At 37.3% G+C, this 72,089-nt stretch overlaps 2 protein-coding genes across 10 annotated transcripts; one reads left to right on the top strand and one right to left on the bottom strand.

Annotated features, from left to right (window-relative positions):
- The first annotated feature begins 12,484 nt into the window (after positions 1-12,484).
- LOC114273009 (disease resistance protein RPV1-like) lies at positions 12,485-17,930 on the top strand. The gene is made up of 7 exons (XM_082871679.1): positions 12,485-12,786; positions 13,115-13,149; positions 14,227-15,377; positions 15,642-15,770; positions 15,819-16,073; positions 16,156-16,482; positions 17,625-17,930. The coding sequence occupies exons 1-7, from the start codon at positions 12,485-12,487 to the stop codon at positions 17,928-17,930; spliced, it is 2,505 nt and encodes an 834-aa protein (XP_082727805.1).
- Positions 17,931-44,613: 26,683 nt separating this feature from the next.
- On the bottom strand, positions 44,614-62,089 carry LOC114272983 (leucine-rich repeat receptor protein kinase HPCA1). 9 transcript variants are annotated; one of them, XM_028214691.2, is made up of 19 exons: positions 61,067-62,089; positions 60,866-60,980; positions 57,229-57,349; positions 57,062-57,133; positions 55,749-55,823; positions 55,587-55,658; positions 54,476-54,625; positions 54,262-54,336; positions 53,694-53,765; positions 53,299-53,367; positions 53,069-53,143; positions 51,567-51,638; positions 51,259-51,393; positions 50,639-51,108; positions 50,411-50,554; positions 50,182-50,318; positions 49,437-49,656; positions 47,403-47,638; positions 44,614-45,298 (listed from the first exon to the last, which is right to left on the bottom strand). In XM_028214691.2, exons 2-19 carry the CDS (start codon positions 60,903-60,905, stop codon positions 44,858-44,860), a joined length of 2,676 nt encoding a protein of 891 aa, XP_028070492.2. In that variant the 5' UTR covers positions 60,906-60,980; positions 61,067-62,089; the 3' UTR covers positions 44,614-44,857. The 9 variants fall into 9 exon arrangements, with proteins under 9 accessions (XP_028070492.2, XP_028070496.2, XP_028070494.2 ...); XM_028214695.2 differs by having other exon boundaries at positions 60,912-60,980; positions 61,067-61,888; XM_028214693.2 differs by lacking the exon at positions 57,062-57,133.
- Between the last annotated feature and the right edge of the window lie 10,000 nt (positions 62,090-72,089).

The raw sequence follows: 72,089 nt of genomic DNA, 5'->3' as shown, positions 1-72,089 counted from the left end.
GCTCAAGTTATCAGATAAACTACTTCACCCTCAGAAATTATTGGAATAATAAGAAAATGTAAAGGACATTAACTGCAACCATCCACATATTTTTGACACAATAATTGAATGCTCCCTTAATAATTTGAGCACAAATAATTCATTTACAAAAAATTAAATTTAACTTTCTACAACACTTAAAATGAATGATGGAATAAGGAAAAACTGCCAACATTTTATTCATACTGTTAGAAACTAAAATGGTAAAACTATGTTGTCACTTTTCCGAGAGTCTAGACTTATGATGAAAAATGCCAGAGTCCAAACCCTTACAAAAAGCGTAGCCAGTGCAGAGATCCTAGTGTCTCAGGAATTCGACGACTGAAATCGCAACCAACTAGGATTTGAGATGCAAGTACAAGCAATTGGTTTATTACAATGTTATGTATATCCATTTTAGTAATCAGCCCACATACGAAAACAATTAAAATTTTCTTACAATTTTGTTAGCTTCGTCGATTTGCCAATTAATGGAGGAATTATTGTATGATAGATCCCTACACTACAAAAAATTAAGATTTTAGAGATCACAATTTAGGGGCAAAATTATTTTTGAGGACCAAATATTTTATTGTGAATAGTGTCATTATATTTTTAGCAACGAAAATTGAACATTAGTGATGAATTATTATCTTTTTAAGACTAAATTTTTTGTCTCAAAAAATAAACCATTTTGAGTTGTTCCTAAAAGTCTATTTATTTTGTTCCTAAAAATAAACCATTTTGAGACCAAATTATTTTGTTCCTCACAAAGGCCAAAGCCTAGATTTGGATTAATAATATTGAGTGTCTAGGCTTTGGCCTTTGTGATTAGGGTTGTAGCCCTTGTTCTCTCTCTCTCTCTCTCTCTCCCTCCATGCTACATCAATTTGGTATCACAGCTCAAGGTCAAATCGCATTTCTTTCCCATTCTCCCTCTTACATCAGTTCCCTAAAACCGTAGTAGGAAAAACTCCTATAGGGGGTCACGCTTTTCACTCAAGAACCTCGCCCCAGACCCCACTCCTACCCCCTTCTCCATACTTCTGCTTCATGTAACTATGCCAAAAACCTATGTTACATAGACTCGGGTACAAGTATCAGGTGCAGATGTATATCCAAGCAGGGGCAGAACTATGTTGAGACCATAGGTGGCCATGCCCCCCCCCCCCCCCCGCTTTCAAGCTTCACTTTAGAATGTTATGGATTGTATAGCTACTTCCTGCAAAATACCTTACCGTGGCCCCCTCCATTCTCTAATAGCCATTTTTCTCTTTGCAGGACATCAATATGATATGAAGTAAAAGTAATAGTTTATTCATTTTATTAGTCAATCCCAAATGGTTCGGAATAGCGGTAAAAGTTTGCTGTTTATATTTGTTTTCCTATTGAGTGATTAATGAACATACATGGAACTAATTTTGTTGGTCAATCATTTTAATTAGTAGTTTAATATACATATGTATAAACAAAAAAACATTAAAACAAAATTTATAAAATAAAGTTATCTTCACGAGTGTTTAACCTTAAAGTATAAAGTTTATAAATCATATCATTCTATATAAAAATTTTCTATCATTCTGTATGAACTGTATTGGGTCGAAACTTGCGACTTAATCTGACCCATACATATATGCCTAGTCTCGACTTGGCCCCCCGGTGTATAAATCCTGGTTTCATCCCTGTATCCAAGTATTAGATCTTCATAAATTTAAATCTTGGATCTTGAGATACTTATCTAAAATTAGATATGGATACTGGGACACGTCATATGCACATATATATTGCATATTATATAATATTCTTGGATTACATGTTTTAAATTATGTAGAAATGTACTAGAAATTAAATAGGATTAAGGAAAACTATGAAATTTCTATATCTAGTTCATGTGAGAGACTAAAAATAATACTTTACTAACAAATGTGAGTTTCTTCTCCTTCATGTATTGCCACAAATTAAAGGGTTTGAGTGTTTATATTGGGTACGAGCGTTGGACACATATCCCACACCCTTACTCATGTCATATTCGGTGGATACAGGTACTATGCGGAAAATAGAAGAGTCCATGTAACACAACGAAAAATCTTACCTCTTGGGAGTCACCAGAACCCTAGCCCAATCGCCACCTCACTTCTATTTCCACCACACCTCATCTATGTCACCTTTGCAATTGTCAAGCATCCTTTGTGCCATCATGAGTTTTTGATGTTGAGTCTCCTTCTTATTGTAACCCTGACCGTCGGCCCTTCCTCTTCATCTCTCTCTTCGTTACAATTCTTTAGTGGAACCCCTTTCCTCTTGCTCGCAATTCTATTGAAGCCTTTCCTTGGAAGACGATTGAGACTAGGAAATGGACTGACCCTCCAACCTATGGTTAAAGTCCCAACCTAACGCATAAAGACTCATAACCTGTCCCATTGAAATACCCAACCACCACCCTTGCCACTCAACCTATCAGTTTTTATAACCTTTAACCCAACCCTATAAGCCCAAAAACCAGCCAACCTAAAACTAAAACCAACTAAAAAAAATATTTTTATCATGTCCCCATACACTGTCTCTAAAGAGGTGTCCATACTTCATAAGTAACAACATACATGCATGTGTGTTGAGAGAGAGAGACGTACATTGTCGTCAAAGATTGTGAGGTTAAAAACCATGGAGTAACATCTGACCCGTCAAAAGAATTATTGCTAATAGAACTGCAAGTCACATTTTGGTAAAAATAAATAAATAAATAAATAGGAAAGTATCATGTAAGAACATAATAACAAAAGCAAGATGATAGCAAGAAAAGTAAGTTTTCTAGGAAGGAAAAAACAAGGAATTAACAAGATATCCATTAGAAAAATGCTCAAGAATCATGATGCTTTTTCCTAAGTAATTAAGATGGTAACTACTTACATGTAGCTGAGACTGGCCATGCCCCGTAAGATTGGGCAAGGGGCCAGTGAATTGATTGTTCGACAAGTACCTGAAAGTGGAAAATCAGAAGCCTGTAATAGTTAGTTGAAAATCAAATGCAAAATAAGCTGACTACCTGGAAACAACTATAGGTAAGTGTGTTTAATTTCAGTTTTTTAAATTTAGTTTTCTAGAAATTAATTATTTTGTTTTTCGCATTTTTTTGTTTTTATTAAATGTTTTTAAAATTTTAAGTGCTTTTTTTATTTTTTTAGATGAAGCTTATTTAAATGTATATTAATTTTTTAAAATAATTTTTCACAAATATTTTATTATTATACATTTTTTTTTCACCCAAAAAAAATGTATACTAATAAAATATTTGTGAAAAAATATTTTAAAAAATTAATAAATACACAAAAATACTAAAAAATGTATGGAATTTTTGTATTTTTGGTATTTAGTGAATTTTTTTTAAAAAAATCCATAAATATTATACTTTTTAAGTGTATTTATGTTAGGTGTGTTTAAAAATTTTTAAAAATTACTTAAAATATTAAAAAATTCAATGAAAACAAAAATATGGAACACAAAAAAATACGAAAAGCAAAATTTTTTGAAAAGTGAAATTTAAAAATTGAAACCAAGCATGTTGGTGCCGTTTGGTAACACTTACGTTTTTAGTTTTTTGTTTATATTTACAAAAATTTTAAAAACTCAAATAAAAACTTATTTAGTAAAATTTTTGATTTATAAATCAGTGGTCTCAGTTTATAAATTTGGCCAAAAAATGAAAACACAAAAAATGTGTTTTCGTTTTGAGTTTTGAGTTTTTTTTTTTTACCACCCAACACTAGCCACCACTCGCCACCATTTTCCACCACCGTCTTCCACCACCACCACCACCCACCCCCCATCACTCACCACCCACCACCTGCCACCACCACCACCCACCACCCACCCGCTCGCCACCACCACCCACCCCTCGCCGCCGCCACCACCACCACCCACCTGTCATCCACATGCCACAACCCACCACCCACCACTACCATCCACCGCTTGCCACTACCACCCGCCACCTACTTGCCACCACCACTCACAACCCACCTGCCACCACCAGCCACCCACCACCACCACCACCATCACCCATCACCCACTCGCCACCCACCTGCCACTGCCACCACCACCCACCACCCATCACCCACCACCACCACCCACTCGCTACCACCTACCACCCACCACCGTCACCCACTACCACCACCACCACCACCACTCGCCACCTACCTGCCACCACCCACCACCACCCGCCATCTGCCACCACCCACCACCCGCCACCAACACTACCACCACCCATTCGCTACCACCCGCCACCCGCCACCGTCACCCACTCACCCACCCACCATCACCACCCAACCGCCACCACCCGCCATCCATGACCCACCTGCCACCGCCACCGCCACCCACTCGCTACCACCCACCACCCGCCACCGTCACGCACCCACCCACCCACCACCACCACCCGCCACCACCTGCCATCCGCTACCCACCTGCAACCGCCACCCACCACCACTACCCACCACCCGCCGCCACCACCACCACCACCACCCACTCGCTACCACCCACCATCTACCACCGTCACCCACCCACCCACCCACCCACCCACCACCAACCGTCAGTACTTTCCACCACCGTCTTCCGCCGCCACTTGCCATTTCTCACTCTTTTTTATATTTTTTAATTTTTTTAAACATTTTGTCAATTATGAAACGCGTTTGTAGTTTATGTTTTTCTAAAAATAAACAGAAAATAAACAAAAACCAGTTTATAAAAATTTTATAAATATAAACTGAAAATGTAAACGTTACCGAACACACCCGTTTTGTCTGCTTACAGCTCTCGGATATTTAAAGGTTGTTGAGGTTACATGGTACATGCCCACTTAATAAGTTCTTATCCAGACGTCTGTAGCAACACAAGATATACTCAATTCAAAAACTTCTATGAAAATTCACAACTTTATGATTTTAATTGGGTATGAGATGGAGATACTTACAGCGCCGTCAAATTCTGCACGTATCCTAGCGATAGAGGGATGTTACCACTGAGTTGGTTGCTGTCCAAAAGCCTGCTCAAATCATTTCACATGAAAGTATTGAAATTACTTTCCGGATTTAGGGTATTTTCTATGAGTATTGGGCTGCCAGAAAAATTAAATCCGACATTCCCCATTATATACAGAAAAAAATAATGTTCAACAAAGGGAACACGTAAATAGTGACGGAGTAAGGAAAATAGTTCAAAAAGGGAACTTGTTAATAAAAATTTTGAATTTTGTTTCCTCATAATCAATAACAATATATAATAATTTTTAAATTAATATTAAGCACAAAATCTTAAATATTTAATATAGAAGTTTTTAAATTTTTGGTTTTACAATTGACCCTGTGAAAAATCATAATGGAAAATATATGGTATTACTTATAAGTGTATTATGGGCAATGCAAAAAAGTCTTATATGTCTTATGATATATTATATAATAATATATAAATATTAGTACTATTACATTATCATCGATATATGATATCACTAATCAATAGTAAAATAATGCATGGAAGGTTATTCTCACCTGTCAAACATAATTAACAATTCAATAATTTCTCATTTTTGTAGTGGGGTTAACTATGTTTACATGTAAGTGATGATTTGACATCACTCTTGCAGTGAATTTTTTTATATAAAATCTTCATATATAATAATGTGGCTTGTAATTTCTTCATTTTTAATCAAAACAACCATCAAATTATAGTGAGCATTTTTAGTGACCTTTTTTTTGCGACTATTTTTTTAAACTGTCACTAAAACTTATAATTAGTGACATTTTTTATGATAAAATTTTCAAACTGTCGTTAAAAATTTGCAATTAGTGACATTTTTAAATAGTGTTTGATGAAAAACGCCATTAATTCTCACAAGATTTAGACAATAAGTCTACCTATTAGGACTTAAACGTAAGTTCTCCAATTAGATATTAGGACTTATTCTCACTTACGGAGAAATTATTTCTTACTATTTTGATTTAATAATATATATATATATATATTTGTAATGTCAAAAACAAGAAATAGTTATTATTTTTATGTATATGAACATAAAAATATATTTATTTGTTGCGTGTACCTACCGTGTCGTGTCTAGATTTTTTTGAGATTGTGTCGACATGTTCTTTTTTTTTTTTTTTGATAAGCAAAAGATAAAATTTATTGACGAACCAAAAGAAAAATACATCAATGACGAGAGCGATGAGTGCAAAGAGCATCAAAGCGAAACAAACCAGTCCCAACTAGGTTGGCACCGATAAGACCGCCCTATCATCTGCTAGCACACCAACAAAGTTGGAGAGAATCCAACCGCAAAGACAGAACAACCAACCAAAAACAACACAGTGAGGCAAGAGACATACATCAACAAGGTAGAGTTGTTTTCCACCCACCTCCAGCCCACCAATGCAGCATTACTTCAATTGACCCAACACTGTTGTATTTGCTACTCAAACCTCAAAACAGCAGGAACTCCAATCAGATGCAGGCCTCAACAACCGAGTCCAAAAGACAGCAGTCCTTATATAGTAGAGTTACATCTTTATCAGAAGCCCATCTTCGCCAAAACAGATCAAAGCTTCAGCAGAATTCAATCAACTCTGTGCAGAGATACAGCAGCAGCCCCATAACACCAAGCTTTACTACTTCACCCCAAAAGTTTACTTAAAGCACCAATTGATCTCACTGCCATATCAATAGCCCAAAAGACAGCAGTCCTTAGTTCACCACAGAGAATTGTATCTTTATCAGAAGCCCATAGCAGCAAGATAGGCACCACAGCAGTTCAGATCAAATCTGTGCAGAGATAGAAAGCAGAAAAACCAGCAGCAGAACAAAAAGACATGTTCTTATTGTCTCATATCCATATCCATGCTACTTAGTACATACACAACACAAGAAAATATGTATATATTTACACCCAATTTTATTTTATTTTATTTTTTTGTGGCTCTTACACTACAAAAGCTTTCGTACATGCATAACCTCTTGTCCTATCAATTAAGTACATACTACTGACACTTCGGAATAAATAACTAGATCAATAGAACTTACAAATGCATGAGACTCATATTTGAACTGAAAAGTTGAGATGGGATTTCGCCAGAGAGCTTATTCTTTCCAAAATGACTGTACATAATAGAAAGGTAATTAGTATATGGAAATGAACAATATAGAAAGGACTAATTAGATTAAATACACACACACATAGAAAGATTAGACATACAAGTGCTTCGTATTAACCAGCATATCCAAACCAAGTGTGGTCCCATTAGAGACAGGGATGGGTCCAACAAGCTCATTGTCAGCTAGATCCAACCAAGAAAGATTTGATAGATAACCAATTGTAGGAGGTATATTTCCACTGAAGCAGTAGGAATTTAGAGCCCTGAAGGTTACAGAATGAAAGCACTAAATTGTAGGCCACGACACAAACCTGCACTGTAAAACATAGTAAGTTGAAAGACATTACTTCAACTAAAAATTTCTAGAACTGAAACATGCAAAAGCTTACTACATGATATGAATTCGAAGAACGGAGCTTCTGATGCAAGATTTAAATGACCAAAAATAGATCCCATATTCAAATTTTCTACTTTTTTAGAAAAATGAAAGAGGGTTGAGTGTGGAAGTAGGTTTGAAAGGTGCAAATATTATGATTTCATAGGAAACCAATTTCCACACTAAATCCTCTTTAAGATCAAATTATTGAGGGAGCAGACAATTATTGTGTCAAAAGTATGTGTAAGGTTGTAGTTAATGTCCTTTTCATTTTCTGATTATCTCAATAATTTCAGAGGGTGAAACAGTTTATCTGATAACTTGAGCTTGTTACAAGTTAGTTTAGAGTTCTATCATTCCATGATTCCATCACAAGGGAATATGAGCCTCATGTTGTGTAACGCCCTGCATTTCTCACAAGAACATGCCAAGACAAACACAATAATATACCCAAAAAGTCATCTTTCTCATTGAATTAAGAGTTAAGAGATTACAATTCATCATGTACATTCCCACAATATCTAGGATTCATATCCCAGTTCAATGAACCAGATAGCCTTATAAAATATAAGCCTCTAGGGCATACAACAACAAAATAATTTGACAGTCTTGTTACAAAAATCCCAATTCAAAATAACAAAACACCGATGAATCAACTTTTCCCAAAAGGAGCTATTACTTGTTCCAATCGATCAGTGAGGTGGTACTTCATCATTTCCAGAAAAATAAGATAGGGTTGAGAAAATTGCCTAGTAGGAATGCTTTTAACTGAGTATTTAATCACTTGAATAAGATTATGGTATCCTTGCGACAAAACATTATAAGGGAATTTGTCTTCACATGTAATCTTTATCAATCATATAGATACATGACAACCAAACAATGACAATTACATTTTATGTCTTCAAGCACAACAATTAAACAATCACATCCATATAAAGCAAGCCATGAGTGCCCCTGTAAAAATCCAATTCAAAACACCCTTTGCTTTTGTTTTAAAACTGCCCCCACATTTGCTGACTATTATACGACAGAGCGTGGGCACCCAAAGAAAACCATCAGTTTTTTTAATTTTGCCGACTACAATACGGCAGGACTTTGTGGACACCCAAAAACATTTTTCCTACATTCGTCCAGCGACAAGCCTAGATAGGGCATTTAGGCACCTTTTAAACTCCCTGCGTGGGTACCAACACAGTACCACATTTCCCAAAACTGACTCTTACCCGGACTCATGCACAATTAACAATTCAATCACATTTTATTCTATCAACAAGCATCCAACATTACAGAAGAATGAAATACAACACAACATTCAAAGAAAAATAACATCCAAGCCACAATTCATTTACCATATTAACATCCACATATTTTATCTCTTTATTATTCACAATATTCCATGAATCTAAGGAATTTCCATTCAATTTAGTGTTTTCTACTCAAATTGAGAATTTAGGGTTTTGCGAAATTTGGGGGTTTTTCTTCTTCATCATAGATATGGATTTTAATAACATTTATATACATGTTTTACAAAAGAAGAGTTAAGAAATTTCAAGCAAAAGTCAGGTAAAATGATTTATTTCTGTAAAACATGGGTTTAATCCAACAATATCCTCAAATTAGCTCATAAGTCACAACAACACTATGAAATCTCTTTAAAATAAGGAAATACTAGGGTAAAAGTGTCCCTACCTCAAAGAAGTGGAAAGAAGACTCGGAAAAACCCAAAGTTGATGAAACCTCGAAGCCCTTGGATCAAAAGGATGACCTTGACACGATCTACGACCTTTCTCAAAGGACCTAGGTGAGAAGATGCTTCTAGGTGAGTAGATCTAAAGATCCAAGTGGGAAAAAGTTGAGTTTAGAGAGAAAGAAGAGAGACTCTCGGTTTGAGAGGAGAAAGGGGAAGAAAATAATGAGAGAGACGTGTTTTGGATCTATTTATAGTAGTAAAAAAATAGCCCTAAGGTCATTGAAAAGAATAAGTCCAAACCCCCCAAAAGTAGGGCCCAGTCGAACCCAAAAATCTGGAAATAAACACGCAAGGGTCGATTCTTAAGACAGTGGTGTCGACTTTTAAGAAGAAAAGTTGGGACATTAATGTTTGTTGTAGCCAAGGGTTGACCCTTGGAACTCCTGGTGTCAACCCTAAATTTCAGCAGCAAGTTCCAGATTCAACAACACACAAAGGTCGACCCTTTTCGTAGGGCATATCTACAAAAAGGTCCTTGTCAACCTCGTGATCATAATTTTCGGCAAAAATCATTTGGACAAAAATTTTGGCGATTTAATTAGGCTTGGTTTAGTGAATTTTCTAATTGGTTGGAGTATAGCATAGCAAAAAATGGAGCATTTTGTTTATGTTGTTATCTTTTCAAACCCGATATTGGAGATCAAGCTGATGGTGATTCTTTTGTTGGTGAGGGTTTCTCAAATTGGAAGAAAAAAGAAAAAAAATTCAGACTCATGTTGGAGGTCCTAATAGTGCTCATAATCAAGCTTCGAGTAAATGTCAAGACTTGTTAAACCAAAATCAATATATTCAAACTATTTTTTTCAAACAATCTGATCAATGAATATTAATTTTTAATGTTTGATATTAGCTCGAAAAATTATTATTAGTTACTATTATTGATTGGGAAAGAAAAAATTTTGAGATTATAATTAATAGGTGCCCCCTATATTAAATTCCTGGCTCCGCCACTGCTTATGAAGAGTGTTGATTTAATTGTGCTCATTATTGTGTTGTTGCTTCACTTCATTCTCTTCACAACCATTATTTTGTTGTTGCTACTGTTGTTGTTCGACTTTAATATTTTCATTATCAATGCGTTGCTCCACTTGAATATTAACATTATCTTCAATTGCAACCGTTGCACGATCAGGACCTTTATGTATGTACTTATATAAGTACTTGATCAATTTGTTGCGTGCACAATGCTCAACATTGATATGAGCATCATACAGTACAATAAGATCACGGTTGTATGGAATAACCCATCATCAATTTCAAATCCATTAACCATGTATTTTTTATTTGTATCCCTTTGCCTATAGATGGCAAATCCACTTTCATCAATACTCGTTTCACTGCAAAAATTCTTCAAATAATAGTTTGAACATTTTCCATTCACCATACATGGGGCATTAGGGTTAGCACTGCCACAGGGACCATGTATCGTGCCCCTCATTACTGTTTGAAATGCTAATAGATCTTTATCTTTATCAAGAATTTAAGCACAAATTATATCATCAATTTCCTCTCACGATTTTATCATGTCAACTATTAGAAAAACCCACAAACATGATAGTCCATAATTGTTTTTAATTAATTGTGCACATTAAAATTATCAACTCCTACATGATAACATCTGCTATAGAATTTATAAAAATAGTATGTAATTAAAGATCTAAAAATTTGTATTTTAACTTCAAACCTAGAAATATCAAATGGTTGTCCAATTGGTGCTGACATGTTTTGATACCACAAGCTTGCTTATCTTATTCTTCAATAAACTAGAATACAAAAGATGAAGAATAAAAAATCTCAATAAGTATTTCATTGTTTATTGTAAGTATGTTAAAAATAAAAATAAAAAATCTATTATACAACATACATCTATTGAGGAGCTAATTTAACTTTTTGTAAAGAAAATTATAGCACAATAATTTTAAAGTAAGCAAAGATAACATAATCAAATTATTGTTATACATGGAAAAAAAAAAAAAAAAAACAAAGGAAAAAGAGGATTCTATTTTGATTTATTGTTAGATTTTTTTAAATTACAAAATAAACACAAAGCAGTGTCTTTTTGTGGATGTGCACTTTTTTTTATTAATTTATTTAATTGAGAATGGAATTTATTTAATTTATTTAAGTTATAGATATTATTGGATTTTACGTGATAGACATCTAATTGAGTGAATTGTGGATGATGGATATACATGAGTATATTGTAGGAATAAACCTTGTGGCTTTTTTTTTATTATTTTATTTTATTTTATTTTTTTAAAATAATGTGATAGGCATTGGATATTTTTAATTTGTACGTATATTTTTAATTTATTTAAGTTACAGATATTTGAAGATTTTTTTTTTTGGTTATAATGTGATATATAGACATTAGATATTTGTAATTTATATATATTTTAATTTATTTGAGTTATAGATATTTGTGGGTTTTTTTTTTTTTTTGATTTTTTTAAAATAACGTGATAAACTATGGATATTTGTAATTTTTATATTTTTATATTTTTTGTGGGTTTATATTAATATATTTTGTGGGTTTATATTTTTTTATTAATTTATTTAATAACTTTTTTAAAAAAAATAAAATAACGTGATAGATATTTGTGGGTTTATATATTTTTTATTAATTTATTTAATTGAGAGTGCGATTTATTTTAATTAATTTAAGTTATGTGATAGACATGATTTTCTTGAATCATAGGTGAACTACTTTTAATATGAAAAAGATAGGATTTATAAAAGTTGAAGAAAATATCAACAGCGTTATATATGAGAAGAAACAAATCAAATCTGATTAAATTGAAGAACAAATGCAAACCACAAATTAAAAAAGCTTGATTGTCTTGAATTATAGATGAACTACTTTTGATATGAAAAAGATAGGATTTATAAGGTGAAGAAGATATCAACGGTGCCTTGACAGATAGCATTCATCCCAACCCATAGCACTGCTTCAGTCCTTAATTTTTTGTGTAGCTTTAATCCAATGGAGATTGTTAGAGCCCAAGACGCTTCCTGTTCCGATTCTCCATGTAGTTACCATGTGTTCTTGAGTTTCAGAGGTGAAGACACTCGCAAGAAGTTCACTGACCACCTCTACACAGCTTTGAAGCATGCAGGATTTCGCACTTTCAGAGATGATGACGAGATTGAAAGAGGTGAAAATATTGAGTTTGAGTTGCAGAAAGCAATTCAAGAGTCAAGGATTTAATGGTTGTCTTCTCAAAAGACCATGCTTCTCCAAGTTGGTGTCTTGATGAACTTGTGATGATCCTCAAACGTAGGAAGACCACTGGCCATGTAGTGCTACCTGTCTTCTGTCACGTGAATCCATCCCATGTGAGGAAGCAAATGGGAAGCTTCAAAAAATCATTCATGAGGCATGAAAAGAAATTCCATTCAGAAACAGGTGAAAGAAAAGATGACTGGAAGGGCAAGATGCAAGAAAGGAGGGCAGCACTCAAAGAAGCTGCAGATTTAGCAGGGATGAATTTACAAAATCAAGCTGACAGGTAATTTTGCTCTTTTAGCTAAGCATTACTTACATCACCCTTTTTTGGGATTTCGTAGTTAAAAGTATTTCATACAAGGGCTTTTTAGATTAAAAATTATTTGATCAAAATTTGGGATGAACTTTTTTTTATTTATTTTAAATTTCAAGAGTTTGACATCTTTTAATTTTTAGAATATAACCTCAAATATAGAAGTTAAATTGTCCTCGAGGGAACATCCAGTCGGTTTCTTTTCAAATCGGTATAGGGTCACAGGAAGTTCTTCATAATACCCAAATAAAACTTTGATTTATTAACTATGATTTTTTGAGGAAAAATAATGCTTCAGGTCTCGAGAGCTTCAGGCGCGAATGGTGGGAATTTGTATTCACTGGTTGACCGGCAGGACGACCACCCGGACAACCGGGTGAAGTACTTGTCTATCACAGTTGTCACATTATTGACCGCGGTTGTCAACCTCTTTGCTGGACGACTGGCCGGATGACCGGTAAAACAAAATTCGAGCCATTCGAGCCAAGATCAAATTCAAGGTACATAGCAGTGTTGTTTTTTGAGATGGTTGTTCATTTCCAATCATAAAAATTTGAGTTAATTACACCAAGATAGACCCCATCAACTAGTATTACTTTACTTTATTTATGAACTTGTATATACTGACACCCTTAACTATAAAGACCGTACAAAGAGGTGAAAGTGATATACTTTTAGTAGTTGAGGAGATAAATGATAGAGAAAATATCATTTCGCCCTCCAAACTTTTACGTGTTTTTCAATTTGACTCTCAAACTTCGATTAGTATCAATTTTACACCTAAATTTTCAAAATTTTGATCAATTTGGCCCCCTGCTGTCACATTCTGTCTACAATTGGGCAGAATGTGCTGAAGTAGGGGGTAAATTGATTTTTAAGGTATAGTTTGGGGACAAATTGATTTTTAAGATATAGTTTGGGTGGTAAAATGAAATTTCTAATAAACTTTGGTGTCACGTCAGCATATTTCGTCCAATTATAGACGGAATGTGACGGCAGGGGCCAACCTAATCAAAATTTTAAAATTTTGGGTGTAAAATTGATATTAATCGAAGTCTAGGGGTCAAATTAAAAAAAACGAGTGAAAGTTTGGGGAGTAAAATAATATTTCCTTTAAATGATATATATTTACCAATAATTGAGGGGTCTTGGTATTATTAGTCCTAATATTTTATTGAAAAAAATTAGATTATTCTTCAAAAATTTTAATAACGTATTAGCTTACAATAGTCTCATAAAACGCAAAACAGGGAAAACAATTTATATTAGAAAAAATAGTATTGATCCAAAACAATGATTGTAAAAGGCCTTTTCTTTTCATCTAGGACTCGTCTAATTGTTTCAATAAAGACAATAAATAAGATAGTCATCTTGTTCATTATTGCATGAGAATTTATAATTAATTTCAAGTCATTGCATTCTTACTGTGCTTTATTTTTAATCTTGATCTTGTCTTTAGACTCGAGTCAAAATTTATCCACAAAATTGTAGAAGTTGTTTCAGACAAACTAAGACGCACAATCTTAGGCAATTCCCCCTACTTGATTGGAATACATTCTCGAGCTAGAAATATTGGGCTTTGGTTACAAGATGGGTCTAGTGATGTTGGTATAGTCACAATTTGTGGGATAGGTGGAATAGGGAAGACAACCACTGCCAAATTTTTATATAATTCGAACTGCTCAAGGTTCAAAGGTAGCAGTTTTCTTGCAAATGTAAGAGAAACTCTAAAACAACCAAATGGTTTACTTCAATTACAAAGACAACTTCTTTCAAATATTTTAAAGGGAAGAAAGAAAAAGTTGTATAGTGTTGAAGAAGGAATTGTTAAAATTGAAGATGCATTACGTTGTAAAAGAGTTCTTATAATTCTTGATGATGTGGGTACGATAGACCAACTAGATGCAATACTTGCAATGCGAGATTCGCTTTTTCAAGGTAGTAAAATCATTATAACCACTAGACATGAGCAGTTGCTAAGGGCTCATGAAGTTTGCCACATTCACAAGGTTGGAAATTTGGATTACAATGAGTCCTTAGAGCTCTTTAGTTGGCATGCCTTTGGGGAAAACCGTCCCATTGATGGTTTCATAGAGGTCTCAGAAAGGGTGATACAATACTGTGGAGGGCTTCCGTTAGCTATAAAAATTTTGGGTTCTTCTCTGTCAGGGAAAAGCTTAAATGTTTGGAAAAGTCAATTGGCGAAATTGAAAGCGATTCCTAATTATCAAGTCATTGAAAAACTCAAAATAAGCTATGACTCTTTACAGGATGACCACGACAAAAATTTATTCCTCCATGTTGCTTGTTTCTTTGTTGGGATGGATGAAGATTGGGTAATTAAAATTCTAGATGGATGTGATTTTTACACAATGGTTGGGATTCAAAATCTCATTGATAGATGTCTGTTAATGATTGATAAACACAAAAAGTTGGTGATGCATCAATTGGTTGAAGAAATGGGAAAAGAAATTGTTCGTCAAGAATCACCTAAGGAGCCTGGAGAACGTAGTAGACTTTGGAATCATAAGGATTCCTTCAATGTCTTGAGAGAAAATACTGTAAGAATTAATCCTTCTTCTCATTTTTATTTGTTTGTATTTCTATTGTTATTAACTATCAAAAAATGATCCAAACTTCGAAACTTCATACAAAAAACAAAAAAATAAAAAAATAAATAAATCATTTACATTGGTTTTTTTTTTTTTTTTTTTAAATGAAAAAGTTAAATCATTTTGTATGAGAATTGTGTATAAAAAATAAAAAATTGTTTGTATAGCATTACTCTTCTTGATCAATGTCTTCTCCCTATTATTCTTTGTCAGGGGACAGGAAAAATTGAAGGTCTTATACTTGATATGAATTTTTTGGAAGATAAATATAACAGGACAGTCTTTGTTGTCAATAGAAAACGTCATTTTGAAGAATTCCTCGACACATCTTTGATGTCAAATGTAGGAAATTCGTTTAAAAGACGTCGTTTTGGCATCTTCTCCTAGCAGACAGTAGGCATTGCTCTACGAAATTCAGATGAGATAGCTTTGGAAGTTGATGCATTTGCAAGGATGCACAAACTAAAACTTTTGCAACTAAAAAATTTACAAGTCAATGGAAGCTTTGAAAATTTTCCAAAAGGATTACAATGGTTGTGTTGGCATGGATTCTCTTTCAACTCTATATGCGATGATTTCCATTTGGATAACCTGGTTCTTGACATGCAGTATAACAACTTGCAAAAGGTTTGGGAAGGAGCCAAGGTATGTTACTCATTGTTTATTTTCATTTCAATTTTGTTTGAGAATTAAAAGAAACAATAACCAACATTTCTTTCTATTACAGTTTCTTGAGTCATTAAAAATCCTTGATCTTAGTCATTCCTATTGCCTTTCCGAAACTCCTAATTTCTTGGAAGTACCCAATCTTGAGCGACTAATACTTGAAAATTGTGCACGACTGGTAGAGGTTCATGAATCTGTTGGACACCTTCAGAGACTTGTTTTATTAAATTTAAAAGATTGCAAAAATCTAAGGAAGCTTCCAAGAAGCATTGATATGCTAAAATTTTTGGAAACACTTGACATCTCAGGTTGCTCAAATATAAAGGAATTGCCAATAGAGATGAGGACTATGGATTCTTTAACAAAGTTCATTGCAGATGGAATTGTCGTAAGTCAATTACTCTCTACCACTAAGGAGGTCAAACCATGGTATTCATTCATCTGGCCTTCTCTATTGAAACCAAGAAAAAGTGTAGAAATTTCATGTGCTCTTTTACCACGGCATTTGGTACACTTAAGTCTTGTGGATTGCAATTTATCAGAGGATGCTTTTTCAAAGGATCTTAGCAACCTATTCTCATTGAAGATATTAAATCTAAGCAATAATCTATTTTGTAGCCTCTCGAATTGCATTAGAGGTCTTACTGGACTTTAGATTCTTAAATTAGATGAGTGTGAAAGGCTTCAATCACTTACAGTGGAGCAGAATTTGAAAGTATTGTCGGTCATTAAATGTACATTGTTGGAGAAAGTAACATATCAATCATTTCCATCAACCACAGAATTCAAGAACCTTTATGATGCATATATAATGTGCCAGAATTCGAGCAAGTTGTACCACTCAAAATGTGCTTTGCATTTAACTACATCAACCATGCAATATAATAACATATGGGAGAATCAATTTGTTGTGATGGACCATTAGAGACCATTTCTATTCTTTGGTATGTGCAACAATTTAGTAGAGGTTATGGGCTCCTTTAAGTTAGAACCCATAGGGAATGTTGACGTGGAGATAATGAATAATTTGGGCGTGCCCAACTTAGGATCCATGGGAAGCCCAACTGTTACACTTTCAATACGGTACTCAGAGATAGTTCAAAAACGAAAGAGATGGTGCTCAAAGAATTAAAGGAAGCTTCCTCTACAGGTCTCTCTCTCTCTCTCTCAATATATATATATATATATAATGGTTAAATTATGGTTTCTTTGGTATAGGGATGTCATGAAGAATGTATATTTTACACTTATCTTCCGGGAAGCAAGATTCCAGCATCGTTTAATCTTAAAAATACAGGATCTTTAACATCTTTTATTGTGCCATCGCAATTTAGAATTCAAGCCTTGAGTGTGTGTTCTATTTATGCACTTTCCAATAATACGAAAGAACCTGACTATAAGCGTAACGCACATACTATTATCAATAATACGACCAAGAGTCTGATTTGGAGTCATTCCCCGTATGTCTTTGGCATTCCAAAAGCTGATGAGGATATGATGTGGTAAAGTTGTTGGAAGTTTGAAAATCAGTTGGAAGGTGGCGATGAACTAAATGTTTCAGTGATTGGAGATGAAGATTTTCAAGTGAAGGAATTTGGAGTCCATCTTGTGTACAAGAAGCAAGAAGAGAAGAGTAGCCAATCAACTAGTGAAGAAGCATCCCAATCACAATCCTCTCTCTATGGAAATGTCCTTCTTGGAAATGCCTCTATAGTACATCTGGCGAGCAGAAAAGTCTTCCGTCTCAGTAATCATTGGCTGGATTGTTCGATTTGTAATGGTCTAAACGTTGGGTTGGGTTTCCCTCCTATGTGGAGGATGGCCCAAAATATTTAGTAAATCCCATGTGAGTTCCAAAGCCCACATGGAGAGGTTATGTTTTTGAAAAGATCTGGCCCATGAGTTTAGGATGACAAAAACCCTTTCTCTGTAACACATAAAGAGACGTAGCAGCAGCCACCAAAACAGAGAGGAGAGGAGAAATTCTGTCCAGCAGTGATCAAACTATCCGATCAACATGCATCTGTGGTCCGATTGAGCTGAAATTTGGTAGGCGAGTTCACAACTCAAGACTCTAAATTCTGGACGGTGGAGATCAGATTTGGAGTATTCTACTTCTGGTTTTTGGCCCGTGAACAGTACCCATTTTTGGTGAGATTTTTCCTAAACTTTGTATTTTGATCTTTGGTTGCCAAGGAAGCTTATTTATAAGTTGTTCTTGATTGTTTGCCTCTAGTTCTATCTAGAGAGAACTCTTGTATACCCATTATTTGTTGATAGTGGAGATATTTGGTGGACTACAGTCCCGTGGTTTTTCATTTCCACATCGGGAAGGTTTTCCACGTTAAAAATTTGCTGTCGCCTTGTTGTGTGATTGTTGGATCATCGTTTTCAGATTATTTTCAGAATATATTGTGCTCTATTAAATTGCTTCCTGATAGGTTGACACAAAGAGGGAGAATAAACTACTTCTGCTATTTTTGTGCCGGATTCAGATATTTCGAATTGGTTTTTTGTTTTGTTTTCTCCCAACATAGTGGTATCAGAGCCAAGTTCATATTGTTGTGGGTCTTGTGTTGAATAATGGAAGCAAATTTCAGTAGAATGGTTACTTTGAATGGTTCTAATTATCACACATGGAAAGGAAAAATGGAAGACTTGCTTTATGTGAAACAATTTCATCTACCGGTGTTTGCTACTGAAAAACCAGAAAATAAATCTGATGAAGAATGGACATTACTACATCGACAAGTGTGTGGGTACATTAGGCAATGGGTGGATGATAATGTTTTGAATCATATTAGTAGAGAGACACATGCCCGTACACTCTGGAACAAACTTGAACAATTGTATGCTCGGAAGACTGGAAACAATAAAATGTTTCTAATAAAGCAATTGATGACCTTGAGATACCAAGATGGAACCCCATTGACAGATCACTTGAACACTTTTCAAGGAGTAATTAATCAGTTGGCTGGAATGGGTATCAAGTTCGACGATGAGGTACAGGGGTTGTGCTTGCTTGGTACATTGCCGGACTCTTGGGAGACATTTAGAATGTCATTATCTAACTCGGCTCCAGATGGTGTAATCAATATGGATCTGGCTAAGAGCAGTATTTTAAATGAAGAGATGAGGAGGAAATCACAGGGATCTTCTTCACAGTCAGAGGTTTTGGTTACAGAAAGGAGGGGGAGAAGCAAGAGCAGAGGTCCAAAGAGCAGAGATAGAGGTAGAAGCAAGTCCAACAAGTTTGCTAATGATGAGTGTTATCATTGTGGCATGAAAGGGCACATCAAGAAATAGTGCAGAAAATTGAAGAGAGAGAACAAGGAGAAAAGGATTGAGCATGATGGAAAGGATAATGAGCAAGTTACCACCCCTACTTCCGAAGACTTTCTCATTGTTTATGATGAAGATGTTATTAACATAGCATGCCATGAGACCAACTGGGTGATTGATAGTGGTGCCTCTATTCATGCTACATCTCGAAAAGATTTCTTCACATCCTACATACCTGGTGACTTTGGTTCGGTAAAGATGGGTAATGATGGCTTGGCCAAAATTATTGGTATTGGAGACGTGCACTTGGAGACGAATAATGGCACAAGGTTAGTTCTTAGAGATGTAAAGCATATTCCTGATATCCATATGAATTTGATTTCTGCAGGTAAACTTGATGATGAAGGGTATTGCACCACTTTCAGTAATGGTCAGTGGAAGCACACTAAGGGTGCTATGGTTGTGGCTCGAGGCAAGAAGCATTCTAATTTGTATGTAATTCAAGCAAGGCTCCCTAAAGAAGTTATTAATGCAATGGATGATGAGTCAACAGTGGAATTGTGGCATAAAAGGCTTGCTCGCATGAGTGAGAAAAGCCTGGCAACATTGGCTAAAAAGAATCTTCTGTCTGGAATGAAGAATGCACTTTTGAAAAGGTGTACTCACTGTTTGGCAGGAAAGCAGAATAGAGTTTCCTTCAAGAGTTCCCCTCTTTCAAGAAAGTCAGATGTACTTGATTTGGTATATTCAGATGTTTGTGGTCCTATGAAGACAAGAACACTTGGTGGCTCCCGTTACTTTGTGACCTTCATAGATGATTATTCAAGGAAGTTGTGGGTCTACACTTTAAAAAGCAAAGATCAAGTGTTAGAGACTTTTAAACAGTTCCAAGCCTTAGTTGAGAGACAAACTAGGAAGAAGCTCAGGTGCATCAGAACAGATAATAGGGGAGAGTATTGCGGTCCTTTTGATGATTATTGCAGACAACAGGGTATTCGACATCAAAAGGCAACCCCAAAGACTCCTCAGTTGAATGGTTTAGCTGAAAGGATGAATAGGACACTGGTTGAAAGAGTTAGATGCTTACTTTCACAGGCACGGTTGCCAAGATCCTTTTGGGGTGAGGCTTTGAGCACAGTTGTACATGTTCTTAATCTCACACCATGTGTTTTTCTTCAGTTCGATGTACTAGATAGAGTTTAGACTGGCAAGTATGTTTCCTATGATCACCAGCGTGTCTTTGGATGTAAAGCATTTGTTCATATTCCCAAAGATGAGAGGTCTAAGCTCGATATGAAGACCCGACAGTGCATTTTTCTAGGCTATGGCCTAGATGAGTTTGGCTACAGGTTATATGATCCAATTGACAAGAAACTAGTGAGAAGCCAAGATGTTGTATTTATTGAAGATCAAACTATACAAGATATTGAAAAAACAGAGAACACAATGTCCTGGCATAGTGATGGTCTAGTTGACTTGGATCTGGTTCCTTTGACAGATTTGCCTGCATAGGTTGAACATGATGTTCAGGATGACCAACAAGGTTTAGGTGATGCAGATGATCCCTTACAGGCTGAGACAGGTGATGAGACTCTTGAGCAGTTGGCAACACCAGAGATACCACCAGATGTTCCAACCAGGAGGTCAGCTAGAGACCGACATCCTTCCACCTGTTATTCTGCAGATGACTATGTGTTAATGACTGATGGGGGAGAGCCCAAGGGTTATGCAGAAGCCATGGAAGATGATCATAAGCTGGAATGGGCTGATGCGATGCAAGATGAGATGCAATCATTGCATGACAATCACACTTTTGAGTTGGTGAAGCTGCCTAAGGGCAAGAGAGCTTTAAAGAACAAGTGGGTGTACAGGGTGAAACATGATGAACTCACTTCAGAACCACGATACAAAGCTAGACTAGTTGTTAAAGGGTTCAGTCAGAGAAAAGGCATTGATTTTGATGAGATCTTCTCACCAGTTGTAAAAATGTCTTCTATTCGTGTGGTTCTTGGCTTAGCCGCTAGTCTAGACTCAGAGATTGAGCAAATGGATGTGAAAACTGCCTTCCTTCATGATGACTTGGAGGAAGAGATTTACATGGAACAACCAGAGCGTTTCAAGGTGAAAGGAAAAGAGGATTATGTGTGTCAACTAAAGAAAAGTCTTTATTGTCTGAAGCAGGCACCCAGGCAGTGGTATAAGAAGTTTGAGTCAGTTATGGAGGAGCAAGGCTGCATGAAAACTACTTCTGACCATTGTGTATTTGTGCAGAAATTCTCTGATGATGATTTTATTATTTTACTGCTCTATGTTGATGACATGTTGATTGTTGGCAGGAATCCTTCAAGAATTGACAAATTGAAGAAGCAACTAAGCAAGTTCTTTGCCATGAAAGACTTGGGGCCAACAAAGCAAATTCTTGGTATTCGAATCTATCGAAACAGAAAAGAGAAGTTGTACATGTCACAAAAGCAATACATTGAAAAAGTGCTTGAAAGATTCAATATGAACAATGCTAAAGTGGTTAGCTCACCTCTTGCTACTCATTTTAAGTTAAGCACTAATCAAAGCCCTTCTACAAATAAAGAGAAGGAAGATATGGAAAGAGTTCCATATGCCTCAGCTGTGGGAAGCTTAATGTATGCAATGGTTTGCACAAGGCCAGATATAGCTCATTCAGTTGGTGTAGTTAGCTGATTTCTTTCAAATCCAAGGAGAGAGCATTGGAATGCAGTAAAGTGGATAATGAGATATCTTAGAGGCATTTCCAGGTTGACACTCAGTTTTGGAGATGGACAACCAATTTTAGTTGGCTACACTGATGCAAATATGGCAGGAGATGTGGATACCCGTAAGTCTACTTCGGGTTATTTGATCACTTTCTCAAGTGGAGCTGTTTCTTGGCAGTCGAGGTTGCAAAAATGTGTTGCACTCTCTACAACAGAAGCAGAGTTTATTGCGGCAACGGAAGCTTGTAAAGAGTTGCTATGGATGAAAAAGTTCTTGACGGAGCTTGGTTTCAAACAACAACAATATGTGTTGTTTTGTGATAACCAAAGTGCTATTCACATGGCTAAGAACTCTACATTCCATTCGAGGTCAAAGCACATCTACGTGAGCTACCATTGGATAAGAGAAATTCTTAGTCATAAGTTGTTGGAACTTGAAAAAATTCATATTGATGATAATGGTGCTGATATGTTGACAAAAGCTTCGGTAAGGGAGAAGCTTGAGACATGTTTCTCAATTGCCGGGATGGAGAATCCCTCCACCTAGTCGGAAAGGGGGAGATTTGTTGGGTTGGGTTTCCCTCCTACGTGGAGGATGGCCCAAAATATTTAGTAAAGCCCATGTGAGTTCCAAAGCCCACATGGAGAGGTTATGTTTTTGAAAAGATCTGGCCCATGAGTTTAGGATGACAAAAACCCTTTCTCTGTAACACATAAAGAGACGTAGCAGCAGCCACCAAAACAGAGAGGAGAGGAGAAATTCTGTCCATCAGTGATCAAACTATCCGATCAACAAGCATCTGTGGTCCGATTGAGCTGAAATTTGGTAGGCGAGTTCACAACTCAAGACTCTAAATTTTGGACGGTGGAGATCAGATTTGGAGTATTCTACTGTTGGTTTTTGGCCCGTGAACAGTACCCATTTTTGGTGAGATTTTTCCTAAACTTTGTATTTTGATCTTTGGTTGCCAATGAAGTTTATTTGTAAGTTGTTCTTGATTGTTTGCTTCTGGTTCTATCTAGAGAGAACTCGTGTATACCCATTATTTGTTGATAGTGGAGATATTTGGTAGACTATGGTCTCGTGGTTTTTCCTTTCCACATCGGGAAGGTTTTCCACGTTAAAAATTTGTTGTCGCCATGTTGTGTGATTGTTGGATCATCGTTTTCAGATTGTTTTCAAAATATATTGTGCTCTATTAAATTGCTTTCTAATAGGTTGACACAAAGAGGGAGAATAAGCTACTTCCACTATTTTTGTGCCGGATTCGGATATTTCGAATTGGTTTTTTATTTTGTTTTCTCAACACTATAACCTCAACCTTTGTGCACTAACTCGGCAATTGGTTGCTTCGGGACTAGTGAGAGATTCGGTAGGCAATAATTCTTGCTCTTTCTCCTTATAATTATATTATGTTGTGTGATGTTAATATGTTACATGCTGGATATTCTTCATGATGTTAAGGATTTTGAATAACTACTGTGAATTTTCATTCTTTTCTCTGCTTTTGTTGAAGTTACTGGGTTATTTATTTTACTTTGGAATTACTGATATGTACTTTGCTAATCAATGGCAATTTCAAGTGTTTTAATTGGTTTGGACATGGATGTGCTCTCTGGGGAGTCAATTCATTCATTGAAGAAGACAGTAGTTTGCTAATAACTTGCTATTCATCTTGGTTTTACTAGTATTCTGGTTGGATTTTATCGCTTAGTCTCTTGACAGAAGACATTGTTGTTGATTAGTTAGTTTGAGAGGGTGTTTTGTAATTTGCTTTTTGTTTGCCTCTTCTTTCCAATCATATTCATTTTCTTTTTTATTTGTTTGTGGTTAAGGTGTTTGCTCACAATTGGTTGAGGGTATGTAACAATCTAATTGAGATGCGCCTTTTTTTTCATATATCTCTCACCTTAACTAATTTGTTGGTGTTTGATAAAATTGAATGGTAAATTTTTTAAATTGAAAAAATGTTTGATAAAAATTTAAGTGATAAATTCAAACAAGTTGTTTAATACGAATAAAATAAAATTTAAAATTTATTATTTTTTAATTTTGTCATCTAATTTTTATATTAAGGTGATGATGGTGGAGGTTGTGGCAATGGAAATGGTTATGGAGATAGCGGTGGAGGTGGAGGGATAGTGTTGTGGGGATGGTGAGGTGGTACGTGATAGTAGATTCAATCAGTATTAAATAAATATTATATTATTTTAATTTTTCAAAATTTTAGTTTACATTATAGAAGTCATTTAAATTTTTAAATCATATAAATAGTGGTTATCAAATAGACTTAATTAATTTTCACTCAATACATTTAATTTCAATTTTAATTATTAAATTAAATTATCAAGCAATCTTTATTGACTCATTGTAACCCTCTACACTGACCCCTTAAAAAATTGAAAACCTATTAATGAAACAGAGTCATTAAACTTATTAAATAGTATTAGATGTCTAATGGGTATGAATCCCTATTTAATGGTCCCTTAATTTTTTAATGGAATTGAACTATATATTAAATAAAATATTAATAATATAAATAAAAAAAAAATTAAGGAGCTTTGACCAATCACCACCAAGGTAGAGTCGCCCCTGTCTACACCACCTACAATGTTTTCCAACTCTCCTCGTCGACACACCAAATGCTAGTAGACATTAATAATGGTGGTGCTGAGCAAAAGTGGGAGAGGGTGGTGTAATGGTTGGCTAAAGTGATGTTGTTAGTTGAGAGAAAATGGAAATAAAGAAGGTGAGATAGGAAATAATAATAATAATAATAATTTTTTTTTTTAACTTTATAAAGGTTAATATATGAATTTCTGAAAAAAAAAAATGTGTTAGTTACATCATACACTTTGTTAGTTTGAGTTAAGGCTCTGTCTGTTTTGACATAAAATATTTTACTCAAAAAATATTTTTCTTATAAATTAATTTTACACACTTTTTTTTTTTTTTTGGTATTTGGTTGACACTTATTGAAACAAAAATATTTTATTGCCTAATAGAAAAATTTTGATTCAATAAATTATCATTTATGACTTTTTAATTAGTTAAGATATTTATTCGAAAATGTTAAATGTGTTGAAAGGTAGTGAGTAAGAGTCAATTTTATAAAAATTAACTTATAGAATTTTTAAAGGTAAGTCATTTTTGGAAAAATGATACAAAAGTATTTTCCTTAAAAAATGTTTTACTTGTTTTTTGTTTAACCAAACAACGAAAAATGAGTAAAATATTTTTGACAAATTTGTTATATTTATGGAAACTTTAAGAGGTTGGACGTAATTTCTCAAACGTAAAGGGAGAATGTGGGTTTTTAATAAGAGTGCTGCTATTAGTACTCATCAATAATTTTGGACCCCCACTTATAAGTTGTAAAACCCTTAAAATTTCTTTTCTCTCCCAAATAATACCAAAATTATTCTTGTAAAACATTTCACTTATTCAAATACACACCTCCACACCCCATACCCTCCACACCTCAAAAAGCCTTTCTTCCAAAACCCTAACAAAACCCACAATGGTGGAACCTCCCAAAATCAATGGAAAAAAATTGTGATAATTAAGAAATTTTTTCTCTACTTCATTATGAGGTTTGTCAATCTGTTTGATTTTTTTTTTTTTTTTTTTTTTCACACACAACACAATCTACTTTGATGCTTCTTTGGTTAGTTTTCTATCTTTCATCCATGGTCTCACTGTACTTGTATGCTCTTTGTGTGAGCAAAATTGGGCAGGATTTCACCCATCGGCGACCACCCAAGGGTGATCCGACCTCCTTTATTTTCCTACTTCTGCTGTTGCTTTGGTTATTTGTTCCCGAACAAATAAGAAATGTTCGGTTACCTATTCCCGAACAAATAAACAATGTTCGGGCCTGTTTTTCAGAATTTCAGTCATACATTCGGGAATTTAGTCTTGAAAAAATGACAAACAATTTTTATTATTTTTGTCATTTTCTTTTCCAAGAAACTTATCCTTACAAAGCTAATCTTTTCTGAGCTAAGAACATCATCAAAGCTATGAATCTCTTCTAAAATTTTATTGTTGTACTCCTCTTGTCTTATGGAGTTGTGATTGTCAAAAAAACTTCTACTCATTGTCATTATTGGAGAAGTGTATGTAAATAAATGGTTACTACCGTTGCTGCAAGAATATTGCCGCCAAAGAGTTTTTAAGATTTTGATGGTGGATAGGTTTTGAAAGTGAGATTTGGAGAAGATTGATGGGTCGTAATGAAAGTGTGTGCTCTCATAAACCCTAACTCATGATGTAGTGGGTATGTGCTTAATTGTGAGGTGGGGTGTCCCAAAATTATTAATGCCTTTTTTAGTAATTTCACTTGAGGTTATTATTGTAATTAAAAAAAAGCTAAAATATAGGGAATACAAAATAATTGATTGGGTGCTAATAACAGCACTCTTTTAATAAATCTTTGAGAATGTATTTGTAATTTATCCTTGAATTTAGAAGGGTTTTTTTGTTTGGCAAGATGATGGTTTATCATTAAACTAAAAAAGAGGTGTTCTGTCCATTTTGTCAGATTTATGAGGAATCTGCAGTTCATGTACTGCTCCAGTGGGAGTTTGCTTGGAAAGTATGGACTGGTGTCTCTACATTGGAGGAATTCTAAATGGGTATGTAAATGCCCATCATCTTTAAAAGAACGGTAAATTACACGGCCTGTCTTGAGACTTAAAAAAAATATAGTAAGTCTTATAAGTTTGGCATAATTACACTATGCTTCTATAAGGTTGTAATTCATATAACACTTATCCTCTTTTTATTAGAAATTTATTGGCCGTGTATGAATAAAAAAATAATATTGTCATCTCTTTTATATTGAAATGTATATTTTATCTTGTGTATTTTTGTGTCTTCATATTATTTGCATTAACTTTGGCCTCTGTAACCTTATTCAAATGGAGATCAGTGTAATTATATCAAAACTTGGGAGCATATTATGTGGGTGTTTGACAAATTGTTATTTTAGTAGGCTATTTTAGTTTTTGATTATTTTAGTAGGTTTAAATTTTTATATTTGGGAAGATAGTTGGATTTTTTTTTGTAATTCGATGTGATGTTTGTGAGAGAAAAAAGGAAATGATTATAAATTTAATGTAACATTTTATCTTATTAACTATTTTAACCTATTTTATCATTTTATAGATTTTAGCTTAAAAAATTAAAAAATGCCATTGCCAAACACCCCTTATATTTTCTCCAAAACCTCAAAAGAGCCAAGTGTAATTTACCCTAGAAAGAATTAATGCTATGATGGTTTCATAATCCTTTTAAAGATTATTTGTATGACTAATATTTTATGTAGGATTGTGATCTTTGTTTAATAAGAATGACCTATTATTTAATAAGAATGGCTTTATGGAGTCAAGCTTGCTGCAATAATATTAAGGATTGTTCTGTTTCTGATACATTGGGAAGTTTGGAATATTCTTAAAATGAAAAAAGGGGACTTGCATTTTTGAAAAAGGGATAGCTCTTGGGATCAGTTTTCTCCTGTATGAAGCTGTCTTTGGAATTTTATTTATTTTTTATTTTTTCTCACTTTTAGTGTGGTTCTTTCCTCGTGTACATTTTTCGAGGGATTTAATTATGCATCAAAGTTGGGCAGACAGAAGTTAGGAGTTTGGAACCGAAAATGTTTTGATGCTGCCTTTTATTTTAGGTAACTTACACTCATCTCTCTTAAGGTTTAGAAAAAAATACAATTAGCCCTATACTTTAGACATAATTACTCTGGCATTCCTTATGGCATTGATTTACAGAACAGATAGGCATTTTCTCTTTGGGGTTTCTATGTAGTTGCTTTTACCATTTTCTGGTGGTGCTTGTTAGAGCATTTTTAATGGAATTATTAAATTTGTATCGTTTGGGAAGTGGATTGGTTTTCTAATTTTTTGACTTTTTGACTATTTTAGCTTGAGTTAAAAAGTCTCGTTTGGGATGGCCTTCTTAGTTTTTTTGATTTTTGTGAGAAAAAAAGTGAAATAATTATGATTTTGAGGTGACATTTTGTTTTATTGACTTTTTAATCTATTTGTCTTTTTGTGATTATTTTAACCCCAACCTCACATGCCAAACGAAGCTATTAACAAAAAATTATAAAAGTAAGATATCATTTTGTGTTGCTTGCTATTTGACCCACTTGTCCCACCTGCTTGGCCACATTAGCTTGGCCTGCTTGCTCGGCCATGTTAATTTGTCCGAACCCTTCTTTTTGCACCGGAACCCTATGGACTGGTACCTCATGCACACCTCGGCGAGCCCTACCACGCCTCCCGCCTCTGCTACCACAAACTTGACCCCTTCCTAACATCCTAATAAAGGACACAAGAGAAATAATTTAGCACATTAACTCATATGTGCTCGTAACTTGACTCACACATTCGACTACAACAATTCCATATATTTCTCTACCATATACACAATTCAATCTCACTACACATAAGCACTTAGTCATGTAAACACATACGGATCATTCTGAAATTTGTCCCACAAAAAATCAAGAATTTTTAGTAGAACGAGTATTGATCAAGTACCCTTCTAATGAGACCTCAAGGAATTTAACAAGCGCAAACAATATCCCAAAAGTCTAGTCACATACCTATTTAGTCACATAAGCATGTTATCACATAGTCGCAAAATGCATAACACTTCCTAAGCATGCTAGATGAACCCATTGTGGTTAAAAAACCACTTCCCACGAGCTCTAAGTATTCAAACCCGATAACTCTGATACCAAGTTGTAACGCTCCAAATTTCTAGCCCAAATGATAACACAACAATCATGGCTTTCTTAAAGGAAAACCAAATATAACTTCTCATACTTGTATTACATAATAATAATAGTTTCTCATACGATATTACATTGATTCAACAAGAAGTAAATAACCAAATAAGCACCCCCAAAGGTTTACACTCTTTCAAGGCTTAAGCCCGATTACACAAAATGGTTATTCAAACCCACACATACATAGCCCTTGGCTTACAAATAGGATCACAGCAAAGGAGAACTTTAGTGCTCTTAACACACACATTTCCACACCCTCAATTAGGCGGATTCACCAAGTCTTTTCTTGCACAAAAATCTGGTAGGGTGAGCATAAAGCCTAGTAGGAAATCCTTAACAAAGTATATATATTTTATACAAGTCTCAAGAGATGAATGCACATGCTATGTCATGCCTTTTTGAAAATAAAACACATCTTCATCTTTTGAAAACCATCATGCTCAATGATGTTATGCAACTTCAACTGTTCAAAATTTATCAATTTAATACAATGGATGGTAAATACAACTCTGGTAATCCCTAGGTCAGTGTCTGCAAATAGACTATACGAGTACTACTAATTGTCATTTTTACCGGTATTAACCGGAAGGCTCGACACCTATCCGCGCAACTTTCTGGTTTTTCACCAAGAACACTCAGGCTAACTTAAACAATTTTATCTACACCACCTATCAAGACTTACCACCGTATTTACCCCCAAAACCATTTCATGAAAACCTATTTCCCAACATTTTTTTCTCAATGCAAATTTCCGAAGCTTAACATAGTCCAATGAATTGAAATGCCAATGTATGATTAAAAATGCAATGCAACATTACTTCCATATTCAATTGTTCCACACAATATACCATTGTGATCAAAATTTCCAATCCTCTTTTCAACACAATTCCACAAGATGAATATATATATATATATATATATACTTTTACATCCAATTCATTCAAGAGAATAACATAATTCCTACATTTCGAGCAATCTCAACAATTTAGTTAATTCAAGACTAAATCAACATTTTGACAACAATTTCCAAAATAAACAACATTTCTCATTTTGTTCACAAAATTCGTCATTTATATATAAATAAACAATTTTCAGAACATCCATTTATTTTGATACACAAAATAAATATGACAACATCTTCCAAGGATTTTCATCATCTTTCAAAAAGACCCAATTTATAGGTTTTCTTACCAAAACCATTCATCTCCAAAATATTTAGAAGAATCTCCCCAAAATCATCTTTTTTTCAATCAATATGGTTCAAAACCCTCAATTTCTATTTTAAAAGGAATAGAAAATAAACCCTCTTTCAAAATCACTCATTTTCTTGTAATCAACAATCAATTTCTCAAAGCTAATCAAAGGATGGTTTCGAAAATCATCTAAATCTTGCAAAAACATATATATAACTCAAAGAAAATCCCTACCTCAAGTTTTGAAGAGAATCTGAGATGAAACCCCAAAATTTACAGTGTCAAAACTCGATCTCCACCACACACAATGAAGCCCTCGAGGTGATAACCAACTTTGGTGAAGAACTTAGGCCTAAATCCCAATGGATTTAGAGAAATCAAAGAGAGAAGATAACTTCTAGAGAGAAAAGCTCTAGATTGGAAATTTGGAGAGTTTTAGAGAGAGAGGGGGTTGCAAAAAGTGATCTAAAACCCTAATTTACGGATTGATATAACATGGTCCGCTCAAGCATGAAATATATTTTCCCGTAAGCAATTTTGAATGCATTTTGCATTTTTGCTTTCAACGAGCTGACCGGGCAGCTCGACCCCTGTAAGTTGACAGGGTCAAAGTCAGGATCGCTACAAAAACAATGAACAAGAAAAAAAAAATATAAGGTGAAGCAAGCAAGGAATTTCAAATTTGTATCTTAAAACACACAAGATTATCCAAGAAACACAAGTACTTTAAAACACAATGTGCACAGCCCCTAGAAGATTCCTCATAAAAGAAAGTGATGCATTATGTAAAAAGCATAGATCCCATGAAAAAAAGTGTGTGTGTGTGACTCTTGGAGTTCGACAAACACTAGATTCAAATCCTAGTAGCGATCTGAAAGCTGGACCTCCAGCAAAAGAATCTAAGCACAAGAAAAGAAAGTCAAACCACTACGAATCAAGGAGTATTTGGTGAGTAAAAGCGAAAGCTCCCCCTCAATTAATGATTTTTTTTTCTTTCTTTCTTTCTTTTGCACATTATTTTTTCTTTTCTTTCTATTGCACGTTTTTTTTCTTTCTTTTGCACGCTCATTGGTGGCTGACACGCTCAAGAGTATAGAAACCGAACGAGAGAAGCATGGATATAATAAGGATAGCCTGGTTGGTGACTCTGAGGTGGCATTTTCCTTATGCCTTAACTGCAAATAACTGAAGGGAAAGCCGTGGAGATGTAAAAAGATTGAAGGTGGTTAAGAGACTCAACATCACCCATAATATGCTAGTACAGGTCAATTCCTCTAGAAAAGCAAAAGATACAAAGCTTGAAGTCCATAGAGAAAAAAGGATCACAAAGGCGGAAGATTCTGATATTTGCTAATCCAAGAGTGTGTATAAAATAAGACATACTAATCAAAGTACACGCACTCCAAAATGAATAATGACCACAGAAAGCACACACATATTAACATGTAATGGATATTCTCGTCAATTCCAATATGTACCAATGACTTCTCAAAAATTTCAAGCTTGCAAAACCATACTGAGAAACTCTTTTTGGATTTTTTTAGAAAACAAAGCAAGTAAATATAAATCCCAATCAAACAATCAAGACAAATCGACAAAACAATTTTAACGTGGAAAAACCACAATTGGAGCACCTCCAATTGTGATAAAAAAAATCACGGACAAAAGCCACAAAACAATCCACTAAAAAGACATAAAGGAATTACACAGGTATACTGTCAATTACCTAGTGAATCCACACCCGAATTGAACCAACCCCTATGTGCGTCTTCCAGCCCGGTCTTCACCTCAAAATTGTCTTGCCCAACGTTGAATCCACAACGCCGATGTCAAATCATGACGATGAGCCACTCCAGAATCTACCAAAGCTTCAAGCTCGAATTCCCCAGAATACACTGAAGAACAACTCTCTCTTTTGTATAGAATAAACAAACAATCCTTTGATGTATACTTCTCAAACCATGAGTTGAATACTCAATCAAACATCAAAGAAAACTAGCAAACTAGCCCCAGATATAAACCCTAATATCCAAGAAGAAGATCTCAAAAACGTCACCCTAGATTAGGACTTAAACAAGTACTTATAGAAAACATAGACTGCGAAGCTCGCTCGAGCGAAGACTCTCTCGCTCGAGCGAGGAAACAAAAACATGTGTTTTCCTCAAGAGGCGTCGCTCGAGCCAAGCTTCCTTCGCTTGAGCGTACAATCTTCCTTCTCAAGTTTTTGGTAGACAGACGCAGCTTCTGAAAGAGGACTCCTTCGCTCAAGCCAAGACTCCTTCGCTTGAGCGAGCAATGGCAAACAAACAACTTCGAGATCCCCGTCATAGTCAGCGAAGTGGCAAACATGAAAGAATTATCTTCTGAAACTTCTCTGCAAGACACAATTCGGGTTGGATTCGCGTCTAAGTACTCATAACATCACTGAAATAAAAGAGCGAATAAAAGTACAACTAAAAAGAGTTTTGTCAAACGGGATTGCCAAGAATAAAAACCTAACAGTTAATTTAATCCATGAATATGTACTTTTATGGTATATTTAAACTATATGTTAGGGGGTATTTGATATAGACTAAAAATTTTAAAAAAAATTAAGTCATATGAAACTTATTTAATTCTGATTGAATTTTAAACAGAAGTATCGATATATATTATTATAAATTCATCACCACCACCATCACCATAACCACCACCATTATGCCGCCACCACTGGCACCACTGCCACCATCACCACCACTACTACAACAACCTCCATCATCATTATCATTTTTTTTTTTAGTAAAAGAAACTTTATTGATGCAAATTAGATGTACAAAATACAAAGATGAACATCAATAAAAGGAGGCGAGTGCCTAAGCATCAAAGCAAACTAGACGACTCCAACTAGGTTGGGACCGGAAAGCAAACCAATCATCGACTAGCACTACACCATGGCTTGAGAGAAACCAACCAAACAAACAAGAAAGCAAAGGAAATAAAAACCACCCCTAACACCATTGATCTTAACAGTCCATCTACACCTCATACCAAACAAAACCCCTTCCAATTCGGACCCTCATAACAAACAATCACCTCAAACCAATAGCCCCATCTCTTGAATTTTGGAAATACCATTGATGCTTTCAATAACTTCCTTTTTCTTTCTTTATTCCTTTGACTAGCATTGTTAGGGTTTCAGACCTTAAGAACACATCCACCCTTATGCCTCCTAGAAGATTTTTCAATCTTGACTGAATTGCCATTCCCTACCGAAGTAGAAGCCTTTTCAACTACGTTAACCCCTTCCACTAATCCTTTTGGCCCAAGAGAGATTAGTGAACTTGGCCCATAGGATACTAGCACTGTCTTATTTTTTCTAAAAGGAACTCCTAGTTCTATAGCAGTGGATTCAGGCCTCCAAAATAATGAATGAACACGCCCATATTTTTGTTGTGGGCCAAGCACAGTCCTTAAATTAAGAGGTTTCATTTGCACCAAATTTAGCTCGGATCCTCTGTAAAAACCATTTCTCTTCAAACACTGATTGCTAGTTGTTGATGACTCATTTGATTTGTTTGAATTTAAAGAAAGCACCATCTTTTGTCTCAAACTCTTTTTTCCCCATTGACAGAGCTTTGTTCTTTCCCTGTGTAGGAAAAAATCTATTTAAATTAAAATCAAACTGTGTGTATTTAATAAAAACACGATTGGAATTAAAAATTCTAAAACTAAATTTCATAATGTAAATTTTAATTCCCAAAACTCAAAAAAGAAATGTTTTTGAAATAGAAGAAAGGAAAGAAATTGTTTGTTCAAGTCTAAAACTAGAACAAGAACATACACTAAAATAATACAGAATTAATTTACTTACAAAACAACTTACAGATTATTGCAATGTAGAAATGCAAGGAAAGACAGCTGAGGCGTGTGTTGGATACACTTTCCTTAAGATCATTACGCCCTCGCTGCGGTGCTCGAGAACAGATAACGCCGACCTCCCAGGATGCAATGACTATATCCTAGAGTTGCAGTACTATAATCTATTGGAAAATTTTAGTTTCATATGCTTATTTTGAGGCAACTTTAAGCCCAAAATTGAGTGGGTCCTAAACATCTTTTGGGATGGGTCCAAAGAGGTGACGTGTTCCTTGTCGCATGGCAAGTCACACGGTGAAGACGGTTCGTCAAAACCATTTGAGTGAATGGGACGTTGACATCGTTTTCGGGTTCGTAGAATTGGACATTTAAAGAATTAAATGTGGGTTTTCTTGTAAGGCTTGTCCCACATTGGAAACTTAAGAGAACTTATATGTGTATATAAGTTTTAGGTGACAACACTTGGGTTGGGCCCTAAGGGGCACCCTAAGTTTGTAGAAGGGAGAAGTTATGGACAATGTGAACCTTAGCCCAAACCACCACGCGCGCACGCACCGCCACAGACCAACCGACCACATGTGTGGGTCGGGTCGGTTCTAACATTAATTTGTTAGCTTTGTTTGATTTAGTTTCAAATTACATATTTTACACAGAAGATTGTTCCAACAATCTTAAGACAGATTCGAATTATTCTGTTTATACGGAATTTTTCGTTTGTTTCCTTTCTTCTTTTCTTCTTCTTACAGAAATTATTCTTTGTGGTTTTACAAAATAATATTCTGGTTAGAAAAACAAATAGCAGTAATATACTGTTTGACAAATAGTAGTAATATACTATTTATTTTCTTTGACAACTAGTAGTGATATACTGGTGTCATTAACAATTCAGAATATTTATTTGTGAAGTTTGTTACAAATTAATTTTGGTTTTCATAAATATTTTCTGAGCGTTCATTAATTAAAATTCTGTTTCAATATTTTAATTATTGAAGTATTACAGAAATGTACTTTTCTGTGTGAAATTAATTTGTTTAAATAAAATTTTATTTTATTTTCAAATTAATTGGAAATAAAAGTTACAATTTTTGTTTCTTTTATTTTTACAGAATTTAATTATATGGTTTTGGTTTAAATTTTTTGTGCAATATAAAATTCTAATTCTAATTTTGTTTTATAATTTAGAATTCATAGCTACTGAAACTAGTCAAACTAATGCTGAAACAAGTACTAGTGTAGTGACTGCAATTGCTCCAACCCCTCATATTATGACTGTGCCAGTCAATCACGATGAGAAACCAAAGAAGTTCTCAGGAACTGATTTTAAAAGATGGCAATAGAAAATGTTGTTTTATCTTACTACTCCAAACCTGGCGCGTTTCCTCCGTGAGATTGCTCCTACTCTGAACGAGGATGAAACTGACCGGCAAGTGGTTACTGCGGTCGATGCCTGGAAACATGCTAATTTCCTTTGCCGGAACTACATCTTGAACGGACTTGACAACACATTTTACAACGTCTACAATCCTATCAAAACGGCAAAGGAACTTTGGGAGTCTTTGGAAAAAAAGTACAAAACAGAAGATGCTGGCTCAAAGAAATTTGTGGTTGGAAAGTTCCTGGATTTTGTGATGGTTGATTCTAAGACTGTGATCTGCCAAGTTCAAAATCTCCAACTCATTCTACATGGCATTCATGTTGAAGGCATGTCTCTCAGTGAATCCTTCCAAGTTGCTGCCTTAATTGAAAAATTACCACAAGGCTGGAAGGAATTCAAGAACTACCTCAAACACAAGCGCAAATAAATGTCTTTAGAAGAATTGATTGTGCATTTGAGGATTGAGGAGGACAACCGCAATTCTGGTAAGCGGGTTGGTAAGCATCCAATGGAGTCCAAGGCAAATGTGGTAGAACATGCTTCAAAAGCAAAGAAACGGAAATATTATGAAGAAAGTTCCGCACAAGGCTCTAAAGGAGGGGAAACTAAAATGTACAAATTTAATGGCAAATGTTACATCTGTGACAAAGAGGGACATCAAGCCAAAGATTGCCGCAGCAAACACAAAGGCAAAGGCAAAGGCAAGGGCAAAGGAAGATCAAGCAAGAAGCCTGCTCAAGCCAATATGACCGAAGTGGACAAAATTTTCAATGATGTCGATGATATAAATCTTTCTGCAGTTGTTTCCAAGGCAAACCTTGTCGGAAATCCTAAAGAATGGTGGGTGGATACTGGTGCTACTCACCACATTTGTGCCAACAAAAAGATGTTCACATCTTATTTTATAGTGGACAATGGTGAACAACTTTTTATGGGCAACTCCTCGACTTCTAAAGTTGAAGGACAAGGAAAGATTATTCTGAAGATGACATCTGGAAAGGAACCCACTCTCAACAATGTGCTGCATGTACCGGATATTCGCAAAAACCTTATTTCTGGATCTTTGTTGAGTAAAAATGGATTTAGGCTAGTTTTTGAAAGTGACAAGTTTGTACTTAACCAAAACGGGATGTATGTAGAAAAAGGTTACATGTTTGATGGCCTTTTCAAAATGAATGTAATGACTGTTGTACCTTCTGTTATTAATAAAAATATATCTTCTTCTTGCTTGCTTGAGTCTTCAAATTTATGGCATGGTAAACTCGGACATGTTAATTATGGATCTTTGCGTAGATTAATTAATGTGGAATGTTTACCTAAATTTGATATTGATTTAAATCATAAATGTGAAATTTGTGTTGAGGCAAAATTATCCAAAACTCCTTTTTATTCAATTGAAAGAAGTACGAAACCACTTGAATTAATTCATAGTGACATTTGTGATTTTAAATCAATTTAAACTAGAGGTGGAAAAAATTATTTTATCACTTTTATAGATGACTATACTAGATATAATTATGTTTATTTAATTCGAACCAAGGATGAAGCTTTGGAAACTTTCATTCAATTTAAGAATGAAGTCAAAAATCAACTTGGTAAGAAAATTAAGAAACTTAGAAGTGATACGGGTGGTAAATATAAATCACCTTTAGGTGAATTTTGTAAAGAACATGAAATAATTCATCAAACCACTGCTCTTTACATATCTCAGCAAAATGGAATTGCTAAAAGGAAAAATAGGACTTTAAAAGAAATGATGAATGCCATGTTAATAAGTTTTGGATTACCTCAGAACTTGTGGGGAAAAGCAATACTTTCTGCTAATTATATACTTAATAAAGTACTCCGAAAGAATGTGAATCAAACATCTTATGAAATGTGGCATGGGCAAATACCATCCTATAAATACTTAAAAGTGTGGGGGTGTTTGGCTAAAGTGGCTATTCCTAGTCCTAAAAAGACTAAAATAGGTCCTAAAACCGTTGATTGCATTTTCATTGGTTATGCCATAAATAGTAGTGCATATCGATTTTTGATTCATAAGTCAGAACATTCCGAAATGCATGTAAATACTATTATTGAATCTCGGAATGCGTCTTTCTTTGAACATGTGTTTCCAAATAAAACTAGACAAGAGGCTAGTACTAACAAAAGATCTTATGATGCTATTACTAGTCATGATCGAGAACAAGAGCAAGAGATAAATCAAAATGAGGAAGAGGAACCTAGGCATAGTAAACGTGCTAGAACCTCAAAATCTTTTGGTCCAGATTTTTTTACATTTTTGTTAGAAAATAAGCCTTTAACTTTTAAAGAGGCTATGTCCAGTCCTGAAGCTCCTTTATAGAAAGAAGCTGTAAACATCGAAGTTGAATCCATCCTGCAAAATCACACTTTGGAATTGGTGGATTTGCCACCAAGTTGTAAACCTCTTAGGTACAAGTGGATTTTCAAAAGAAAAATGAAAGCGGATGGATCAATTAACAAATACAAGGCAAGAGTTGTGGTCAAAGGTTTTAGAAAAAAAGAAGGTTTTGATTACTTTGACACGCACTCACCGGTTACTAGAATAATATCTATTAGAATGCTAATTGCTATTGCATAGTTATACAATCTAGAAATTCATCAAATGGATGTGAAAACCGCTTTCTTAAATGGTGAGTTAGATGAAGAAATTTACATGGAACAACTAGAAGGATTTTCTATTCCAGTAAAAGAAAAGAAAATGTGTAAATTAGTTAAAGCATTATATGGTTTAAAACAAGCGCCGAAGCAATGACATGAGAAATTTGAGAAGGCAGTGATGTCAAATGGATTCAAAATCAATGAATGTGACAAATGTGTTTATATTAAAAACACAAACAATGGTTATGTTATAGTATGTCTTTATGTAGATGATATGCTCATCATAAGTAGTAATAATGACATGATTTAAACTATCAAGAAAATATTGAATAAACATTTTGACATAAAGGACGTGGAGATAGCTGATGTAATACTCGATATGAAAGTTACCAAAACATCAGAAAGTTATGCTTTGTCACAATCTCATTACATTAAGAAAATACTTTACAAATTCAACAAAGATGATGATCATCTTGCTAGAACACCTGTGGGTATTAATTTGTTTCTTTCTCAGAATGTATAGGAAAGTATTTCTCAATTAGAGTATGCCCAAATTATTGGAAGCTTAATGTACTTGATGAACTGCACTCGTCCGGACATAGCTTATGCAGTGAGTAAATTAAGTAGATATACAAGTAACCCAGGAGTAGAACACTAGAAAGCAATTATAAAGGTTCTGAGATACCTCAGATTTACTCGTAACATTGGGCTTAATTATATTAGATATCCAGCAGTACTTGAAGGATACTGTGATGCAAATTGGATATCGAATACTGGAGACTCAAAATCCACCAGCGGGTATGTCTTTACTCTTAGTGGGGAGGCTGTATCTTGGAAATCTTCCAAACAAACTTGCATAGCTAGGTCTACTATGGAATCAGAATTCATAGTTTTAAATAAAGCTGGGGAAGAAGCAAAATGGCTTTGCCACTTCCTTGAAGATATTTCAATGTGGCCAAAACCGGTGCCTACTATATACATACATTGCGATAATCAACAATAAGAAGAGCACAGAGTCATATGTATAACGGTAAGTCGCGATGCATTCGTCGTCGACATAACACCGTAAGACAACTACTCTCTAATGGAATTATTTCCATTGAATATGTGAAATCTAAAGACAACATAGCAGATCCACTAACCAAAGGGTTAGCAAGAGAGTTTGTTGAGAATTCATCGAGGGGAATGAGACTTACGCCTATTAAATAAGAGTTACCACAACGGCAACCCAACTTAGTTGACTGGAGATCCCAAGATCTAGGTTCAAAGAGACAACTAAGTTGTGTATGAATCAGAAGGATCATTAGGGAGTCATAATCCTACCTATTTCTATGATGAAATAGTGATGTCTACAATGTTTTAGGTTAAATAATAATTTTTAATGATTCTTATATCTAGGTATACCTAGTGGAGTATGGCAGGATATTTTTCATAAGAATCACCTATATAAGTGTGAACTAGGTCAGTTCTATGAGATTTGTGAAGGACTACAAGTCTTTAGAGCACTCATGAAAGACCAGGTTGTTTAGGGCCAAAATGAACACAATAGTAAGAACTAAACTGTGTCTGGTAATATACTGTGTGAGTTCTATTGTCTTGGTTTACACAAATGGCTGAACAGTTCAAGACATCATGTTCACTGATTAGCTAGTAAATTCAATAGTCTCTCACAAGGGAAGGTTCAAAGCCAAAAGCTACATATCCATTGCAGAATATTTCTAATTTCTGTACTCTTTGTAGTTAGATCATGTTGTTGCATTTTCTTTCCATCAAATTCCATTCATGTAGGAGATTGTTGGACAATTTAAATTCAAATTCAAATAATTTCCTACAAGAATTTGAAAAAATTCAAATAAATTTTGTCCAAAATTTGTGCATCTTCTGAATTCCACAACAGATTCAAATTTTTGAACAGTTTCGAACTGTTTTACAAGTTTAAAACTACTCGGACAAATCCAATCTGCCCAGCAGTTATTTGTCCAAAACTGCCAGCAGATCTGTTGCAGTTAGAAGCAGTTATCTGTTCCAAATTTGAATTATATTTGTTGCACTTGTTCATTCAAAAACCCACCTGTTTGGGAAGATCTGTTGGTCAACTTTTTGCCTATAAATAGAGGCCATTTCCAGCAATCTTTGGATCGAAAAACAATCTGAAACCATCCTAAAAAATATTCTAAAATATTCTGTTCTTCCCGATTTTGTTTTTTAGTTGCATTATTCTTCTTATTATTTTTTAGGAAAATATTAAGAGAGTATAAAACACAAGTTTGGTTCGCCGTACAAATTGTTTGGAATGCTACCACAATTTGTGAAGATTATTGTATCCTAGGAGACAGACGCCTTTTATTCACAAGCACTGTAGCGAGGCGAATTTGTCTTAAGGACAGAGTGTCACACACTCGGCTTGATCTTTTTGTACTTTTACATTTCGGTAAAATAAATTATGTAAGTAATTTATTTTTATTTGTTTGATTTGTTTCAAGTTATTTATTTTACACAGAAGATTGTTCCAATATAATCTGGGTCTGGCGAATAAGTTGAATTATATCTCTCTTTTACAAAAAAATATAAGAATAATATATAGAAGAGTAATACAGAAAAATTGAGAAAAAAATGAATGAGTGAATTGGTTGGAGAAGACTTAAATTTATAGGCAATAAGGTCACTGTTCAAAAGGGTTTAGAAGCCCTCCGAACAAGTGCGAATCTGAAAAACCGCCGGAGTGAAAAAATGTGAGCGGAGAAGGAAGGGATGCCACTGTTTAGGTTTGAGAAATGGCCAGGTGCACTTCCATATTGGCTGTCCATCAATCCTGAAGCCTTTTCAGAGCTCTGCCATGATGGATGAAGGGTATGAATTCAAAATCAGTCAAGTCTTTTACCAGATTGAGGATTACTTTATCCAACCTAGATTTTGGCCCTTTCAACTCTCTGGTCGCGAGATCTGAATTCAAACGTCTGCAGAGGGGGGCAAGGATTCCCTTGGTAAGCCCAAACTGTCTGGAAAATTAAGCAAGACAATAGGCCTCAGAAATGCACTTGTAAGATCGATGGGAAAAAATGCCAATAAAGATCTCCCTTGGAACAAGAAGTGATGCCCACATGCCTTTATGAATAGGCCTGGAGCAGTTGGTGTCTGCTAGAAATGTTCTCAACCATGCTGGGCCTTTGCTGGTTTTGAAGAGGGAGAAAAAGTAGAGAGATGGGAAGTTGGGAGTTGATGGAAAAAAGAAAGTAGAAGGAAAAACTAGAGGGATAGAGGGAAACTTTAGCATATTTCACTCTATAAGTGGTAGGGCCTTACATCAAGAATTTCAAACACTTGGGGAAGTCTGTGAAATATGCAAAAAATAGAGTTGGAGTACCCAGAATGGGCCTCATTGGTTAACATCCGTGGGCCTCTCACAAAATTGGGAACAAACTCTATAGACATGGCCTAAGACATAAGGAGCCAATGTTATCTTCTTCTTCAAAGCAAGAGCCTTGGCAAGAGGGGCAAATTCAGGCATAATCCTCTAAGAAGAGATACAGAAAAGAAATTTGCAGAGCCAATAGAAGATAAAAGAAAAGAACTCTCGATCGATCATAGAGCCTTCCTTTTTATTCTCAGAACTTACAAAATCATGGAAGGAAGAGTTCAAAGGCGGAATGGAGAAAGGAATCTTAAGGTCAGGATAGTCTAGACCAAACGGGGTACCAATGGGTGATAACCCTAAGAGATGGCACATGTCAAGAACAATGGGGACCATCATGCCACACCGAAATTGAAAAAAATTAAAGGCTGAATTCCAAAATTGAAGTGCAGCATGTATTAGGAAAAGATCTTCTGGAATAGTGAACCTTGATAGTTGAAGGGCGTCAAGGAGACAGAGCTCTTGGAGGTCCCATGTTCTGGTAGGAACGACTCGGTCATAACATTCCTCCCATGGGTGAATTTTTCACCAAAGAAAAATACTCATGAGACCTAATGCCTTATATTCTCCTTAAATTGGAATTTTCAACAATTTTCTCAATTATATATATGTCCTTTTTATTATTTCTTTTTTAAAAAAAAATAAATTTGACACTATTGATAGATCAAGCACATCAAATTTATTATTTATTCGCTTTACAAATAAATTTAAGAAAGCAATTCCTTTAAAAGGAAATATCATTTTACCTCCCAAACTTTCATGCATTTTTCAATTTAACCCCCAAACTTTGATTAATATCAATTTTACACCTGAACTTTCGAAACTTTGATCAATTTGACTCTTGTTGTCACATTCCGTCTACAATTGATGGAATGTATTGACGTGGTATCAAAATTCAATGGAAATTTTATTTTACCCCTCAAACTATACCTTTAAAATCAATTTGCCCCCCAAATTAAAAATTAATTTGTCCCCCAAACTATACCTTAAAAATCAATCTGCCCCCACGTCAGCATATTCCGTCCAATTGTTGACAAAATGTGACGGCAAGAGCCAAATTGGTCAAAATTTCGAAAGTTTGGGTATAAAATTGATATTAATCGAAGTCTGAGGGTCAAATTGAAAAATGCGTGAAAGTTTGGAGAGCAAAATGATACTTTCTCTTCCTTTTATTATATACTTCGTTAGCATTTTTCAATTTTATGTTCGTTTCTTATAGCTTGAGATTTTATTGATTTAAATGTTAGGATGGTTTCTATTATGAATCATATGTATGATGTTAAAATAATTTTTAAATTTTGAAAATTAATTTTTACACCAAACCAAATTAAACTAATAAGACTGTCTTGCCCTAAATAGTAAGTCACGTGTCTCAAATTAATAAGACTGTCTTGTCCCTCCTTGGTCTTAGTCTTGTCCCTAAATAATTACAACAGAGAATCATACGCAAAATGCGAAAGAGAAGCTGATGTAGAGTTTGAAGTAAATGGTAGTAGAGTTTTGCCACTCAATAGTCTCTGAGAAAGCCAGACCATATCGTGTCCCAGTTTAATGTGAAATTTTAGTGTTTCACTATTTTCATAAATTTTGCTTGGTAACAATAATGATGATTGTGAGTGTAGTGGTGGTTGTGAAAGAGTCCGGATTCTCGGCCGCCCTTCCCGGCGGCCGTTTCAGCAGCCCCCCAAAACGACGTCGTTTTGGGGGTTTTTTTGATTTTTTTTTTTTTTTCTTTCTTCTTCCTCGTTGGAAAACAGAACCAGAGGGAGGGGAGGGGAGGGGAGGGAGAGAGAGAGAGAGGGGGAGGGGAGGGGAAGGAGAGAGAGAGGAAGGGAGAAGAAGAGGGAGCACCGGACTAGAGGGGGCCATAATCACCGGGGAAGGAGGAGGAGGCGGAGGCGGGCCGGACGTGGAGGCGACGGCAGATCGGGCGACGATCGGACGGCTAGCGAGCTCAACGACCTGCGACGGCGAGCTCGACGACCTGCGACGGCGAATCCGGACCCCAAAATCCGGCGAGCTCCCCTCCCCTCCCCTCTGCTCTGGTTCTGTGAAAAAAAAAAAAAAAAAAAAACGAAAAAACCCCCAAAACGACGTCGTTTTGGGGGGGCTGCTGGGAACGGCCGCCCAGAAGGGCGGCCGAGGATCCAAATTCGTTGTGAAATGTCACTTTTTGAAAATATTACCTATAAAATTGTACTGTACTATGTTAATCTTAATTATTGTTATTTTTAGATTTCTTAATGTGGACAGTAAAATTTCAATATGTTTTATTTATTTGAAACCAACATTTACATCAAACAATACGAGATTTGAAAGTTTAAAATAAATTTAAAATATTTTGGTGTACTGGTTTGTACTTTGTTGTTGGTGGGACAAAGTTAGGCTCTTCCACCGTAAGTATAATTTATTCAACACAAACATGCAAATGAGTTTTTTTGCCCATCCTACGAACTTGATCTATAATAATGATACATAATTTACAACGATATATATATATATATATATATATTATGTTATTTATAAATATAATAAACATGCGGCCATGGTAATGTTATAATTCATACTCCTCAAGAAGAGATGTATTATGTGCAAGTTATGATATTTTATGTTGCTAATACCACAATGTATCATAACCAAATGTCTTTGTGTCATAATGTAATGAATCATAATCAAACATCTTTTAGGCATAACTAAAACATATTCGGTCATAACCAAAATTAAAACCACAATAAATTAACTGAATTGTAACTAACACCATAACGTATCATAATCAAGTCGTAAATAACACCACAAAAGATCATAACCAAACATCACTTAAGGTGTAATAAAAATAACAATCACAATAGATCATAACTAGTCATAATTAAAACTATAATGAGTTCATTAATATAATAATGAGTTATAATTAAGTCATAATCAACACATAATGAGTCATAACCAAATATCACAAAAGTCATATGACTTGGGCATAGGGTACACCCATTATTATAGAATTTCCTTGCAAACCAACAAACTAAATCTATGATAAGGACACATAATTTATAACCATATCCATGGTAAGAAACACCAATATTGTCATCATGTAAACTAACAAACATTCCCAAGAAACTTACAACCAAGGACATGGGTGAGAATCCATGCCTCTCTTGAAATCTACTAATTGTTGCATATATAGAATTTTCATCAGAAATGAATCAGTAAATCACATTTGCTTTTCTCAATACAACAGAAAATTGAGGGATGATTACTTGGAATAGAAAATAGTAGCTTATTTATGGAAAAATTACAAGACTTAGCCTAATATACACACAATATGTGCATCAATATTTTGATTTCGTTTCACTTCTCTCTTCCTTTCTTCATAGTCTACCAGACAAGCAACACACCTAGGACTGTCCAACAAAAGAAAGAAAAGCCAAGAATTCATCACATGTTCTACACGAAAATGTTTAATAATACTTACCAGGGAACTAACATTTAACGTGCCAAGGTCCTGCTATACATAATGAGGCTTTCTTCGATGTAAGGATGGTTGCTTGTCTCTTCATAACAGACTGAAGTGGACACTGAGTCAGCATTAGGGTTCCAACCGGCAATTTGCATGATGTTCTCAATCTCTTTTACCACCTCACCCATTGTAGGCCTCGCAGCTCCTTCTTCGACACACCTCATTGCCAAATCCACAAATTTCTCTAAACCTTTCAGTGCGGTGCCCAAAATGTTTGGATCGATAATCTCATGAAGATCGTACAGATCCTTTGACTTGTCTATTTTCAGCCTCACCTCTCTTACAATGTATTTGCCTTTCTCTATCGGCTGTTTCGCAGTTATCAGCTCAATCATTAGCACTCCAAAGCCATAAACGTCACTCTTCTCAGTCAACTGCTGGGTCATGCAATATTCAGGATCCAAGTAGCCCTACACCAATAAAAAATCCCGCTTTTAGTCGAAAATACTAAGCAATATCAAGCTTCTTCAAAGAACTCAAAATATTACCTCCGTGGTTCACTACATAAATTTGTTTAAGATATTCTTTTCAGCAAAGATAAAATGGTGTGCATCCTTTTTGACAATGAATGAGACATCACATGATCCAACAAAATAAATAAATAAAGAGACATCCCACACACCAGTAGCATGTAGATAGCAGGTACTGGGTAGGTCTTATAAAATTTATTGGATCTCTACAACCTTGCCCGAAATAGGATTACTGATAGTTAAAAATATATATATATATATATGTATGTACAAATTTTCAAGTCATACTGAGCAATATTTTTTTGCCTTGAAGACCTACCAAACAATGTTGTGAAACCCGGACCGGACCGGCCGGTCGAACCGGTTGGACCGGGAACCGGGCCTAGTTCTGGTCCGGTCAACCCTCTAGAACCGGAGTAGGAAGAAAACCGGCCTAGAAATGGAAAACCGGGAGGTTGAACCGGGAAAACCAATGACCCGGACCGGGTCTGGTGGGTTGGACCGGTGATTTTTTCCTTTTTTTTTTATTTTCTTTCTTTCTTTTCTTTCTTTCTTATATATTTATATATATATATATATATTATAAATATATTTTAAAATTTTGATTAAAAATTCTTCCTTCAAGAGTCTCCTCTCATGAAGAAGAGTCTCATTGGAAGTTGAAGAAGATTATGAAAGTCTATTCCTATTTATAGGAAAAGATTTTTCAAAAAGAACCTACAAAATTCTATGTGGGATTCAATCAAATTATTTGAAACATATTGATTGGAAGGAGAGTTGAAAATTTCATTTTCCTCCAAAATTAAACCTAACATTCAATCAATTTGTTTGGAGGGAATGCTTAAAAAATTTAATTTCTTTAAAACAAGTGATTTTTTTTATCAATTATGACTTTATTAAATATTATTAATAAATATTATACAACAATTTTTATTTTTATTTGAGTATTTATATATATTTTTATTTATTTATAATTTTTAAGTATATTTTTTAATTATATAATATTAATTATGACGTCACGGTTCGACCGCTTTGACCCGACGGTTGAACCGGTGACCCGTCCACCCGGTCCCTTTTCCGATTCGCTCACCGGTCCGGTTTTCAAAACATTGCTACCAAAGTGTCATTTCATAATGAGAAAAATCCCCATTCTCTATTGTCCTACAGCTGTTTTTCTTCAAGATACCATTCCATGCGGTAAGAGATGCAATACAGTGACGGTAGATGGTAGTGTTAGGGGAAGGGGTAGCCTTAGACCTAGATTGACGTGGACTAGTGTAGTAAATAGAAATACTCCCTCCGTCCCAAAATAATGGTCCCTTTTGGGGAATCCAATTTTTTTTGGTAGTACAATTATTGTACTTTAAAAAAGTTGATTTTCAAAAATTACCCTTTCATAGTACATTTTTTTGAGAATATCAATGTCATAATTGTACTTTTTATATTATTTATGAATTTAAAAGAAGGGCAAAATAGGAAATTTATATTATTTTTGTACTTGATTTTTGAAGAGGGGACTAATATTTTAGGACAATGAAAAATGGAATAAGGGACTAATATTATGGGACGGAGGGAGTATGAATCTTCTTAATTTGACTAACAAAATGGCCTTGGATGGATAGAGTTGAGTGGAGAAGAAGGATTCATGCAGCCGATCCCATTTGATGGGACTTAAGGCTTTGTTTGGTTTGGTTTATACCATCCCATGCAATTTCTTCTTTTTTTTATTTTTATTTTTTTCTACCTCAACCAGCTACCACCCATAATATAATGGGGAAAAAATTACACAACCTGTTTTAATTATCTTCTCATCAAAACAAAATAGAGGGTTTTATTTATTTGATTTGGTTCTTTTAGCAATGGAGGTCTATGAATACTTGACACCAGTTTCATGAGAACTTTTCTCATAACTGAGAACTGAGAACTTCAAGAACAAATAGATTTTAACTATGAATAAGATGCTTTGTAAATACTTTAACCAACTTCTAATTTATAGTAGTTTGCTGATATTTCAAAACCAGGGTTTAGAGGAAAATTTACTGACCATTGTCCCCTTGATTTGAGTGGTAATATGACAGTTTTCGGGGTCACCAATACTCTTGGCGAGACCAAAATCAGAAACTTTTGCATTCAAGTATTCATCTAGTAAGATATTGTTTGATTTGATGTCCCTATGTATGATTGGAGGGTTGGCAAGCTCATGTAGATATTGCAAACCTCTTGCTGCTCCAAGGGCTATTCGAAGTCTCCTCATCCAATCCAGCCTGATTCCAGATTTCCCTGCATAGGTAATATGCACTTTAATTGTTACTGTTTAGTCAAATACATGTATTGCCTAAAAACATAGCTCTGGTAGTGCCGTTTACAAACTCTGGGGATCCCTTTTTTTATTATACTTTTTTCCTATTCTTTTGGCTAGAGGAGATATGTGAAACATTCAAGTTTTGACTGAGGTTAGAGAAAGATAAAACTACAGAAACATTTTTTTTCTACTTTACCCTCTTGTGGTTTTAACCCCAGAGAACTTTACCTCTCTAACATTTAAATATATGCAAATAACTCTCAGGAGATTTTGGACTAAAATGCAAAGTTAACTTTGTTAACAGAATGTACAGGATGACCTTATGCCCTCATTGTTTTCTTTTACTTATCTTCTCTTTCACCCTTATCTAACTTGAATCACATTTTAAACAAATCAAACCATATTAGCATAAATCAAACCGCATATTAACACAAATTTTCTTGCTTTTACTTAATTGCTAATTTAATTTTTAATCCATATATAATCACATATTAAATTACACACTGACATATGTATATAAGTATATGCATATGCTACAAAGCATGGACATGGACACGCGACATGACACAGACACACCAATTTTTAAAAAATGCAAGACACGACACGTGGGGGATACGCATAAAATATATAATTTTACATATTTATTATATGTTATATATATGAATATATTATTCAAAGATAATAAAAAAAAATGCAATATGACACTAATTTCTATAAATATATATAATTTTTATTTTGTTATTGTATCTTAAGCTGTTTTGTTCAAACTTACAATTAGTTTTACCTATGTCTACTCAATAGACATGTGTGTTTAAGCGATAGACATTTGTGTCCTCCAAGTGTCCAAAGATTATCCGGGTTTTTAAAAAATAGGACACGTTTTGATGAGTGTCGGAAACGTGCCCAGAAAGTGTCCAAAGAGTGTTAGTGTCCGACACGGATACGTCATCTTCTTAGAAGTGTTCGTGCTTCTTAGTGCATATGTATATGTACTACAATGTCATAACCCACTTGTGCACTGCCTCGGCACCCCAATTCACCATAGATCTGTTCTACATGACCTTGCCAACAAACCCACCATGTGTTTTGCATCGATCTTTTTTGTTTTATTTATTTATTTTATTTTTTATTTTTTAAATCTTGCATTGATTCAACAACACACCCATAGATACAATCAGAAGGGAAGTATGAGGTGGAAAGAGGGGTCATGGGGCAACAGGAAGGAGGCGAGACAGGTGGTAGAGGCGGCAGGGATGGTGGTAGGTGACTGGCAAAGCAGGTGGGTGGAGGTGGGGAGGTGGAGGGAAGGCAAGTCAAGTCGGTGGTGGTGGGGTGGTAGGAATTGCAGACTATGGAGGTGGTGGTGGTGGAGAAAGAGGTAGTGGTGGCAGGGGGTGGTTGAGTTAATATTAGGATTTTTAAGTTAGGATTTTCAATTGGGGAAGAAGATTATGAATGGAAAAACTGTCTTTTTGTAATAAAATTTGATTGACATCTTATTTTTTTCATGCAACTCCAATTGCGACACAGTTTTTGTTAATGTGGATGTAATTAGTGACAGCAGGAAGGTAAAATGCATTTTACTTTCTTGATTTCTTTACTTATTTTCAGCTACATTCAAATCAGGCAAGGTATTTGCTTGAACAAATAGTTACGACGAACAAGAATGCGTACATGTTAAAAATTGCCACTATATGTATCATTATAAAGTAAGCAACTGAAGAACAAGTATCAATATCCATATTGGTGGTGGAATAGGAAATAAGTGTCAAGTACCTGAAAGAGACTCCTTCAGTGTACCATTTGCAATATACTCATACACCAACATTTGTTCGTCTTGCTCAAAACAGAAACCCACAAGGCTCACAACATTCTTATGATGAACCCTGGATAGAAGCTCAAGCTCACTTTTAAATTCAAGATCACCCTGTGTAGATCCTTGTTTAGCCCTTTTGATGGCAACCAGTTGCTCAGTGGGAAGAGTTCCTCTATATACCTGTAAATAAAACAAAGAACTGTTAATATGCAAGTTGCACAGCACAACGAAATACATTGCAAAAATATTCTAGGATGGATAAGAAACATGTTGAAGAAAAAAGATTTAAAAAAAATGGAGGAACAATGCTCCAAATTTAAACTAAATCAATATTTATTGGAAAGAAAAAACATAGGGTTGTTTTCTAGGAATTTTCAAAACGAGTTTGCAAGCACACAAAAGTTTAATAATTACTAAATTTATCAATGATATTCCGGAAATAGTTCATACAATTTCAAAGATCAGTCACCAACTTCTCATTTCAAAAAAAATCTGCTTGTAATTGTACTCTTAAAAAAAGTTCAGAGACTCTGTCACAGTTGAAAGGTCCAAAACTCAGTCTGTAAATATGGAAACTAGTAATATATGAGCTATGTTGAACCAAGAAGAGAAAAGAATCACAAAAAATCTATTCTCTAGCAAAAAGAATGTAACAATTAACCTTTCAACAATCTATTCTCTAGCTATAAGAATACAGAAGTTAACCTTTCCGTAGCCACCAACTCCAATACAGTTGGCATCTGAGAAAGTGTTTGTGTATTTCTTAAGCTCTTCAAATGAGAAACACCTAGCTCCTTTTAATTGAGGAGCACCACCATTGCTTTCATTTCGGCACCAAGAAGCTGCATTGGTATGACATCGAAGCTATAACCAACACCCAAGATAAGACATGATTACCAGGAAATACATTGTCAAGATTAACTCGTAATTTTACCAAAAGGATTGTTCTGCATATCAGAAATTTCAGCTCTTCTCTTTTGATTTAATGCATAAATTCCTGCAAGGAGACACAATAACACAAGCAAAGAACAACCAACTGCCACTCCGATAATGCCAGCACTTGATGACTTCTTAGTTCCTGTAGATTCTTTTACATGAGAGAGAGAGAGAGAGAGAGAGGGAGATTAGAATGGGAAATCACATGTATATATATACTTTATACCTGCAAAATATGAATATGGGTCTGCAATGAAAAACAAGGGCCCTAAAGGCATCATAGGATGGAAAGTCATGTTGGACAGCACAAACGCAATCCCAGAAATTCCAGTTCGATCAAAATGCTCTACGCCATATGGAAAAACTTCTAAGCTTAGAATGATGAGGGAATCATCTGGATTTTTACTCAGAGAAACTGAATCCACAGGGAGTTGATAGGACTGAAAAGAACGCATCAGATAATTCTCGAGAGATGTGTAGATATTTGAGTTTCTAACGTTAAAGGAAGGAGCTCCGAGAATTAGCAAACCCGTATATGGATAAGCACATCTACAGTTGGGGCTGGATATTTGATGTGACTTGCATCTAACTTGCATACAAGTCTTTGGTTCTGTTGAATATGAGGAATTTGACTGTTGAATGATGCAGTATGGTTCTGTCCCTTGTGCGCCCTCGCAAACTGGATTTCCTACAAGTCTACAGAAAATAACAGAAAAGTACACCAATGAGGTTATAGAATGATAAACCAAAGAACAGTAAATAGATTGCATGTCCAGAAATGGAACTAGTTTTAGTTCTCTAACACCATCTTACTGATGGAATAGCCAAAACAGTCTTACTACTTACATTAACTCAGAGTTAAATCGCTTTCCCACCATATAGTCAGTTATGTAATTGTTCTGCAAATCTATAAGTTGCAGGTGGTCGCTACTGTCGGAGTTGACAACCAAAGTGCCATTAAGCTTGTTGTTCCTCAATACACTGACATGGCATGCCAAAACAAATTTGCTTTGATTATAATGGGCATGACATAAGATAAACAACTAGAATCAATCATATTAGAACCCATGGAGGTTCCATTTTTTTTTGGTTTATTACTTTGTATTCTAGATGATTATATGAAATGCAGTATACGAGATTAAACTGATACTCACACTTTTATTAACAGTGGAAGGCTGAAAAAGGCATCTGGAATTTGACCTTGAAGTCCTGTGTCTTCCATCATTCTGCAAGTGCAATGTTAGCGGAAACATAATTGTACTGCATTGAAACTTCTCATTTTAGCTGACAAGCTGTTTGCAAAATTGCAAGCACAAAATTGAAAGAGTAACGTCTACATCAATTTTAACTTTTAGGAAGCTGACATCAACAACGAAAATAAGTGAAGTAAACAGAAGAAAATAATAAATACTTGAAATTATTTCTATGTACAATATTGAGTTATCCTAAGTCTTGTCAGAAGTCATACTGACTCCAGCTTAACTCAACAAGCTGTTGTTCCAATTACTGGGGTTAGCAACATGAATTAATTTCCACTAGTTGGCTCCATTTGAAGTGAAATCATCAGTTAAGTTTATGAAAATCATCCTTTCATAACACCTCAACCCATGTTCTACTTGCCTTTATTTCTTTTAAGAGGATGTTGTGCAACTTGGAGTAAATCAAAAGACAAATGTTCTTCATGTTCTCTATTGTATTCAACATATGCATATAAAACTAAATTAGAAGGTTATAAGGTTATCGGGGTAGCCATGCATTATGGTTATATAATTGTTAGATAGCTTGATATACATTGTTGCGCCCATTTCCTAGCAACTTAGGTTTTTGAGAAAATTGGTGAATTAACATGGTATCAGAGCTCTAGTTGAGAGAGGTTTTGGGTTCAAGTTTCTCTGTTAGCATTTGGTATTATGTCCCCATTTGGTTTCTTCCTCTTTGTTTGGCTGTTTGCTTCTCCTTTTGTTTGGTTCTTTGCTTGTCTCTCTATGTGCAAGACGGGGTTGCACATGAGAGAGGATGAGACCATTTCCTAAAAGCTTAGGCTTTTGGGAAAATTGTTGACTTAACAATAATGTAGGCTATCTGAAGCACATTTTCTGTAATTTTTTTAGCTAAAATGCAATGTGCTTCGACGAATGAGTGGTAGAGAACAAAAGATTGATTGAAATTGTTAAACTTATCCCACATTGTCTCTCTAAACCACCAAAGCTTGGTTAATATACTTGAGAGACCCCTCCATTCATTGCCAATTAATTTTGAGTTGGACGCTTTAACATGGTATCTGAGATGAGTCTTGGGTGGTCTTTGGTGGGTCAAGTCTCGGCCCAAAGTCTAATCTCTCCCCTCTCATCTCTCTGTCACCTCCACATGCTATCCGGGTTGCATGAGCAGGGAAGTGTTAGACTTATCACACATCATCTCTCTCTAAACCACCCAAGCTTAGTTAACATACTTGAGAGGCCCCTATACTCATTGCCAATTGGTTTTGAGCTGGATGCTTTAACAGAAACAATTTCATTCATCCAAAATTGAGAACATTAAATGATAATTGACTGCAATGTTTCAGTTGTCTGCAGCAAAGACCAAGGAAACACCAGAAAGGAATGAGATATTTCAAGTTGCATGTGTGTTTGTTGAGAGAGAGAGAGAGACGTACAATGTTTCCAAAGACCGTAAGGTTTCAACCCATGGAGGGAAATCTGTCTTGTCAATAGTATTATTGCTTAAATCCCTGCAAGTAATATTTTGGTCAATGTAGCATGTATTGAACATAATTATGAAAACAAGATGATAAGGAGGAAAACAAGGAATTAACAAGACATCCATTAATAAAATGCCTGAAAACCACGACGGCATTTTTTCCTAAGCAAGATTGTTACTACTTACACGTGGTTGAGAGAATTCAAGCCAGTAAGATCAGGAAAGGGGCCAGTCAGTTGATTGTTTGACAAGAACCTGAAAGTGAAAAATCAAAAGCCTCTCATAGTAAAGGCTGCAAAGCTGAAAACCTAACGCAGAATAATCCAACTTCTTGGAAACAAGTATAGAAGTTTTTTTTTTTTTTTTTTAAACTAAGCTTAATACGGAAAAGTTTTTCTTTTTGTCTGCCTACAGCTCATTAAATGTACAAGGTGTTGAAGTTCAATGGGATAGGTCCACCAATGAGTTCCTATCCAGGCATCCGTTGCCAACACTATATACTCAAAATCAAAAAATTTAATGGGTGTTAACAGCCAGCATCTTATTATGATTTTGATTGGGTATGTGATAGAGATACTCACAATATCTCCAAAGTCTTCACTAGTCCTAGCGTTGAAGGAATCTTGCCACTGAGTTTGTTGTGATCAAAAAGCCTGCTCAAATTAATTCACAAGATGACATTTAAATTAGTACCCAGATTGAGAGAAACGGGCTGCCAGGAAATTTAAATCCAACATTCCTCATCTTATTAATAAAAAATAAAAAATAAAAAAGGGCCCCATTTCTCTCTTTGAAATATATATATATATATATATATATTTGGGAAGAAAGAGAAAAAAAATCCCAGATTAAGATTTGAAGCTCGGCACTACGAAGCCACATCAAGGGGCGAAAGGTCTGCCCATATCAAAGGATGATTTCCAACAACAAGCCCTCAACAGTTATACTTGCCATAAGGGTAAGCAAAATTGAGAGGGAGACTCATCATATTATGCTCATAACATAAGTCGTTCTCCTTTTCACCATGAAAGCTTGTTGCTTATACTTGCCATATGGGTAAGCAAACTGCATATATGCATAACCTATTGTTCTGTCATTCAAGTGCATACCAGAGACTCATGAATAAGTAGCTGGTTCAAAGGAACTCACACATGTATCAGAGACATATTTGCATTGAAAAGTTGAGATGGGATTTCACCAGAGAACTGATTGCTTCCACAATGACTGTGAATAGTATAAAGAATCTCAGTTCATTAGTGTATGAAAATAAACAACAAATTGATCAAACTAGTTAGCTTAAATACAAAGAGAGAGAGAGAGAGAGAGCTAGAGACAGACAGAGAGACAGAGAGATTAGACATACAAGTGTTTCGCATTAACCAGCATATCCAGACCAGGTGAGACAGGGATAGTTCCAGAAAGCTTATTGACACTCAGATCCAGCCAATAAAGATTAGAGAGATTACCAATTGAAGGTGGAATTGGTCCACTGAAGTTGTTGGAAGTCAGAGACCTGTAGAATACATAATGAAATAATTGAAATATAGGCCAAGGCATGCAAGATTTAAAGGACCAAAAAATGGTTCCAATCTCAAATTTTTCTCATCTTTTAAAAGCATAACGAGGGAGTAAGTAGGTTCACCTAGAGAAGTCAGAGGGTGGGAGCATTTGTTCTTGAAAGGTGCAATTATTAGGATTTTATAGGAAGCCCAAATAATACATATGACCTAAATAATTTGTGGAAAGGAATATAACAGTTTGCAATACTATCAAATTATCAATCGAAAATTTTGTAAATGAAATATTTAAGATCAAATTACGTAAAGAGCAGTCAATCATTGTGTCAAAAGTATGTAAAAGGTTGTAGACTGTAGTTAATGTCCATCTCATTTTACTGATCATGTCAATCACTTGAGAGCATTGTTGTCAAATCGCGAATCGAATCGTGAATGTTTTGCTAAAATAGTGAATCGCGAATTGTAAGATTCACTTTATTTAGCATAATATATAATTTTAGACATGCATACACATATAGTGTTTAAAATGAAATAAATATCAACATAACTAAATAGTATATATGTATATACATGTAAAATCACATATATCAATATAATTAGTTGATCTCTTTTTTTTATTTTGTGCAAACGATGTCATTTCATGCATTATGCAAGCAGAACTGAATCGCTTGAATAGCAGTGAATCACAATTGAATCGTAAGATTTACTCAATTTAAGATTCAACTACACGAATGAAATCATGAATTGTAAAATTCTAACAACCATGGACAAAACAATTTATCTGATACCTTGAACTTATACCAAGTTAATTTATATTTCTGTCATTCCATCATTATGTCAAAGAATGGAATCATGTCACAAGGAATGTGAGCCTAATAATTGCTGATACTTCCATATTAAGCTTTCACACATATTGATTCTCACAGTAAACAGAAATAACAAAGTCCAAATCCTTACAAAATGCTCAGTTGCTGCAGAGATCCTATTGTCTCTGGAATTGGACCACTGAAACCGCAACTAACTAGGATTCTGAGAAGCAAGGAGATGTAATTAACAGGGTACTGACCTTAGTAATCAACAGATTAAGCATAGTATAACAACAATGAAAAAATTTCTTACAGGTTTGATAACTTAGTCAAATTTCCAATTGATTGAGGAAGAGATCCTATCAAACCGCTGTTGTATGATAGATCCCTACATGCACAAGCTGATAATCAAAAGTTACTCTTAACAATTCTTATATGGAAGTAAAGAGGAGAATAAACAAAGACAATTCCAAACAGCTATTATTAATAAAGTAGGGAACACTGTCTGGGTAGTGTTTTATACCACATCAATCAGGCATTTAAGTGAAATATGAACCGTGACACCATTGAGTGTCACCAAGCAATTGTTTGTGTGTGTGTGTGTGTGTGTGAGCGAGAGAGAGACAGAGTAGGCATTACAACAAAGCAAGAAGACAAATAATTACCATGTTATTATCCGTGGTGCCATATCCTACATATATGATGTTGTGATGTTTTTGTTGTGATACAAAATAATTTAGGTCCTAACAAACATTTGCGAAGACCTGAAAATGAATTCCATTATGGGCAAGAAGCTCCTAAAGAATGAAAATGAAATATTGGAGTCATTTGTTAATGTTGTCATTTTCCTGTTTTTTATTTACAAAATTTTTCTTTCTTTTTTTTTTTTTTGGGTAAGAAAGAAAAACAAAAAAACTTGTTTGGTATACAAAACTGTTTTGAATACAAATAAAAACAAAATAGAGAAACATGTTTGGTGAGTTGCCGGAGGTGGTGGCCGATGGTGGAGGGTGAATGGATGTGGTGCCTGGTGGTGGGGAGTGGCCGGGCTTGTTGGCTGGAGTGTGGCCAAAGGTCACGGGGTGGCTAGAGGGCCACCGAAAGGTTGCCGGAGGTCACGGTGGTGATCGGGTGGTCTCTGTAGAGTCACTGAAAGGTTGCTGGAGCTCTCTAGCAGCAAGCTGCCCAGCAGTAGGTGGTGGCCCGAAGTGGTGGGGGAGAAAAAAGAAAATGAAAACTTGTTTTGAAAATAATTGAAAACACAGTTTTTCCGTTTCCAAAAATTTTGGAATCATTTCCATTTTTCTGAAAATGAAAACCATATACCAAACAAGTTTTCATTTCGAGTTTCCAAAAAAAAATGAAAACAATTGCATAAAACAGGAAACGGAAGTGTTAACAAATGGCCATAGTAGTCCACTACTCAATATGTATTAGATAGAGCCTAGGAGAAGCACTGTTCAATTATATAGAGCAAGGGGCAAATTTCCCATTAGCACCTCACACAGAATGAAGGTTTTCCCATTGGTCCTGAATGAATAACACTAACTGAATGATTCTCAGCAAAGTTAATTGGAACTGGATCTATTCACGAGAGAATAGGGATAGCGCAAATAGAAGACCTACAAAGTCTGTAATTCAGACAACCCTTGAATGTCTCCGGACAGCTGACCAGTCAATCCCATGCTGGCTAATGTTCTGGAATTGAAACTTATAGTTAACCTCTTAATTCTCAAAAAGTAGAATAAGCAACTCTCCATAAGCATTAAAGGTAAAACACAACAGGGACTTACATAGATGTCACACGTGAATTGGTGCAATGAATTCCTTCCCAACCGTTGCCACATGGATCCGATCCAACCCAATTGAGTGGTGTGTTCTTCCAGATTTCTTTGAGAGCGTTTAGAGCAGCAACTGCATCGGACATAAATTAACTTTACCCAAAATTTTTATGAGGATTAAGGAAAACCAATGCATAGAACATGAGAACCCAACAGTGGCCAGTAATCCAAAAACAAAAGGAACAACTATAAGTACTCGTCTTCTCATATTTTGTTTGACTAAGTACTTTCTAGTTCAAGGTACTATCTTGGCCATTTCTAAATAATCAAGACCATTTGATACTTCAGTTAAAGAAACATCCAAGGCTTGCTTCTGAGTGACCACAAAACAGTATGCAGATTGAAAACTTGTTGCTAAACCAGATAAACATGGCAGTTAATCAAACAAAATTCACTTTGGAAAGCAATTAACACATAGCAGATATGCAACTATGTATTCTAGAGATTTGATCTATAGCTTTATATCGTAGAGTTTTTTCCTGGGATGTACAAAGATCTAGTCCTTTGCATGCTGAAAGCCTTATGGGAAAAACTGTACTCAAACTTTGAATCTCAAACATTTGGAATCTAAAGTGAAAACCACTCAAAAACAACAAAAGACAAAATATATATATATATATATTTATATATTCATTTTCTTTCTTCGCCTTTTATCAGAAATCACCTCTATAGTAAATAAGGTGTGGTGTGAAGAGAAAGAAACTAAAAAGAGGTCTAGCATATGCCATCACAAATTCAGTGCACAAATTATTTATGTGTTTCTGGAGTATGCATTATCTAACAAGCAGGTTTGTATTCTTGTTTGTATTAATCAAAGCACAAAAAACTAAGAACTTATATAACTAGTGACATCAATAAACTAAAAACTTGGACACAAGAGCTGAACTTACAGTCCAGATTATTCATCTGCGCTGCTACGAGAAAAATTTGGACGGAAATAACCAGCAAACAGACCTGAATTCTTAATCCCATTATTCAAGAAAAAACCATATAGACTCTTGAACTAACTGAATTACATTGAACTACTTCGAAACCACTCTTCTTTCATTCATTATTAGAATGCTTCAAGAGAGTTTTTTCCATGATACCCATATACTCACTAAATGTATTCAACATGCACATGGCTACAATACAATAGCATGTCGCTCATCCTCAAATTTTCCAACTAAATATATCTAATATATCCCAAAAACACTATGAAAGCTGATAGATATACATTTAGTGGTTCTGTTAATTACAATGCAACTCCTATACACCAGGCTTATTTTTGACCATATAAGAAGAAGAAGACAAAAAAAAAGAGAAAAAAGAAAGGAAACAAAAACAGCCAGGTGGGCTTATTGGTTTAATTGTTGGCTCCAAAGTCAACAACATGAACTAATTTTAATTATAAAGATTTAGCAAGATGAATCTACTAGTCTTGGTATGCTTTCGATATATGAGTCTTTTTCAAGAAAATGAAAGGTTTTAAGGCATTGTTTGCAATTCAATGGGCCATGCATGCACAAGTTGATTTTTAATTAGATTAGTCATTAAGCCCTTCTTTTAAGGAATTTATTTCCAAGGAATTATTTTACTCTTGGGTCATTTTCTTTCAAGCATTCAAACAAGCTGCCAACCGTATATTCTGATAATCACAACATGCTAAAGACATTTTAAGGGATCGTAAATGTAAAGTGAGTTGGTAAATGAGAGGTGAAGTGTATATATCAAGATAGTTATATAGACATAATATACCTCTTGGACCATCTATTATATACCGATTTGCGTCTTTTTTCGTATTGATTATATTATATGCTTCAATTCTTCTTTTTCTTCTTCATCTTGAACATATTTTGTACTCTTACTTACATTAACCTTTTGTATTGATTACATACTCCAGTAATTTTCTTTTTGACTGATAAGAAGCCCAAACTTTGGCCTCTTTGCCAACATGACACAAAATCCCACTAGCTATGTGGTTTGTAGTTTCAATGACATCTCAGTAACCATAAAGGTGCATACCTTCTCAGTAAAAATAAATGCGCAGCTTCAAATTTATCACCTTCTCACCGAATGTAATTAAGCAATTTTAATTAGCTTCAAAGCTATTCTCTCTTACAAAGGTCTTTCAATGAATGTCCACATTCTGCCACTTCTCTCCCAAAATAACATAGAACACAACAGCATCACATTCAGGATTACATTGATTAGCTCAATTCTCCTTTTCCATGATCAATCCAGTTCTCAACATTGATCAGTAAAGAAAAATCACACCAAACATTTCAGTAATACCATGCACCTAGAATAACTACCCCGGAAATGAAATGTGCTAACAAGATTCAGTCTAAGTTTGAATATACATCATACACTTTATTTTCTGCATATTCTTTTGGGTGCGTACATTATCCACAAATCTTTAGGCTGTATTTGAATCATGAATTTAGATAGTGATTTGTTTAGGGAAAGTAAATGGAGAGAAAATTATGAATAAAATATAAGCTAGTTTTATTTGGATAAGCTCCCCTCCGTATTTCATCTCTTCATACCTGTCCATATCCCTCTTGCGGGCTCTAACCAGGCAGACACAGATGATTCGAACCGTCTACTTCATAGGCCTCGCAATCAAGATTATCCATGCAAAAAATCAGCTTTATCAGACAACTATAAATATAGGAATAATCGCATTTTGTTTTATAAAATGGATGGTTTAAGTTTACAATTATATTTGTCCTTCATTTTATAAAACAAAATGTGACTTGTTCGTGTGTTTATAAATGTCTGACAAAATTAATTTTTTTTCGTAACCTTTGCAAGATCTACAAGGTAGACGGCTCAGAACATGCATATGGGTATTAATTTGGGCCCACAATAGGGGTATAGATGAGTATGGAGAGGAGATCATCTCAATTTTGCAGGATCTACAAGGTAGACGGTTCAGAAAATACATACGGGTATGAATTTGGGCCACAATAGGGGTATAGATGAGTATGGAGAGGAGATCATCTCAATTTTATTTCACATTTTCCTTCCCTTTTCTTTCCAATCCGCAAATCAAATCCGTGATCCAAACACAGCATTGAAAACCTAGTAAATAAACTTCTTAATTTGGGATGAACTATACAATATACATTCCAATAAAGATTCAATGATCCAAAGTATAATGCTATATGCACCGATTAGTATACTAATTAGTATATTAACGGATAATGTGGCATAATTTTAGAAATTTTGAATCTTTGTAATTTATATAATAGGTGGGTCGTAGTTTTAAAATGAGAATAACATATTGGTATACTAATTGGTGCGTGTAACACCACCAACCAAGAAAATCCATCAATTGCAAGAATTGCAGTATGTGAAACAGGGGGAAACAAATAAATATAGAAACATTGCCATATAAAAAGGTTGCATCCAAAATATTCATAAACCCTAACTGAGAAAAACTCTAATTAAGAAGAACACACTATCATCCTTTTGTACCCCTGTAGGGTTTTACAATGAAAAAAAATTCAAAGACCCATTTACAAAAATATCTGAATTTTGGACAAAACAAGTAAAGCATACATATCTGCATGATCAATCTGAACAAGTAGAGATTGAAACAGACCTTGGACACCTGATAGTGACACCTCCAAGCTGAACCACATACTCACCTAATCACATTAAAGTCAACCAGATAGCAACCGAGTCTGATCCTCTGCTATGGTTTTCTGCCATTGTTTCTGCAAGGTCCAAAACTATGTCGTTTTAGGGCAAAATTTACGGGCAAAAAAAATAATAACAATAATAAAAAACTGAAAGGCCATACCATCTCGCCGACACCGCCTCTCCGGCGATCCCTCCCTCCATACATCCACCGGCGCGCCACCACCTCGCCGCCGCAACCCACCTCCGCCCACCCTTATCCGCAGTCCACCTCCACGAACTCAACCCTTCCCTCAACAGACTCAGATCCGAACCCAGATGGTTTTGAATACGGGTTTACGATCTGAGTCTCTTTCTTATTTTTCTTTTATTCTTCATCGTCTAAGATCATTCAACCTCTACAGACTTGGATCGCAAGAACCCAACCCATCACTACCTCTCCACCCACCAAATCCAAACCCATATTCAAAACCCAAAAACAGAGACCCATTTGCACACTTCTCATAGCCCTTAGAATGGATAATATTTCAGAAAGAGTCCAACAAATACCCAACAAATAAGGTTATATTCACTATGTATTTGATGAGTGAAGTATTGAAATATAATTATAATTAACAAAAAAAAGTTTGAGGATTGAAGATTTGAAGTTTGAAAAAGATTTATGGAGTCAATAATGGTTAAAATCTATGAAAATGGGGTGGGAAAGAGTGAGGGTTTTGGTTTCAAGGTGGGATTTGTACACGCAGTGATGCTTTCTAAGATTTTGAAAAGAAAATAGTGTTTGTGCGCTCCTCCTTCCTAGCAACCGCCACCGCAACCAACCTCCTCAATCAGAAGAGAAAGAAGAACACAAGGAGGAGGATGAGTGGGTTTGCGACAGTGGTGCTGTGGGGGTCAGAGAGGGGCGTCGAAGAGTAGGGGTCACGGTGGTGTGAGTCGCCGGAGAGTGTGCCGGAGAAGTTTCTTCTCCGTTCTCTCTGTCTTCTTCTTCTTCTTCCCTAATTTTTATTTTTATTTTCATTTTTTGATAAATTTTATCCCAAATCGACGTCGTTTTGTGAGACTGCAGGAACCGTGGCGGTGAATCACGACAGACGATCCGGACTCGATAGTAACCTGCCCGTATTCATTTGCTCCCTTGACTGAGTCCTGCTTAGGGTGCACATCGGTAGTGGCCCGCCCAGCCGGATCCTATCTTTTAGGAATTTGAAAGGTGTTATAGCTTCTAGTTAGACTAATATTTTTTATTGAAAATATTAATAGATTGAATTTGAAGTTTATATTTTAACTCTTGAGTGGAGTTTATATTTCAACTCTTGATTGGGTTTCGTTATTAAATTAATTAATTATTTATTTAAAATATATATATATATATTAATTTAAATTTTATTTTTATTGATTTTATTAAAAATCATGATGATATGTGATTAAATTTATTTAATAAAATTTTTAATTTTTAATGATATTAATATATTTATTTAAGAAGTATAATGTGCGATTGAATTTAATTATAGAATGATTTAATTTTTTTTAATATAATCCAATGGGATCGGCTTAGGATTTATAATTATTTTTTAAACCGAACTTAGACAAATAGATAAACACACTTATTATACAATGTCGGCCTAGCCCGACCCCGACTCCACGTTTATCCACCGCTATCCTATTGCTATCACCCCTTGTCACAGGCAAATGCATACTCCAAAGATTTTTATTTATATTTAAGGGTGGTTTGGGAATAAAAATTTTTAGTAATTTTTTGATTTTTTTGTTAAAATATGAGTCAAAAAAAATTAATATGTTTAGAATGATTTTTAAATTTTAACAATTTTTTTTATTTTTTACAAAAATACATGTAAAAAGTATAGTGAATCGAAAAGAATTTTCGATTTTTTTGTATGTGTTAATTTTTTAAACTTTTTTAATGACTTTTTGGTTTTTAAATTATTTTATAAAGTTCCCAAATGGCCCTATTATTATTATTATTGATAATGCTGTCCGTCCCGGGTGAATGGGTCGGGCTGGTCCAAGTTCTTCAGGTTCCGGTTCAGGGTGATGATTCCGTCAAATGACCTGCAAGCAAGTCCAAAGGGGAACGGGGCAGTCCCCTAGTGAACCCTCCGGTGAGAGAATTAGTAGGGGAAGGAGGAAATGTAGAGAAAGAGAGAGAGATAGACAAAAAGCTTAACCTTTCTCTTGTCTTTCTATTCTTGCTTATATCCTTTGGTAATCATTTCACTGTCCCTTGTGACGTGCCCCCTTCCGCCAAAAGCCTGTGCTGTAGCTTACCTTGTTCAGGGTGAGGGGGCTCTGTTCCGACGGGGAGGTGTTGTCGTAATAAATGCTGTGATGGGCTGCATTAATGGTGATGTGTTGTGGTAATAACTCTGCAGATCTTTATCTGCTGATGTGGCCTGTGTTCCACGTGCCATGTGCCCGAATGCCATTGGCCCCCCATGTCTAGATGGCCTCCAGCTGTCCTAGGCTTTGCCAACCGGGCTATGCTATTGGTCCCAAGCGATGGGTTTGGGGTGGTTTGCTGTGGGCCATATGCCTTATGAGCCTATCCATGTCAGTAGTCCCCCATTACCGAGTGCAGCTTTAGCCCAACGAAGGGAATAGTAATAAGGAAGAGAAGTGAAGCCGTGCCGACCGCAAGGGTGACTGAACGGGAGAAACTGACCGTGAGGGTGGCCGAGTGGGAGGGGTCGACCGTGAGGCGTGCCGACCGCGAGGGTGGCCGAGCTGGAAGGGTCGACCGAGAGGCGTACCGACCGCGAGGGTGGCCGAGCGGGAGGGGTCGACCGCGAGGGTGGCCGAGCGGGAGGGGTCGACCGAGAGGCTTGCCGACCGCGAGGGTGGCCGAGCGAGAGGGGTCGACCGTGAGGCGTGCCGACCAGGACGGCGCGGGGCTCAAAAAGAGAGGGGGTAAGGTGGGGCCATGTGATGATTTGAAATGGAAAAGACAGGGTAAGGGGAGGGGACAGTGCATCGTGGCCATACACGTGGCAATATCGTGGGGGAAGTGAAGCGTTGGAGCAGAAATGAAACGATAGGTCACGAGGGGGTTTTGAAAAGGCGGTTTTGGCAGTTGATTTGAAAGGTTTTGAAACGGGCGAAAATTAATGTGGATCCATGGAATATGGGTAAACCGTGGGTTTTTGGTATAATGCGCTTCACCTACCTTTTTACAAAAACTCAAAATATCCAAGTGTTAATTCCTTCATTGCGTACGACACACCTGTGTAGTATTTTCTCAACTTCCTTGCTCCTACGTCAGAAGTGATTTGTAGGCAAACCCTAGAAATGGCACAAGAAGAAGTAGTCGATGTGAGGGTGGACCCGCTGGGAGACGATGATGCGGAGGAGTTAGCAGCGCGATATAGGACGGAGACACGGATGGTGGAGGCGGGGGTGGGGGAGTCGGTGGGAGAATCGCAGGCGTCGGCCCTGATATTGGCTCCAAAGCCACTAAGCCAGGTAGAGCCAAATCAGTGGCACACTAAGGCGGACAAATCCACACTCACGGCGGCGGATTTGGAGGTTATCAGGGAACGATACCAGATTCCGATGGAGGTGGAGTTATTGCTGCCAACATCAAGGGAAAGGCCGTCTACTGCTAGGCCAGGGGAGTTTTCTCTGTACGAGGAGGCGCTAAAAGGTGGGCTGAGGTTGCCACTGCCTCAAGTGGTGGTTGACGTGCTGAATCGCCTAGAGGTAGCGCCGGGGCAATTGATGCCCAATGCATGGAAGATTTTGCTGGCCTGTGCGAGTGCGTGGCCCAAGGCGAATAGAGGGGAGGCCATGACGGTAGACGAGTTCTTTTCGTGTTACAAGGCGTCGGGGCAGCAAGAAACTTGGGTCACCCTACAGGCGGTGATGGGGAGGGGATTGGTGGCGGGGCTGCCGACATCGATCAAGGGGTGGCGGCCACGGTGGTTCTACGTGTCTGCTAATGGGGGAGTGGGGGTGTGCACCATCTGGAAGGTGCCAACTAGGTCGATGGAGTCGAGACTGGGGGCAATGGCGGAAGAGAGAGTGAAGAAAGTGAAGGAGTGGAGAGAGAGAGAGAAGGCCAAATGGGACGAGCTTGTTCAACCGTCTACATTGTTTGAGGCGGGGCTGGGACCGTAGCTGAAGGGTGGGGACCTCGACCGAGCAGAATTGGAGGCGAGGAGAAAAGCTCAAGAGGTAGAGGATCAGGCCGTTCTGGCCAAGGCCATGAAGTTGAAGGAAGCGCGAGGAGACCGACCGCCTCAACCGATCGCGCGGGAAAGGATCCGACCGCGCCCAAGGCCGTTGGGGGGAAAAGACTTAAGTAGTTTTGAGCCGCGGCCGCCCCCTGTAGACCCTGTAAAAGAACAGGCCAGAAAGGAGGGGGAGGCTCTGAAAAAGAAGAAGAAGAAGAGGAGTGCCCCAGAGGAAGCCGCAGATGAGTCTGGGGCCAAGAGGGCTAAGGTGGCCCCAACTGAGGTGGAGGTCCCTGTGGCCAAGGATGCCCCAGAGGTGGTGGAGGTCATCCCAACGGTGGAGGTTGTGGAGATTGCTCCAACAGTGCAAGTGGAGGCTGGGCTGACTGAGGTGGCGCCAAGCGGAAGGGAGCAGGTCCAGAAGGGGCCTGCCCCCCAGGAAGGAGGGGTTCGTCTGGCTACGGCAATCTATCATGCACGCGCGGTAGCCGAAAGGTTGGAGGGAGAAGAAGGCCCAGCCAAGGCGGGGGCAGACCGCTTGGTGAAGATTGTGGAGGAGATAGCTCTGCGCGCGGCATCAGGATACAATGAGGCTGACCTGCTGAGGGGGTTATGCTCCGCCCAAATAGAGGTAACTACCTTGGCAGGGGCCCTCCTTAGGAAGGTAGGGGCTGCCAAGTTAAAGGATGAAGAGGCCAAGGCCCAGTTGGCCAAATTGAAGAAGGACAGCGCCGACTAGAAGACTGCCCATGCTGATCTGCCAGCGGTCAAGTTGGAGCTGGAGGACACACGCCGTAAGGTCGTGTCGCTCGAGTTCCAACTGGCTGGCGAACAGAAAAAGTTGAAAGAGTCTGAAAGGGCCTGCGCCATTGCGGTCGAGCGGCATGAAGAGGCCATGAGCAGCAATGAAGAGCTGGTCAGGAAAAATGATGAAGCAGATTCCAGAATTGGAGATCTGTTGAAGGAGTTGGGGGAGGAGCGCGCCAGAGCAGAGGAGGAGAAGGGGAGGCTTCTGAGGGAGTGGGAAATAAAGAAGGCGAGGGCGACGGCGGAGCTGGAGAGTCTGAAGAAGGGGGTGGAAGAGGAGAGGGCGACGGCGGCTGCTGAAAGGGGGGCCCTGCAAAGAGAGCTGGACGAAGAGAGGGCGAAGGCGGCGTCTGAGAGGGCGGCCTACCCTGATCTGTGCGTCGCAGCAGTGGAGCAATATAAAGGGTCCCCCGAATTTCAGATGGCGATAGACGTCGCTGTCGCCAGGAGTCTGGCTGGGCAAGAGTCTGGGGGGGTGGGCCCATCAAGAAAGACTGCTGGAGGTAAGACAGACGCAGAGGTGATTGAAAGCTTCCAGCAGTCAGACTTTTACAAGCACGAAATGGCTGAGTTCTGGGACAGCGGTTGGAAGATGTTCAAGCGCAGAGCTGAAGAGCTGTTCCCACACTTGGACCTGAGTAGTGTAACGATAGGTGAAGATGATGTGGCCCAGACCCCCTGGACGAGGGCATTGAAGAGGAAGAGTTGGCGTCTAGCGAGGAGGAATAACCAAGAAGAAGAAGAGCTAGGCATGCTCTGTGTTTGTGTAGTTTTTTTTTTTTTTTTTTGTAATGAAATTGTGTACACATTGTAAAGGAATGAGTGAATGAATGAATGAATAAAGAATTTAATTGTAATGAATTTGTGTACAAATGTTATTTTGTTTATGTTGCTAGTTGACTGTGTGGGCCTATATTGTCTAAAATGAATGAAGTCTTGTTATAAAAACTGGTCATAAAAATTGTGCAATAAAAATTTCGTGCAGAGTTAAAGTTAAAAGTTCCTCCCTGCGGAGTGCGATTGAAGTTGTATGAAAATTGAAAGGATGATAGTGGTTGATTGAAAAATTGGAGTAGGAAATTGTAGAACATAATATTAAGTACGGATGAAGAATCCACGGACGAGGACAAAAGGTAGGTTGCAAATTGTAACTAAACAGTTAATTGTAAACTTATAGAGGAAAGATTGGAGAAATAAACTGGGTGAGGTGGTAGATAATCTGATTAGTAAATGAAATACGTGAGAGCATGTTTGGAATTTAACTAGGTAAAAACGTGGTCCTGGAATTGTGAAGAAGCTTCAAAATGTGACTAAGTGTTAAAAATGTGGTCCTGCTTGGCTTTGAAGTGCTCAGCCTGGCTGAGACTTTAAATGCTCGGTATGGCCGAGGCTTTAAAGTGCTCAGCCTGGCTGAGGCTTTGAGTGCTCGGTCTGGCCGAGGCTTCAGGTGCTCGGTCTGGCCGAGGCTTTGAAGTGCTCAGCCTGGCTGAGGCTTTGAGTGCTCCGACTGGCGGAGGCTTCAGGTGCTCGGTTTGGCCGAGGCTTTGAAGTGCTCAGCCTGGCTGAGGCTTTGAGTGCTCCGACTGGCGGAGGCTTCAGGTGCGCGGTCTGGACGAGGCTTTGAAGTGCTCAGCCTGGCTGAGGCTTTGAGTGCTCGGTCTGGCCGAGGCTTTAGGTGCTCGGTCTGGCCGAGGCTTTGAAGTGCTCAGCCTGGCTGAGGCTTTGAGTGCTCCGACTGGCGGAGGCTTCAGGTGCTCAGTCTGGCCGAGGCTTTGAAGTGCTCAGCCTGGCTGAGGCTTTGAGTGCTCCGACTGGCGGAGGCTTCAGGTGCGCGGTCTGGCCGAGGCTTTGAAGTGCTCAGCCTGGCTGAGGCTTTGAGTGCTCCGACTGGCGGAGGCTTCGAAGTGCTCAGTCTAGCTGAGGCTTTTGAAGTGCTCGGTCTGGCCAAGGCTTTGAAGTGCTCAGTCTGGCTGAGGCTTCGAAGTGCTGCAAGTGAAAAAGTTATGGGAGCGACATACAGACAGTTGAATTATGAAAGCTGAGATCTGCAGGCGGAATTTGCATTATGTATTAAAGAGGGAAATATAACAATATTGACAATACAAAAGTATGAACTTATTGATAGTAACGCTTCAAATGTTCCACATTCCAGGGATGGGGCAGGTCTCGGCCTTCTATGTCTTGAAGTCGGTAAGTGCCTGGTCGTGGTCGGGCTTTCACAACGTAGGGCCCCTCCCATTTGGCTGCCAGTTTGCCCTCAGTTGGATTCTTTGTGGCAAGAGTCACTTCTCGTAAGACAAGGTCCCTCACGGAGAACTCTCATGGTCGGACTCGGCGGTTGTAGTGTGTTCTCATTTTCTGCTGGTACGAAGCCAATCTGACAGTAGCAGTCTCTTTGAGCTCTTCGACGAGGTCCAGGTCTGTTCGATGGAGTTCTTCGGCTGCGGCCAGATCCGGATGTAAAACCCTGGGAGTGGGCAGACTGACTTCTACCGGAATAACCGCCTCAGCGCCATATGTTAAGTGAAAAGGGGTTTCCCCAGTGGGAGTGCGAGCAGTGGTTCGGTAAGCCTAGAGTACGTTTGGTAATTCCTCAGCCCAAAGGCCTTTAGCAGCTTCGAGCTTAGTTTTGATGATTTTCAGAAGGGAACGGTTGGTGACCTTAACTTGGTCGTTTGCTTGGGGGTGACCGGGGGAAGAGAAGCATGGTTGAATCTGGAGATCTGCACAAAATTTTCTGTACTTCGCGTTATCGAATTGTTTGCCGTTGTCAGAGATGATGGCTTGAGGGATGCCAAATCGGAAAATGATCGATTGTTAGATAAACCTGGTGGTGTTCCGCTCGGTGATGGTGGCAAGGGGTTCAGCCTCGACCCACTTGGTGAAGTAATCAATGGCGACAATTGCGAACTTGGTCTGGCCTAGACCGGTGGGAAGTGGACCAACCAGGTCGATCCCCTACTTGGCAAACGGATAAGGGTTGTAGAGTGTGATTAACTCTGTAGAAGGAGCATGGGGGATGTTGGCAAAGCGTTGACATTTATCGCATTTGAGCACGAAGTCGGTCCCATCCTGATTAAGAGTTGGCCAAAAATACCCAATACGGAGTATCTTCTGGGCAAAGGACTTGCCACCTGAATGATTACCACAAATTCCCTCATGGATCTCCTGCATTACATAAGTTGCTTGAGCTGGATTGAGGCACCGTAGATATGGCCGGGAGAAACCGCGCTTGTACAATATACCGTCGACAATGATGTAATTGGACGCTCGGGATCGGACTTTGGCAGCCTGCTGCTGGTCATCTGGGAGTGCTCCTGTGGTCAAGAATAGGAGAATGTCGGATGCCCAAGGGATGGGTTCGTTTTGGATGTATTGTACAGCTTGCAGGTTGGGTGAAATGGCCGAGTGGTGTAGATATTCGACGCGGACATCATGGTTGAGAGTAGGATGGTCAGCAGAGGCCAACTGAGCCATCTCATCTGCCTTGGAATTTTCCGCCCGAGGAATGTGCCTGATGTGGAATGTATTGAAGAGGCGAGCAAGGGGGAGTGCCATGTCCCTGTAAGCTCGCATCGTGTCTTCCTTGGCATCAAAATCCCTCGTCATCTGACCGGTGACGAGCTGGGAGTCGCTGAATACTCGGAGGTGGCTGACCTCTATGTCCTTGGCAAGGTGGAGTCCTGCTATTAATGCCTCATACTCGGCTTCATTTTTGCTTACTTCAAACAAGAAACGGAGGGCACATTTGAAGTAGCCGCCCTCAGGGGAGGTGAGGATGAGGCCGGCACCACTTCCTTCTCTTCGAGACGAACCGTCGACATTGAGAGTCCAAGAATGAGGATCTTCTGGCTATGTTGGAGCCGGTGGGGGCGGAGGTGTAGTGGTCGGGGTCGGCTTAGTGAATTCCATGATGAAGTCAGCTACAGCCTGCCCCTTGATTGCTGTCCGAGGGCGGTAGGAGATGTCGAACTGGCTGAGTTCTACGGACCACTGCATCAGTCTACCTGAGAGTTCCGGTTGCTGCATGACCTTTTTCAAGGGCCGGTCGGTGAGGACCACTATGGAGTGGGCTTGGAAGTATGGGCGGAGTCGTCTGGAGGCAATGACCAAGGCCAGGGACAGTTTTTCTAGCAAGGGGTAGTTCTGCTCCGCGCCCCTGAGAGCCCGACTGATGTAATAGACCGGCCGTTGGATTGAGCCATCTTCTCTGAGGAGAGCTGCACTGACTGCGGTTCCCGATACTGCTAAGTAGAGGAAAAGGGGTTCGCCCGTGATTGCTTGGGAGAGAAAGGGAGGGTTGGCCATGCATTGCTTTAACTATTGGAAGGCCTCTTCGGATTCAGCTGTCCATTCAAAAGTCTGCCGAAGAACTTTGAAGAAGGGCAAGCACTTATCTGTCGCACGGGAAATGAAGCGGTTGAGGGTCGCCACTCGGCCGGTGAGTCTTTGAACCTCTTTGACCGTCCTAGGCGACTGCATCTCAACCAAGGCCTTGATCTTCTCAGGGTTAGCTTCGATGCCGCGCTGACTGACCATAAAGCCCAAAAATTTGCCAGACCCTATGCCGAAGGCGCACTTCTCTGGGTTGAGCTTTATCTGGTACTTGCGCAAGGTGGCGAAGGTCTCGCGTAAATCAGTGAGGTGATCGGAGGAGTATTTTCTTTTGACTAGCATGTCATCGACGTAAACTTCCATATTCCGACCTATTTGGTGATGGAAAATGGCATTAACCAGCCGCTGATAAGTGGCCCCAGCATTCTTTAATCCGAACGACATTACACAGTAGTGGTAGGTACCTCGGTCGGTAATAAATGATGTGTGCTCCCGATCAGATGTGTGCATCAGGATTTGGTTGTACCCAGAGAAGGCATCCATGAAGCTGAGCATTTGATGACCGGCCGTGGCGTCGACCAGCAGATCTATGCAGGGAAGGGGGTAGCTGTCTTTGGGACAAGCTCGGTTCAGGTTAGAGTAGTCGACACAGAGCCGCCATTTGCCATTGTGTTTGCGGACGAGGACCACGTTGGACAACCACCTCGGGTAGTCCACATTTTTGATGAATTGGGCCTCGAGGAGCTTGTCAACTTCTGCGGCTATAAGAGTGTTGCGCTCCGGATGGAAAATGCGTTGCTTCTGGCGGTGGGGTCGAAAGTGGGGTTCGATGCTGAGGCAGTGGGTTATGAAGGAGGGGTCGATGCCTGGCATGTCAGAATGGGTCCAGGTGAATACATCTCTGTGCTCGGTCAGGAGAGCAGTAAGGTCGGTCTTGGCTTGGAAAGGTAATTGGCTGCCAATTTTGGCGGTTTTGATTGGGTTGGTGGGATCAGTGTTAACTTCAACAAGTTCCTCTACGGGTTCACCTCTGACCAGCTCGTCCTCGTCTCGGACGTCAAGCCCTTCGATGATCATGGCCTCTTTTAGCTTGACTTCTTTGAGTGAGGCGACATAACACTCCCTGGCCACGGTCTGTTCTCCTTTGACAGTTCCGACACCGAGATCGGTAGGAAATTTGATGGTAAGATGATATGTAGATGTGATGGCTTGGAAGGCGTTTAGGGCTGTGCGGCCAAGGATGATGTTGTAAGCAGAGGGGCAGTCGACCACAAGAAAGGTGAGCAACTTAGTGGTCCGCCGCGGGTGCTCGCCGATGGTGATAGGTAGATCGATAGAGCCGATAGAGGTCACACGGTCGCCGGTGAAGCCGACCAGAGGGGTTTGGAGAGGAGACAAGCTTTCTTCCCCAATCTTGAGCTGGCGGAAGCAATTGAGGAAGATGATGTCTGAAGAGCTGCCGTTGTCTATGAGGACTCGTCTGACCTTGTAGTTGGAGAGGATGGCGAAAATGACAAGGGGGTCATCATGTGGGTAACGGACTCCTGCACAGTCGGTGTCGGTGAAGGTGATGGGTTCGATCCATTGTTTTGACTGTTTGGGAGGTCGGTCCATCGTCGCCACTACTTTGTCTGAGTCCTGCCTGATTTTTCTGAGCTCTGCCTTCTGAGTCGAGCGGGATGGTCCCCCGTAAGCAAGGCAGCCTGAAATGACTCTGATTTCTCCGACTGGGGGAGGGGGATTACCTGGAGGCCGAGGCTGTGGTGGTGGGCGATCGTGGCCTTGGTTAGGTAGGGCTTGATTGCGGGGTGGTGTTTGTCGGCGATTGTTCCTGGGAAGGTCGGTTCTTTGCCT

This window comes from Camellia sinensis, chromosome 5, assembly GCF_055761805.1.
Source record: "Camellia sinensis isolate YWXY chromosome 5, ASM5576180v1, whole genome shotgun sequence".
Lineage (NCBI taxonomy): Eukaryota > Viridiplantae > Streptophyta > Magnoliopsida > Ericales > Theaceae > Camellia > Camellia sinensis.
This window is presented reverse-complemented; position numbering and strand designations above follow the sequence as displayed.

Coding starts and splice junctions, on each gene's coding strand:
- LOC114273009 (XM_082871679.1), top strand. CDS start 12,485: ATGGTTGTCTTCTCAAAAGACCATGCTTCTCCAAGTTGGTGTCTTGAT. Junction 15,378..15,641: donor ATGTCTTGAGAGAAAATACT/GTAAGAATTAAT, acceptor ATTCTTTGTCAG/GGGACAGGAAAAATTGAAGG. Junction 16,074..16,155: donor AGGTTTGGGAAGGAGCCAAG/GTATGTTACTCA, acceptor TTTCTATTACAG/TTTCTTGAGTCATTAAAAAT.
- LOC114272983 (XM_028214690.2), bottom strand. CDS start 58,248: ATGGGATTAAGAATTCAGGTCTGTTTGCTGGTTATTTCCGTCCAAATT. Junction 50,319..50,410: donor TATGCAGAACAATCCTTTTG/GTAAAATTACGA, acceptor ATACCAATGCAG/CTTCTTGGTGCCGAAATGAA. Junction 49,657..50,181: donor GAGTTGGTGGCTACGGAAAG/GTTAACTTCTGT, acceptor TTTTATTTACAG/GTATATAGAGGAACTCTTCC.